Source organism: Nicotiana tabacum, chromosome 17, assembly GCF_000715075.1.
Source record: "Nicotiana tabacum cultivar K326 chromosome 17, ASM71507v2, whole genome shotgun sequence".
In the NCBI taxonomy this organism is placed as follows: Eukaryota; Viridiplantae; Streptophyta; class Magnoliopsida; order Solanales; family Solanaceae; genus Nicotiana; species Nicotiana tabacum.
Genome location: NC_134096.1, coordinates 31819370 through 31891458, shown reverse-complemented (window position 1 = coordinate 31891458; position 72089 = coordinate 31819370). Strand labels below are relative to the sequence as shown.

Here is a 72089-nt window from a genome sequence, read left to right as displayed (position 1 = left end):
ATCAGTGATCCAGAGTTAGCGAAGTCATGAACGCACTTCCGATTTCAGAATATTATCCATGCAACATATATACCGACATTCATACAGCTATTGAAGACTCTGGTATAAGTTAAAAGGAAGAATTGAGCCCAGGGTATAAACAAAGGATTGAATTGTTAGAAGATTGTATCATGGATATTCTATAGCGCCCATGGAAGGCTAAAGTAATAACTAACACCAGGAGCCACATATCGAAAGATAGGTCAAGCCTACATGAAGGCTGATCAGAAGAAAAAGGAAACTAAAGAGCTACATCAGCCAAATAAATAAGGAGTCTGATTATTAGACCCAGAAAATTATAGAAATCGTGATTAAGAACATTACAGACTTACTCTAATATCAGAGGTACAAGAGAGATAGTACAGCAACCATATTCTATAACGGCTTTATGATAAAGCCAGTTAGAAGAAGTACCAGCCTCATAAGAAGTCAGTATGAAGCTCCCACCAGATTGTGTATGCACCAAAGGTGCAAGTATTATAATAGTGCTTCAAGTTGTGGAAGTGAATTATACTTATGTGGAAGGAAGGTTATGAAAGATATAAAAGATGTGATAATAGTCCATACTTCAGATAGAAGGCTAGAAGCGTTGGGATTCAGTATCCAGGAATGATAGCAATGACGTCAGTGACATACCTTCCATCCTATGGTTTCTAGGTATCGAGAGGTCTAGTTAAGCAAGTAAAGAAGAGTTTGAAATGATATGATGTCCCGCTTGATGTTCCATAATGACACAAGGAAATCTATGGTGCAAGCAAGTTGAAGGAAGGTTGCGAGTAGTATAAATGAATATGTGTAAGTCGCAAGCTAAAGTATGGTAGAGCGACAAGGTTTTAGGAAGACAGGAGTAAGGATAAGAAAAGGCGAGTGAGAATATGACAAAAATGGATAAGTCCTCGGGATTAAGCCCAAGAAAGCAAGAAGAGATGATGGTTTGTCTAAGTTATAGAAAACTCAGTATAGCCTGAATAAACTCAAATGAGTCTAAGACTAGTAGCATTTAGAAGAGATGGAATGATGCCCTGGTAGTAGAATGAGGGTGTGATTGTGATAGATAAAGGATGACGTTTGGGCACGTTTTGGCCTTCAATTGAGTAATGACTTGAAGAGGATTTCATGAATTGTACGGGATTAAAATACCCATGTAAGGTGAGTCACATTGGGATGCTATAAAATACGGTTATGGAAGTATAGTATCGCCCCTAGGTGGATCAATCTAATCATTTCAAATATTTCCCGATGAGACGTAAGCCCTAGCGGCAGTGTTACATAAAAGGTCAAGTTATCTATGGTAGATTATAGATCAATATTAAGGTAAATCAACAATGGATGGATAAGAGTTACAAAGTATGAGATGAGAGTAGATTGTTATTCTTAATATAAACAGTAACGAGGAAGCATTAAAAGACTTAGATTTATACATCCATGATAAGAAGCGAAAGAGTAACCTGGAATTGGGTAGCAGACCTCGATAATAATAAAACTAAGGTAAGAGCTATGGTATAATATGACCTACCTAGATGCAGTAAAGTCATACAGATGAATAACCAGGTCTATGAAATAGGATATAACAATATTCGTAAGTTCGACAAAGTACAGAGCGAAGAACTTCAGTATACCTATAGATGCGCAGAGGGACATCTTATTAAGCTCTGTATATGTTTACAAAGTGAGGCCTAGAGATTGGCTAAAGGCTGGAGGAAAAAAGGAGAGAAGAGTCGCATAGGCGCACTTACAAAGTTAGAGTCGTACAGGCTGCATGATAAAAGGTAGCAACAGTTACAAGATTAGAAGGATTCCGACTACGAGTCGTGGTGTGAGAAAGAGGCATAAAGGGGGGAATGCCATGGCCTTTGGATTTATTCACAGAACAGTTGCCTAAATGGCAAAGACAGTATTAAAACCATTCATAAGAGCCATCCGGTTATGAGACCAATAAATGCATTAGTCAACATTCGAGGACGAATGTTCCAAAGAGGGAATGATGTTACGCCCCGCAGTATTATATCGATGATACGCTCCACAGTGTTATATTACGACGATGTTATACCCTGTAGTATTGTACGTTGAATTTGTCGTAAGATAATTGACATCAGTTCAAGGACAAGATTATTTAGAGATTATGAGTATTATGCTATTTCAAAGAAGTGAAGAGTAAATTCGTGAAGGTGAGAGGGTAAGCAAATCGAAGAAAATGAATTTCGTCAAAGTTTGACATTTTGAGATAAAATACGGTCAAAGCTACAATATCTCGTATTTATGGATTAGTGCCATACAAGGTACTACATGACCAGAATAGTATGATGTATAAGGTGTATTAAAAATGAGTAGTATTTTAAGTAGTTTGAGATAATTCTTAATTACGTGAGTAATTAGTTAATTATTGGTTTAATGGGAGATTAACCATGTAATTAAGAATTTGTGGATAATTATAGGTGGGGACAAAGCACCCCACGTGGAAGCAAGTGGAGGAAGATTTGATAATCACTCTTGAATTTAGACAATCAATTAAGAGGACACATGGATAATATTCTAAGACATTCCTTGCAAACACGTAGAAAGGTAAGTCATATTAGTCATCCCTACACTTATCTTGAATTAAAATCAAAATTCATTTGGTAAGGGAGTTATACAGAAAGGCAAAGCCAAGAACGAAGGTGAAGGAATTTGGAAATTCATACGAGACTCCATATAATAATAGCAACGGGATTTTGGGATTCTAAGGGAGTACAGTGCAATCTTTCTCAAGAATATCATACGAATTTTTTCCTAATCCAGGTATGTTAAGGCTAAGCCCTTCCTTCATTTTGGCATGATCTCGTAACTACATGTGTTTGATAACGAGGCATAAAGAGAAGTTCATACTCCCGAATTTATATACATTATCCTAGTCTCATAAGTTACAATATTCTCCCTTATCGGGACTTTATATTCAATTGAGTATTGTCTTCTTCCAGTCAAGAGAGCAGAGGGTCTATATATATATATATATATATATATATATATATATATATATATATATATATATATATATATATAGTATTACAGTATTTTCACCACCATCAAGCTATAATCGGTGGGCATGCCCCTATTGGGTAACCTCTGATCAGATGGTAAGTTATATACCGAGCCTACTGTGGCCGAGGGCCTATGAGCGAACCCAGGATGGCCGAGATACAGAGCCTACTATGGTCGAGCACCTATGAGAGAGCCTACTACGGAAGAGACGTTATATATACCAAGCCTTATAAGGCCGGACAACTATTTTACTTACTATATTGAGAGAGTTGAGTCAGTATCAGCAGGTAAGCATATCTTCAGATTACCTTTGACTCACAGTTACTTTCAGTTATTATATAATCAGTTCAGTTTCAGCTTTCAGTTATTTTGTTGCCTTACATACTCGGTACATTATTTCGTACTGATGTCCCTTTTGCCGGCGACGCTGCATTTCATGCGTGCTGGTTCAGATAGATAGATGAGTAGACCTCCTCAGTAGGTGTTGCCTGAGTTTAGCTTGATCGGTAAGCTCTGTGTTCTTCGGAGTTGCTGGGTCTAGAGTTTTACGTACATATTATGTATATATGTATATATATGTTATGTATAGGTTGGGGCCCTGTTCCGATCATAGTACATCCATCAGTAAAGGCTTGTAGACATATCCTGTCAGTTAGTGCAGTATGTTGGGCTTGTAAGCCTTGTATGTTTATTTTATTGGTTTGCCAGCTGTAGTAGTTATGACGGCCTTGTCGGCCTAGCTTTATATTGATCTTTAGTCAGCATTCGCAAATTGTCTTGCAATGTGGCCTATGGCCAAAGTATGACATTATATGTTCAGAGTCCCTTAGTCGCAAGTTGGTACGCAAGGATTAGTGAGGCACCGGGTGTCGGTCTCGCCCTCCAGGTTCGGGGCGTGATATGTCACTCCCTATGTCGCTATGGAATTTGGGATAGAACTGGAACAGTTTCATGAGACATTCTCTGTATCTACTTCGGTTGGTGAGTCTATTGTGGCCGCGCGAGTTTATAGGGATTGTGTTGTTACGGTGCATGGTCGAGACACCATGGCCGATCTCATTGAATTGGGGATGGTTGATTTTGATGTAATAATGGGGATGGATTGGCTTTAGTCATGTTTTGCTAAGCTTGACTGTCGAACCAGAATCGTTAGATTTGAATTTCCCACTGAGACAGTGATTGAATGGAAGGGGGATAATGTGGTGCCAAAGGGTAGGTTTATTTGTTACCTTAACGCCACAAAGATTATTAAAAAAAGGTGTATCTACCATTTGGTCAGAGTTACGGACACCGATGATGAGGCACCTACACTCGAGTCTGTGTATGTTGTGAATGAATTTCCGGAGGTCTTTCTGGATGAGCTCCCTGGGATCCTGCCAGATAGGAAGATTCATTTTGGGATTGATGTGATGCCAGGCATGCAGCCTATATTTATTCCACCCTACAGAATGGCACCGACAGAATTGAAAGAGTTAAGATAACAATTGAAAGATTTGTTAGATAAGGGTTTCATCCAGTCGAGTGTGTCGCCTTGGGGCGCACCAGTTCTATTTGTAAGAAAGAAGGATGGGTCGCTATAAATGTGTATTGACTATCAGTAGCTCAACAAGGTTACAATAAAAAATAAGTACCCACTACCTAGGATAGATGACTTGTTTGATCAATTACAGGGTGCTAAGTAATTCTCCAAGATCGATTTAAGATCCGGGTATCACCAATTCAAGATCAAGGGGCAAGATATTCTGAAAACAACTTTTTAGGACCCGGTATGGGCACTTTGAATTTCTAGTGATGTCTTTCGGGCTAACAAATTCCCCCGCAACTTTCATGGATCTTATGAATCGGGTCTTCAAACCTTTCCTCGACTCCTTCGCGATAGTGTTCGTTGACAATATTCTTGTTTATTCGCTGAGTTGGGAGGACCATGTCGATCATCTTAGGGCAGTTTTGCAGACTTTGTATCAGCACCAGTTGTATGCAAAGTTTTTGAAATGTGAATTTTGACTTGAATCTGTTACATTCTTGGGTCATGTCGTCTCCAGAGAAGGAATTGAGGTTGATCCTCAGAAAATTGCAACTGTGAAGAATTGGCCTAGACTTACTACCCCAACAGATATTACAGTTTCTTGGGCTTAGCTGGATATTACAGGAAATTTGTGGAGGGGTTCTCTACTCTTGCCTCTCCGTTGACTAAATTGACGCAGAAGGCGGTTAAGTTCAAATGGTCAGATGCTTGTGAAAGAAGCTTCCAAGAGTTGAAGTCAAGATTAACTATGGCACCAGTGTTGACTCTAACAGAGGGTACGAATGGATTTATGGTATATTGCGATGCTTCGAGAATCGTACTTGGATGTGTATTAATGTAACATGGAAAGGTGATAGCGTATGCTTCTAGGAAACTCAAGAATCATGAAAATAACTATCCAACACATCACTTAGAGCTTGCGGCGGTGGTATTCGCATTGAAGATTTGGCGTCATTATTTGTATGGGGTCCATGTGGATATTTCAAGGACCTTAAGAGCCTTCAATATATTTTCAAATAGAAGGAATTGAATTTGAGGCAGAAAAGATGGCTCGAGTTACTCAAGGATTATGACATCGATATCCTGTATCATCCGAGGAAGGCTAATGTTGCGGTGGATGCTTTTAGCCGGAAATCTATGGGTAATTTGTCTCACTTGGAGGCATATCAAAGGCTGTTGGCCAAAGAGGTTCATCAGTGGGCTAGTTTGGGAGTTCGTCTTGCAGACTCTAGTGAAGGAGGGGTGATTGTGCAAAATAGGGCTGAATCGCCACTTGTGGTGAAAGTCAAGGAGAAGAAATTAAATGATCCATTGTTGGTACAATTGAAGGAGGGGATTCAAAAACATAAGACCATGTCCTTTTCTCTTGGCGTGAATGATGGTACCCTAAGGTACCAAGGGCGACTATGTGTTCCAAATGTGGATGGTCTCCAGGAAAGAATCATGACCGAGTCTCACACTGCTAGGTATTCCATGCACTCGGGCTCTACAAATATGTATCATGATCTTAGGGAAGTCTATTGGTGGAACGCTATGAAGAGGAATGTAGCGGACTATGTGGCGAGATGTCCAAATTGTCAGCAAGTGAAGGCCGAACACCAAAGGCTCAGTGGGTTGGCACAGAACATAGAAATTCCAATGTGGAAGTGGGAAATGATTAACATGGAATTTGTGGTACGGCTACTACACACTCCTCGCAAATTCGACTCGATTTGGGTGATTGTGGATCGACTTACGAAATCAGCCCACTTCTTGCCGGTTAAGGCTACTGACACAGTAGAACAGTATCCTCAGTTGTACATCAAGGAAATAGTCAGGTTGCATGGCTATCAAGGGGCACGGTTCATGGCCAATTTTTGGAAGAAATTTCAGCAAGGTTTGGGTACTCAAGTGAATCTCAGTACAGCCTTTCACCCGCAGACTGACGGGCAGGCAGATCGGACTATTCAGACGCTCTAGGATATGTTGTGCGCTTGTGTTCTAGACTTTAAAGGTAGCTGGGATAATCATTTTCCACTCATAGAGTTGCCTACAATAACAGTTATCATGCATGCATTCAGATGGCACCGTTTGAAGCTTTATATGATAGGAGATGTAGATCTCCCATTGGGTGGTTTGAGATTGGGGAAGCAGGGTTGATAGTGCCAGACCTCGTGCATCAAGATATGGAAAACGTTAAAATCAATAAGGAGCGGTTGAAGACTGATCAGAGTTGTCAGAAGTCCTATTCAGATGTTCATCGTAAGGATTTAGAGTTCAAAGAAGATGATTGGGTATCTTGAAGGTTTCCCCAATGAAAGGTGTAATGCAATTTGGTAAGAAAGGGAAATTGAGTCTGAGGTATGTCGGACCATATAGAATCATTCAGAGTATCGGTGAGGTGGCGTACAAACTTGAGCTACCACCTGAGATGTCATTAGTGCACCCGGTGTTTCATGTGTCTATGTTGAAGAAAGTAGTCAGAAACCCGATACTCATTGTTCTGGTTGAGACTATTGAGGTTAATGATAAATTGACTTATGAAGAGATTCCAATTTCTATTATTGATCGGCAAGTTTGAAAGTTGAGGAACAAAGAGATTGCCTCCGTAAAAGTACTATGGCGGAACCAACAAGTTGAAGAGGCCACCTGGGAGACCGAGGAAGAAATGAAGAAGAAGTATCCTTATTTGTTTAAATAGACATATAGTTATAAGGTTGTGTTCTATGAAAATGCTAAGAGTTACCTTCTATGAATTATGTATCATTTGTACCGTTGATGTTAAGGGTGCTCCTTTTCTAGTAATATATTGCTTATGAGGCCACGATTGGTGTTGTTTTATGTTATATTGCGTTACCTGATTATGTATATGTTGTTAGGATTGGTTTCTAAGATTCTCTAACAGGTGGATAGGCCCAGTTACAAGGGAGACTCTGGCAAAATGTTTGGAAATTTAGGGAGTTAGCCAAATTTTGAAACTACTGGTGTGTGTGAATTAATAGTTGGGCCACATTGAATGCTAATGACGGATTTTGACCCTCATTCGAGGACGATGATCCTAACTGGGGGAGAATATAAGGCCCCATAAAATTTTGTAAAGGAATTTAAGGTTTCGTGGTGCCGAAGTAGGCTTACGTGTTTGAGTTGAACAATGCACTGGTGAGTAAAGAAAAGTTTTGGGCAGAAAAATACATTTCTACGGCCCACTATGCGGCCGCATAATCACTCTGCGGACCGCATAATGGCCGTAGAGTGAAGCAGGTTAGGCAAGTTTGGAGAGATGGTTTGTGGTGAATTATGCAACCGCAGACCAATTCTGTGATGCATTATGCGACCGTAGAACAGGTCTACGAGTCGCATAATGACCGCAGACTGAGTCAGTTTTGCCCCGTTCTGGAGGGCAATTATGCGGTCCATTTTGCGGACTGCAGACGCATTATGCGGTCCTATATGCCATGACGGATCCTGTCCCGGGGCTTCATTTTTTAGGTTTTTATGACCCGACCCTACTTCGTTAAATAGATGATATGTACCATCTTTTGAGCAAAACCCTGATATTTTGAGAGAAATAAAGTGCTCTAGAAAGGGAGAGAGTTCCTCAACCAATTGTTCCTCAATTCTTACTCAAATCTTGGAAGATTATCAAGGAAAGCACACTAGGTCTTCATCCTAGAGGTAAATTTCTACACCCTAAACCTCAATTCCGAAATTTAACTAGGAATGGGTAATTGGTAAGATAAGTTTTGGGTATGGGAGTTTTTTATTTTGCATGCATGTGTTATCAATGGATGTAGGGAAATTGTTGAGCTAAAATGGTAAAGAATGGGTTGTAGGATGATGGGATCCTCCATGAAAGGGCCTTGAAACCTTAATGCACACCCAGTATTTGATAAAATGCTCAAAGGAGCTAGAACCATGAGTATCTTCCTAATTTTGGTTAAATTTGTTACATTTCTACAATAGATTTAAGTTGCTAAGATTTCTGGAACATTTTAGAGTTTAAAGAAGCTCAAGTGAGGTATGTTGGCTAAACTCTTCTTTTAGAATTGAACCCCGCAATGTCCTTGTAAGTCATGCCCCTTTTAAATTGATTTTTTTGTCAAATAAGCCTTGTTTCAAAATAATTATGTGTTCAATATGTATTCCAAAGATTTTTGTTATAATAAGTTAATGTTAGAGGATGTGGTTTAAGTATGGGTTGTGTGTTACTATGTTATAATTTGAAAGCGTGAATTCATATGAATGCTACCATGCCAATTGTGTAAGAAGTCATCTATGCCTAAGAACCTAATTTGCTCAAGTATGTGATTAAATTCTTAATGTTGAAAGGCCATATTGTTGATTATTTATGATAACGATTGAAAATGGAATAATGAGCTGAATTATGAAGTACGGACAATGTGCCAAGAATGATATTGCGTTATGGCCAATGATGTCAATAAAATGAATGACATGTAAAAGAATATGAATTGAGTGGTTAATAATTTTAATATCAAATGATTTGGGAGTATCGATTAGCCACCGAGGAAGGGTAAGTCGGGACAACCTAATCCTGAAACTACATGTGCCGGTGTAGGAGTGATTGAGAGGTAAATCCCCGTGTTAATGTGATGAGACTAATTCCCCTTATATGGGATGCTATTGGTGTGTTGAGATATTTTCCCCTTAAATGGGATGAGATTATTGCTAGCTAGATAAGATGTAATGTCGACCCATATGACATTGTGGTGAGACGGCTTAGCCGATCGGGGTGAGATCGGATTCCATGTCACGCACATGGTGGTATTGTGAGTGTATGTCTCGGGGTGAGACGTATTAGCCAGTCGGTTTGAGATCGGACTCCGTGCTAAAACTGTAACACCCCGAAAAATTTTAAAGTACTTAAGTGTAAAGCCCCGTAATATTTTTCAAAAGAAAGTAATGTTTCGTGGTGCGAAATTGGTTTTACGTATTGAGTATTATAGAAATTCTTCGCGGACTTTTTGGGTTGAACAATGCACTGGAAAGTTAAGGAAAATATTTGGAAGAAAAGTATATTTCTGCGGTCCATTATGCGACCGCAAAATCACTCCGCGGACCGCATAATGGCCGCAGAGTGAGGCAGTTAATTGGGTCAGTTGGAAGCAACTATGCGGTCGACTATGCGACCGCATAACAGTTATGCGGACCGCATAGTGACCGCATACACAGACAGTTCTTTTGGCTATTTTGTAACCAATTATGCGACCAATATGCGGTCTGCATATCGGTTATGCGATCGCATACCTTGTTATGGAGCTCCATTTTTGAATTTTTAAAACTCGACCCTATTTCGTTAAATACACTCTTTGGGCCATTTTTGAGACATAATCTTATATTTTAGAGTGAGAGAGAGTGCCCTAGAGAGAGAAGGTGTTCTTCAATAATTTTTCTTCAATTCTTGCTCAAGTTTTAGAAGATTAAGGAGGGAATCTCACTGTGTCTTCATCCTAGAGGTAAGATTCTACACCCTAAACCCTAATTTCGAAATTTTTCTGAAAATGGGTAACTAGTAAGATAATTTTTGGGCATGAGAGTTATTTATTTTACATGCATGTGTTATCAAAGGGTGTAGGAGGATTGTTGAGCTAAAAATGGTAAATATTGGGTTATGGCATGATGGAATTCTCCATAAAAGGACCTTAAAACCTTAATGCACACTTAGTGTTTGATAAAATGCTCAAATGAGCTCGAACCATGATCATCTTCCTAATTTTGATTCCATTTGTTATATTTCTACAATAGATTGAAGTTGATAAGAATTCCGGAACATTTGGAGTGTAAGGAAGCTCAAGTGAGGTATGTTGGCTAAACTCTTCTCTTAGAATTGAATCCCATGATATTCATGTAAATTATGTAAGTCCTGAGTGATTTATTATGAGACTGGCCATTCCGAGTAAGATTGTGTTGAAAGATATATATTCAAAAAGCATCCTAAATGCTTTATTCATGTTATGTTACCAATTGAGGATGTGCAAAAATATGGGTTGTGCATTAATAATGTTTCGACTTTAAGTCAAGTTCAAATAAAGGCTATTATGCCAAATTTTGTGAAATATCTCTATGTGACTTAGACTCTAAATTGCTCACATGTGTACTACACACCTTGATTTGAGTTGTATTTATTGTTCTTGATGATAATGATATTTGAAATTGATAAGGTGAGCATGAAATACTGAATATGGCCAACGTGCCAAGAATGATCTTATAATTATGGCCATTGATGCCAATGAAATGAAAGGATGTAAAAGTAATATGAAATGCGATGATTGATATAAAAAGGTTGATGTCTCAAATAAGACAACCTAGCCGGTCGGGTCGTGATCGGACACCATGGCGCACACAATGTGGTGATTGTGCTGGAAATTGTAATTGAAATTGTGATTGTGGTCGATGTCCCTAATAGATAGCCAAGCCGATCGGGTCTTGATCGGACTCTGTGTTAAAGACAGTGGTATTGATATTGAGAGAAATTGTGGTTGATGTCTCTACTGAGATAGCCTAGCCGATCGGTTCGTGATCGAACTCCGTGCTAAGAGTACGGTGGTACTGGTTTTGTGAATAGTGGTATTGGTATGGTGAATAATGGTATATCGATATTAAAAATCTCTCAATGTGAGATATGGAAATTAATTTGAACACAGTCTTGATCCTAAATTGAGGTTTGATGTTGATTAAGGCTTTCATTGATATTATGATAATCTTGATTGTAATATTTGTCATTCTATTAAGAGGATGTTTAGTTATACATACTAGTGCTATTCAGCTGTACTAACGTCCATTTTGCCGGGGGCGCTGCATCTTTCAATGGATGCAGGTGGTTCCACAGTAGGAGATATTGATCAGTGATAGCAGTGCACTTTCTTCCCAGCTGACTTGGTGAGCCCCACTTCATCCCGGGGTTATGTATCTTTTGTACTTTGTGTATTCAATTTGAGGTATAGTCGGGGCCTTGTTGCCGGCATTATCATTGTACTCTCCTTTATCTATAGAGGCTCCATAGACATAGTGTGGGTTGTGTATTGGTGCTGGGGAAAGACAAACTATGTTATGTTGTGGATCTATTACTTGCCCATTTGAGACTTTAAAAATGATGAAACTATTGGAAATGAATTGGTATTGTAAACATGAACACATTTTCGTCTAATTAATGATAATATGTAATATCTCTATTCATGGATGAGTTTGGGTAGAAAGAAATCTAACAGGCTTGCTCGGTCGGGTTCACTCAGTTGAGCGCGGGTCGCACTCCTCGGCTTTGGGGTGTGACAAACTTGGTATCAGAGCCTAAGGTTTTAAAGTGTCCTGGGATTTCTCGGAGCCGTGTCTAGTAGAGTCCTTATTATCGGTGTGTTGTCGACCACATATATAATTAGGATGCTACATGGGCATTTAGGAATATTATCCTTCTTTGATATTCTGAATTGTGCGATGAAACTGGTTGTGAAACTACTCTTCCTCCAACTCGTGCGTTGAGGTTCAAGGTAAGTTTAAGTGCTCTTTTGGTTTAAGCAAGTGAAATGTTAGGCTCCATCACGGTCCCGTCGGTGGAAAATTTCGGGTCGTGATAGTTGGTATCAGATCACTAGGTTACATAGGTCTCACGAGTCATGAACAAGCTTAGTAAAGTCTGAAGGATCGGTAAGGAAACGTCTGTACTTATCTCTCAGAGGCTATGAAGTTTAGGAACAATATCACCTCTTTCATTCCTTATCATGCGGCATTGATTTTGCTTGAAACCTATATCTCACATTCCTTTGTATCTACTCGTGTATGACATTGCGCACTCGGTATCAGTTGTGTGTTGACGGTTTATGATGCCGCAGATGAACTACGAGGGAGCCAGAGATGCTCAAAAATTGCCTCAATGTGTGATTCCGACTGAAGATGCGGACATATAAAGAGATCACCCAGTGAAAAATATGGGGTGTGCAATGTACCTTGGCATTCAGTTGATTTATACGAGTTGTAAAGGTTAATATTTTGGACCATCGGACGTGGTAACTATGACTTCGCGCTGAGTAGGGGAGTCCACTATCAATGATTGGATTGCGAGTCATGTGTTATATCCGTTTTGGCCTGAAATGTATATATATGGTACGGAAAGGTTCTCCCAAAATTTACATGTGTTTAACTCCTGAGATTTTGTAGAGGATAAGGTTGGGACTTGCTGTGTGTCTGCCTCCGTAATAATCTTATACTTCAGTACCAAAGGAGTTAGAGAAATAACATTAAATTTACATAAGGTCTACTCAGCGTGGACGTCACGGTTGCAGATTTTGGGGTGCTCCGAAGGAAGTACAATGGTTGACGAGATTCTGGACTAAGAATTGTCTGTATGGAGCTCTACTTTTGTGATCATTGTATATAAATAGGGGTAAAGTTTACCCCAAAGAAGAATCGAAGAGTATGTTAAGAAATGGGTCAGCTCAACAGTGTTGAGTCAGCATAACAAAAGAAGAAATTGGCTTTGGGAGAGATAATTCTCCACAGGTGTATGTGGCAAGCCTATGAAGAGGGCAGACCAGCCAATACAACACCGCCCTCTTAGATCGGTTCTCAGAAATACTTTTGAAAGAGTTTGTTTCACGGACTCTCCGTAATGCATGGCGCGTAGGGTTTGAACGATTGTGTCAGGTCATCATGATGGTATCATAATATGCCATTAGGTTCAATAAGTTAGCCCATCATATTCCTACTTTGCTTCTGACAACCAGAGAGCGAGTCCACAGACTTATTAAACGACTTAATTATGATCGTAAAATTTTGTATTACTCGGGAGATATAGACTGATACTTCATTTCCACTAGTGGTAGCAATTGCCAAGATATTAGAACGTGTTCGGTGTGAGGAAATAAAAAAAAGAAACTAAGGAGTATAAATCATTATGGGGGGGGAGGGCTCGGGTAGTCGGCCATCCCAGTTCACACATCGGATTAATCGAGGTGCTCTAGTAAATTCTTTTAATACACCACTGATATGAGTTTTCTACAATGGTTATTCCAGTTATCTGGCACAGACTCAATATGAGCAGCCAAACCCGTAAAGGGGTTGTTATGAATACGGCGATACTGGGCACATCATGAGAAAATTGTCCCAAACTTGGGAGAGGCATATTTCATCAAAGCACTCAGGCTACGTGCCCCATTGCAGTTACTACACCACCCACACGATTAGTTAAGGGTGGAGGATAGGCGGGTAGAATGCGTCCTAGAGGTGGAGACCTAGCCGTTGTTATATTTGTTTTATGGTATGGTGGAGGTCGTTACAACAGATGGTGTCGTTATAGGTACGGCCTCGATTTAAAATAAAGGAATAATTTCCTTAACTTGAGTCAGTTCTGAGTATCAAGACGAGTCCTCCTATTGTGCTCCACTTATGAGTGAGCTTCGTAATTCTATAATCTACTTATCTGTTTACTTCTGTTGGGAGGTTTTATGGAGATAACTACACCTATCATTCCATGATGGACTCTAATAAGATCTGTGAAGCTAAAGGTGCCTTTCTGGTACTTATTTCAGTATGTTTTGATGTATTTCCAGATAATTTATTTACAAATTGTGAATTATATGCCCTACCGGTGTGGGGTTCATTATGTGTTGTAATTTTGTTTAATGAAAGTTATTTAAAAGGAGAAAATGGAAAGTTTCGATTGGCAAGATGTGCATATTACTTGTGATTCAGAACTAAGGCCGAGGTCCTCGTATTTTAAAATAAATTAATATGCTTAAACCGGGTTATGAGCTGCGGTGGAAGTTATATAAGGACGAGATCCTTGTGATAAAAATTCTTGTGTTTAAATTCTCCCTTGTGAAAATTAAATTTGTACTATAGTACTAATAGGGAGTCATGCCTGCTAGGCTTATTTGAAAAGTTTTTGTATGAAATTCTTTGTGCATACTTGCCAAATTCGTGTTGTAATATTGAGTTGTAACCTACGAGGTAGGTGCCCGCCAAGGTGGCGTTAAATGTGACTCGTTAATTCAGGTAAATAATTATGAGGTCTTCATGCCTCGCATCTCGTTATTAGTATTGTGAAGTTTTGAAACGAGATTTTTGTTAACTTGAAGTTAATTGATGATTCTGTAATTGATTATGAACAACTATTAAGACTAGATTGACCCAGAAGGGTGCCCCATTTAGATGGTCAGACGAGTGTAAGTTGAGCTTTCAGAAGCTCAAGACCGCTTTGACTACAACGCTAGTGTTGGTATTACCCACAGGTTCAGGATCGTATACGGTATATTGTGACGTCTCTCACATTGGGCTTGGTGTAGTATTAATGCAAGATGGCAAGGTAATTGCATATGCGTCGCGGCAATTGAAAGTTCACGAGAAGAATTATCATGTTCATGACTTAGAATTGGCAGCAATTGTTCATGCGCTGAAGATTTGGAGGCATTACCTCTACGGTGTATCGTGTGAGGTATTTACTGATCATCGTAGCCTTCAGTATCTGTTCAAACAAAAGGATCTTAATTCGAGGCAGAGAAGATGGTTGGAGTTGTTGAAAGACTATGATATCACCATTTTGTATCACCCCGGAAAGGCCAATGTGGTGGCCGATGCTTTGAGTAGAAAGGCTGTAAGTATAGGCAGTCTTGCATATATTCCGGTTGGTGAGAGGCCATTAGCTGCAGATGTTCAGACTTTGGCTAATCAGTTCGTGAGGTTAGATGTTTTAGAACCCAGTCGGGTTCTAGCTTGCACAGTCGCTCGGTCTTCTTTATATGAGCGCATCAGAGAGAGGCAGTATGATGATCCTTATTTACTTGTCCTTAAGGATACGGTGCGGCGCGGTGATGCCAAACAGGTTGTTGTGGGGGAAGATGGAGTTCTGCGAATGTAGGGTCGTATTTGTGTGCCTAATGTGGATGGACTTCGTGAATTAATTCTTGAAGAGGCACACAGTTCCAGGTATTCTATTCATCCAGGTACCACCAAAATGTATCAAGATCTGAGGCAACATTATTGGTGGAGGAGAATGAAAAAGGATATAGTTGCATATGTAGCTCGGTGTCTGAATTGTCAGCATGTTAAGTACGAGCATGAGAGACCTGGTGGTTTGCTTCAGAAGTTAGAAATTCCTGAATGGAAATGGGATCATATCACTATGGATTTTGTTGTTGGACTCCTACGGACTTGGAGAAAATTTGATGCAGTTTGGGACATTATGGACAGGTTAACCAAATCAGCACATTTCATTCTAGTGGCAGTTACCTATTCTTCAGAAAGGTCAGCTGAAATTGACATTCGTGAGATTATCCACCTTCACGGTGTGCCGGTGTCTATTATTTCAGATCGAGGTACGCAGTTTACCTCACACTTCTGGAGGGTTGTGCAGCGTGAGTTAGGCACGCGGGTGGAGTTGAGTACAATAATTCATCCACAAACAGACAGACAGTTAGAGCGCACTATTCAGATATTGGAAGATATGCTTCGCGCTTGTGTTATATACTTTGGAGGTTCTTGGGATCATTTCTTGCCACTTGCGGAGTTTGCTTATAATAATAGCTACCAGTCGAGCATTCAAATGGCTCCATATGAGGCATTATACGAAAGCCGATGTCGATCGTCAGTTAGTTGGTTTGAACCCGGAGAGGCTCGGTTGTTGGGTACCGATTTAGTACAGGATGCCTTGAATAAGGTCAAGATTATTCAGGATCGACTTAGCACAGCTCAGTCTAGGCAAAAGAGTTATGCTGACCGTAAATCTCGTGATATTGCATTCATGGTTGGAGAAAGAATATTGCTCCGGATTTCACCTAGGAAAGGTGTAATAAGGTTCGGAAAGAAGGGCAAGTTTAGCCCTAAGTATATCGGACCCTTTGAAATTCTTGAAAGGGTATGTGAAGTAGCCTACATGCTTGCATTACCACCTAGTTTATCAGCAGTGATCCATGTGTCTATGCTCTGGAAATATCATGGTGATCCATCTTATGTGTTAGATTTCAGCTTTGTCCACTTGGACAAGGATTTGACTTACGAGGAGGAGCCGGTGGCAATTCTAGCCCGGTAAGTTCGCCAGTTGAGATCAAAGAGTTACCCTTCAGTTCGAGTGTAGTGGAGAGGTCAGCCTATTGAGGCAGCTACTTGGGAGTCCGAGTCCGATATGCGGAGTAGATATTCCTACCTTTTCACCAGCTCAGGTACTTTTCTATATCCGTTCGAGGACGAACGGTTGTTTTAGAGGTGGAGAATGTGATGATCCCAAAAGGTCATCTTATATTTTAGAACTCGAATCTGAGCTCTTAAAACTTACAAATCTCATTTTTACCCTCCTCGATTTGCGTGTGCAGTCCGAGCAGGTTTTCGAAAAGCTTTTATGTTGAAAACTAATGAAAATAAGAATCTTTGCCTTAAAAGTTAATTTTTGTTGACTTTGGTCAATATTTTTGGTAGGCAGACCCGTATCCATGCTTTGATGATCCCGGTAGGTCCGTATTGAATTATGGGACCTGGGCGTATGCCCGGAATTGAATTCAGAGGTCCCTAGCTTGAGTTATGAATTTTTTATGAAACTTAAAAGTGTGGAAATTATTTGTTTTTAAGAATTGATTGATATTTGGCATTGTTAGTATCGGGTCTGTATTTTGGTTCCGGAGCCTGGTACAGGTTCATTATGATATTTAAGACTTGTCTGTGAAATTTGGTGAGAAACAGAGTTGATTTGACGTGATTCGGACGTCCAGTTGAGAAGATATGAATTTTAAAGTGTTCTTGAGAATCTCATTTGATTTGGTGCTAAATTCGTAGTTCTAGGTGTTATTTTGGCGATTTGATCACGCGAGCAAGTTCGTATGATGTTTTTAGACTTGTGTGCATATTTGGTTTGGAGCCCCGAGGGCTCGGGTAGGCTACGAGATGTTTTGAACTTAGAAAAATTTGCTGGTATAACTGAACCTGTTGCAGGCCTCTGATCTCGCAATTCCGAGATCAGGCTTCGCAAATGCGAAATAAGAAGGCTTGGCAATTGCGAGGTATCTATCGCAATTGCAAAGAAGGCTCGGGCCAGCATGTTCTCGCAATTGTGAGATTTTCTTTGCAATTGCGATGGGGGTCTGGGGAAGGGTATGTTCACAAATGCGAATTTCTTCCTGCAAATGCGATGGGCCAATTGTCGCAATTGAGATATATTCTTCGCAAATGCGAAGGCAGAGGAAATGTGAAGGATCTCGCATTTGCGATGACTCCTTCGCATTTGCGAGCTTCGCAATTGTGAAGCTCAGGTCGCAAATGCGACGTCCGCAGCTGATAACTTTGGACTTAGACGGGATTTTTCATTTCATTCTTCAATTTGTCAAGCCCTAAACCTTAAGAGGCTATTTTCCAAAGACCAAATCTTCCCCCAAATCATAAGTAAGTGATTCCTAACTCTTTTCTTTCAATCTTTTACATCTTATAATAAGATTTCAACCTAGAATCTAGAATTGTTATGGTGAAATTAGAATATTTGGGTAGAACTTAGGAATTTCGGAAATTTGAGGATTTAGACCCCAATTTGAGGTCGGATTCCAAAACTAATTATATATTCGGGCTCGGGGGTGAATGGGTAAATGGATTTTGGTCCGAACCTCGGGTTTTGACCAAGCGGGCCCAAGGTCGATTTTTGACTTTTGTTCGGAAAACTTAGGAAAACTGTAATTATGCATTAAAGTTGATTCCTTTAGCGACAATTGATGATATTAAACTAATTATGATTAGATACGAGTGAGTTGGAGGTTAATTCTAAAGGGAAAGCGGTACTTGAGTAGTGAGTGGCTTGCGAAATTGAGGTAAGTGTTGTGTCTAACTTTGGCTTGAGGGAATAGGTATTATGTGAGTAATTGCTACGTGTTTTGTTTTTGAATACAATGTATAGTTGAGATGACGAGCATCTATGTGTTGTGGTCGAGTCATAGCATGCAAGTGAAATTCCATTCTTGCAAATTTGTAGTCTTAAATCTTGTTATCCATGCTTATTGTTGTTGTTGAAATGTTGGGAGACTTGTATCCTGTCCACCAAGGTTTATAAAATTGTGAATATTGATTCGAGGTTGAGATGTTAAATTGTGAAAGTAATCATTGATGAAATATTGATTTCTTTGTGAAACTTCTCTCTATCCGTTGTTATTGATTCTGTGAATTGTGAGGAAGAGTGTAAAGCACGAAGGGTGATGCCGTGCGTGATTTATTATATGGTGAGGAGGAGTTTAAAGCATGAAGGGTGATGTCGTGCATGCATTATTTATATTGTGAGGAAGAGTGTAAAGCACGAAGGGTGATGTCGTGTATATTATGAGAGGTTTAAAGCACGAAGGGTGATTTCATGTATATTATGAGAGGTTTAATGCACGAAGGGTGATGCCGTGCCATTCTAATTATTTATTTGGTGAGGTTGAGAGTAAAAGCACGAAGGGTGATGTTGTGCAGTTTTCCTTGCTGTTTTAATTGCTCAATTCATTTAAGGATTTTCGGTTTAATTTTGTCGTTTCATTATTCTCACTCTTTATGTTGTATTCCTCCACTGTATGTTCCCTTCCCATTATTTCTGCGTTATTTCTTTATTTACTGTTGTTGCCACTAGCATGATTATACTGTTCAAGTTATATGTGGGTGTCTTGTCCTAGCCTCGTCACTACTTCGCTGAGGTTAGGCTCGACACTTACCAGTACATGAGGTCGGTTGTACTGATGCTGCACTTTGCACTTTCTGTGCAGACTTTGATACCAGTTCGGTTTGATCGAGATTTTGCTATTGGTCCGCTGTCCGGAGACTCAAGGTAGATCTGTCGGCGTTCACAGACCTTGAAGTCCCCGCCTATCTTTTCTTTTCTACTATTTTTTTCATTCAGACAGTTGTATTTTTTTCAGATTATTACTTGTAGTAAATTCTAGAATGCTCGTGAATTATGACTCCAAATCCGGGTGGTAGTAATTAATACAATTTTATGATATTCCTCGGCCGGGATCAGGTCTGAGGTCCACACTCGGACAAATCGGCCTAGCCAACCTTGGTCTCGATCATCATCGATGCTTGAGAATGGGGCTTTGGTGGCCCGACGCGCAAGTTTGATTAGTCCCCCGGAAGAATCAGGTACTATAGAGGCGCATCAAATGATCAACGGTGAATGGGCATCCGTCAATCTTGCTCACCAAGAATCGGAGGAGAATGACTATCCTCCAGAACGAGGGGTGGATCTAACCAAGGCACACCTCGTACCTTTTGCAGAACTAGATAATCACCGGGTCCAACGGGCCCAATGTAAAGGGATAAGTGTAAATACTTAAGTATCCCTTAACGTGGGTAGTGATGTCTTCTTCGAGCCCGGGAATCACCACGTCTTTTCCGGCCCAGTTGTAGTCCTTTATGACCATAGGGAGTATATCCTCGGTGATCGAGCAGATATACCTCGATACCTTTTCACTCTGGCCCGGGACGGGTGAAGGTTTGTCAACCTTGAAGTTGGTAGTCACCGAGCACCCGCTAGGAATAAAAGCGTCCATAGGAGGTTCCGCCGCTGGTTCCCCGCCAGCCGGGAAGAAGAATCGATTTCTTTTTGAGGGACTGTCTTAGAAGTCTTCGCCATTTTTTCTTTTGGATAAAGATGAAGAAGAGGGAGTTAAAAGGGCACACTTAATGGTTCATACAGAGCGGGAATTCTTACAAAGCTCTCAAGAAATCTAGGTACAAGTACTAGAAAATGCAAAGATTTTTTAAGAACAAGAATTGGAAAAGATTGGATGTAAAGTTTGAATGAACGAAGGAGGGAGTATTTATAATTTTCAAATGACGGTTCAAAACCAGGAGTGACCGATCAGCAACTGACGAGCATTTAATGCCATCAAGATGTGACTGACGAGACGTTTCAGTCATTTTGTCGTTTCTAACGCGGGGTATCGAGACGAGAATCGGGAACTCATATCATTTCTCGTCGTTTACTCTCCGAAAAACGAGGGGACTAACTGTATACGTTTGAAATCGGTCTCGTCTATTGGATGACATATCGGGATTGAAACGAGAACGGTTGAAGATTGACCTCGGGTTCCATCGAACTAGGACACGAGGTCAGAATGCTCGTCTTCAAGGACATCGAGTCCATGACCCCGAAACCGACCCTGACACCGAATGAACTCGAGGAAACATTGTTAGATCGAATAACAGAAGGCTGAAATATCCTTAACCGAACGGATATCACGGCGAGAATCTCGGCACGTATCAATAGGAAATCGGCTAATTAGCAAATCATATGATTTTTACCTTTTATAGAATTGTACCTAAAGTAGGGCTCCCTTACTATATAAAGGGGTCTGATTATTTGTAAAAGACACGTAACAATCATTCAGAAGCAATATACTCTTATTTCTCTTTAAGTTCTTATTCAACTGTGATCGAAGTGCATCCTGTTCAAGGAGGACCTTCCTTCTAAGGCTGTTATTGTCTAATTCGTGTGGTTTGAATTTATTTTATCATACTTTATCCTAATTGCAATTTAATTTATCGTCTTGTGTCAATTTAATCTACGTATCCTTAAAACCACTTATAAATCCAATTGTTATCTGATTTTGAGATAAACACGCATAAACTAGTTGAGATTAAATCATCATTTGCCTAACACAAGGTAAAATCAGACATGCCAGATATAACGATATCACCATGTCAACAAACATGACGTATTATCATACCAACTGCATGAGCCTATGCACTATCAATCTTGACTTACCAAGCTAAAGAATAAGACGAACATTAGCAACTGAACCATAAGTTATCGTTGGTGTAAGAACATAGTGACTATTTTATTATATACATGATCTTCGTATCATATTTTCTGTCCAATTGATGTTCGATAAGGTCTTTAAGACAATAACATACACATTGGTAGATCTAAAGGCTAAGATACGGGTTCCCTTGAATTTAATAGTTTTTGCCCCACACCTTATATATGTATCAAACTTTTTATTAAATATGTATAAATATTGAACTATGAATCCAGTTATTAACTTAAGATCATTGTAAAAACCCATAAACTTTAAATTCTGAATACGACTCTACACATGCATCCAAATTACCTAAATCATTACTAGTTTCACACAGTGGCGGACCCAAGAGGGTTCAACATGTGAAGAAAAAATATACTAAGAACTCAACAAAATAAATTGTTATTAATATTAAAAATTTAAAAAATATTGTTAAAGCTATTTTCTTTGAGGAAATTTATCGTTTCGGGATTGGTAAGGACTTTTTCAGAGGTATGCTTTTCTAATCTCGTCAAACTCACTTGGATGATAGTCTCTAATGGATATTTTTTCTTTTGGACCGGTCTTTAAAGAATTCAAATCTACTCTTTGCCTTTGTTTTTTTTATAGGAATAGAGTTGTTATTTTAATTGGTTCAAAATTTCTTCCACGAGAGGAGAAATTTGAGAGTATGAACTTGATTGCGGCAACTTGGAAGATACTGGAGATTAAAATCTCGTAATGAAATTTTCAAATTTGATTATCATATTAAAAATTCAAATTAGAACAATAATTTAATAAATATATTTAAACTTAAAGAATCACAAACAAGAATTAAACTAAACTCAAATTTAATTAACCTCATGATACTTTCCTTGTAAATAAATTAAAACTTAGATTAATTGGCAAAAGGCAATTTAAGTCACTAAGAAAAATATGTAAACACAAATTGATGGAAACTTGAGAAAAAAAGTTAATGGAATAGAATTATAACGGCTCAACATAAACTAATTAAATAAGAATGACATCCAATTTATTTACTGAAAGTCACAATTGTTAAAAAAAGTAATAATTCTAGATTAGTAATAAAAATCTAATCACAAACTAATTAAGGCAAAGAAGTAAAACGGTGTAGTTCCTTTTCTCTAATTGTGTATATATAAAAAAGCTTTCCTAGTCTAAAAATAGAGAAAAAAAAGACTTGTGTCGTTGTAACTTAATATAGGAAAAAAGAATAGTAGATGCACATTATGGTGCTGTTGGTTTCGAACTCAAGACTCTTCTAAAAATTAAAACCCACTTCAACATTGAGACACTTTCCTTGAACTATATGAGTTCAAAATAAATTTTATAACGAAATATCTTCGGAGAAAGAGAAGATATACATACATATACATATATATATATATATATATATATATATATATATAGTTATATAGTTATTTTTTAACTTCATATGAACCCGTTGACTCCACGTGGGTCTGCTCCTGGTTTCACACCATCTTTTAATGAACCGGGCGAACTGGGAGAAATGTGGAGAATAAATCAAAGAAATTACCAACGTGAGTGAAAGGGAAAAAAGTCAAAAACAATGAAAATATTTAGAAATAGTGAAACACATGTATGATTTAGATGTCATTATGTCTATGAATAGTGCGAGGACATTTCCCCTGCATCTTTATTCCATCAAAGGAAATAATATTAAGGAAGATCAAAACACCTTATGTACTTAATGTGAGATCTTTTCTTTATATTCTTGGTATAGGATTGCTATAGCCACTTGGTGGTCAATAACAATAAATTAGTTGATGCGGTCAAATGCGTCCAAAATTACTTGTATCTTCAAACACCCTTTATTGCGTTCTGGAAATATCTCATGTACTAACAAAAAAACTTGCTTACACGTCAACATTTCATTGGCTATAGGGTGAATACTTTATTTTCCTTTATTTCGACATCATAGAATTTTTGGCTCAAAATTTCATTATTCATGACAGTTTTAAGTTTCACCATCCAAACAAAAAAACAAAAAAGAACAAAAATCCTCATGCCTTCCAAAATAGAGGGGGTCAATTGATTTTTTTAGCTCTTTATAAACTTAATTTTAGTTTTATAATCTTTTTTTTATATATAAGAAATTTACTTTTACACATAAAAAATTTATATTTTATACATAATAGATCTAAAAAGATCATTTTCTTAAATTTAAAATTACAAAAAGCATAGTAATAACACCTCTTAACCAGGTGCCGGGTGAGGCGAGGTTTGGGTCCTTGAGGCGCACATCGCACGCGTTTTCCAATTTGCGTGTTAATTAACATTACCAAACTCTGTTAAAAAATAGCTACTGCTCCATTAAGGAAACTAAACACACTTTTTTCCCCTTCCCCTTTCTCTGTTCAAAGAAATCCGCCCGCCTTATCTGTCATCTTCAATACAAATACTAATATTCAATATTTGAATTGTCAGATCTCTTTCTATGTTGAATCAGATCTGAATCATTTCATTTAAATTTCGTGCAATTGGGGGCATCTTGCATTTCACATTGTGCGAATTCCATGCATTCAAATCGTGATAAGGAGGAAATGGACGGTGGAGGAGAAATTGAGGGCGCGGATGAGAATGAGTTCGCACCAGGTAGTAGTAGGGGTGGACGAAAGTACAGTCCGGTGGTGGCGCACGATAATGATCGGGCCGTTTTGGAGATGTCCTCCATTGATCCTCGATCCTCTAGACAAGATCTCAAGTACTACTCTGTCTTTTCTCTCTCAGATTTTAAGTAAATTTATTGTCTCAAACATAGGTTGTTAATCATGGTGTTCGGATCAGCTTACATTTGTATTACAAATCCATTATGTACTTGTTAGCTCCGGGGTTCTATTGATTTTGTAGTAAAATATAGTTTTTTCAGATAATTTCTGTGATGATGTTAGTTTGTGCGCGTCTAGACTAAGTATCTTGACTAATCAATTGGGTACCGGCTGCATTCCGTCTACATTAGTACCAGATAATTCTGCCTACTGAGGTTTAGGTAAATGAAAAGAATTCACCTCGTGTGGCTTTTGATGGGTTTTGGAACCTCGTTCCAGGTTTTTAATCTAACTCTTCAGACTGTTGGGCCACTTCCTTGAGGTTAATAGTTTCTCACATGAGGGTCTGTGTGATCTACAAGGAAATGGTATCCGCTAGAGGGTTGACAGAAAAAGGAACTTAGGGAAATGGGTTACAGAAAATGGAACTTAGGGAAACGGGACAACTTTTGATGTAGGCTTATTTCTTGGTGTAGCTTTGAGCTTAAGTTGTTCTTTTATTTGTTATGCTAATTTTCTTGTTTGAATTGAGGGAATAAATATAATTTGACATGTCACAGTTCAAAGAAAACGTGTAAGCTGCCTTGGAAGGTTTATGATTTGAATGTCATTTCAGGATGAATGTCGAGCGAAGATATTAAGTAGAAGTAGGCATTCGAGTCTAGAGAATACCTTCAATGCTATGAGGAATTTCATTGAGGCTTCAAAAGTTGACGAAAGTTTGATAATTAAGCTTGTTCTTCATGGTAGATGTCGAGTCCTGAGAAGCCTTTCTATTTATATATAGAGATAATTGGAAGAGTCATGTAAAAGGAACTGTACAGGATGCTGGCAAACTTATTGAGTATGAATTATGAGACGTCTAAAGATTGGGCGATTGTTCAACAAATTTTGAGAAACTGGGTTTGGTAAAGGAGAAATTGTGAGAATTTAGTTTGAGAAGGAGAAATTGTGAGAATTTAGTTTGAGAAGGAGAAAGTGTAGGGATCTTGGAAGCATTTTGTGGCGGATAAAAGTGAAGCTTCGAAGTGCGTGTCATGGTTATGCACTTTTGCTGGAAAAAAGGGATATATGGTGCTGTAAGTTGTCTCCATTTTTTGTGGGTTTTTTTTGGGGGGGGGGGGATGTCGGGGAGACTACATGGTTTTCTTTTGCTAAATTTTTAGAGTGGACTTCCCGAGGCTTAAAGTTCTCTCCATACTGAAACTGGTAGATGATGCTTTATCATGTCGGGGAGACTACATGGTTTTCTTTTGCTAAATTTTTAGAGTGGACTTCCCGAGGCTTAAAGTTCTCTCCATACTGAAACTGGTAGATGATGCTTTATCATGTCGGGGAGACTACATGGTTTTATAGAGATGTTGGACTCTCCAGGAAAAAAGATTTTGTCTCCTGCTGAGCGAAATCTGTTTGTCTGAGTAGTGCTTTTTAAGCCTATTGGATGAATGAGTGTTTCTTAGTCCTTACCACTTTTTTTTGGTTAGTAAATGGGGAAACATTTAAACTTTTATTTCTTTCCCAAATGAGATGCTTACTTTTCGGTCTCTCAAAATCTTTACAATTAATAGATATTGTGGATTTACGCATCTCTTGTGGGTGAGTTACTGAAATTAAGCTGTCGACCTTTTCTGTCCGATTTTTCGTACTCAGAATTCTTATAATTAAGTAAATAATAGTGTGCTCTCTAGAGCAGCTTAAGCTTTTAAATGGTCTTGGGTTCAAGTCTCACCAGCCATTCATTATCAAAGGGAGTTTCGACGTGCTTGGCCATGAAAAAGAATCAGGGGCGTGTTGAAGAGAATAATTAAGTAAACAAAAATGTGCTCTTTTTAACAATTTAAACTTTTGGAGGAGATGACCACACATTTCAACACTTAGTAACTCAAAGTTGGATTTATTGGAATGTCCAACATTCTTTTTTAAGGATTTTGTTTTCAGTTCATGCTTTAAAGAAATTTTGTCTCTTATATTATAATTTTATGCATTATTCTGATTTATCCCAATTTATCAGGAAAGTGAAAGTGAGTATGCAGCCAGATGTGGCTTCCGAAGAAATAGAAGGTTCAATGCCAAATCACAGCGTCAACGGTCCTCAGAAAGAATCCAAACTGGAACTCTTTGGCTTTGATTCTCTTGTAAATATTCTGGGTCTCAAGAGGTAAGAGGTAAACATTCTGTGGTCCTTTTCATTTTATTTACTTCTTGCCTACAAACCTTCTATCTTGTCGATTAAATAAATTAATGAACACGACACCAACTTGTTCCAGATTGAGTTGTGGTTGATTGGTTGGTTTAGCTTTGATTTCATTCTTCTCTCTCTCTCACGCACACACACACACACATACACTCTCTCTCACGCACACACACTCACTCACTCACCTTTTCCCCTTAAGAACTGCCTAAAAACAGTAGTACTGTGAACAACATTGGAAGTACTAGAGCTTTTCTGTGGGGTATTTTTTGGCTTGGGGTTGATGTCTAATTGTGTAAGACTTGACACATGTCCTTATAGACTGATCATTTTTGTGTTATCAAAATTGATCATCTTGAACTTCAACTTTCCTTTTCAGTTTTTGATGCATGAATAGTATTATGGTTCTAATCAATCTTGCTATTTCAGCATGACAGGGGATCAAATTCAAGCGCCACCTAGTCCAAGAGATGGTGGGGATGTATCTATCACCCTTGAGCGGCCCAGGGTACTGTGATAGGTTCTTAATCATCCGTTCTGTTTCCTTAAAAGTTTCATGTCATGCCCCATTAACAATATGGTTTGGTTTAACAGAGGGGGAGACTGAAGAGAAAGGGGGAGGAAACCGTATTACTCTATTTCCATAAATTAATTATTTAACCTATCTACGGTGGTTTTTGTACAGCTGGAAGAGAAGTAAAAGACGTGCACCTTTCTGTTCATTTCTTGTGAGACTGAAAAAGTTGACATGGATGGGTGGCATACTCCATTTTTATCCTCTCTAACTTGTACCTCCTAACCAAAAGAGGGAAATATCATTCTCTTTTCTTTTAATCCAAACACAGAACGTGCTATCAGTGGAGATTCTCTCATGGGTTTAACCTTTCTTTGGAGAATCATTCCTTATTTTGGTTATCCTCTTTATGCCTTCCTCGGTCTCTTTTGGGGGAGGCCAATGGGGTGTGGTTAAATATTTTTTTTTTGGATCTTTGAATAAACGGTGAACAGTGGGCAAGAAGGTGGCTAAAGGGTAGACTGAAGGTTATAAGAAGACAAAAGTGTAGAAAAGCTTAGTTTAAAGTAAATGCATAGTAAGTCAATATATTGTTGACTAATATTCTTGATAAATCTTCATTGGACGTTCATATTTACTTTTAAACTAAGCTTCACCCTCTTACACCATTCCTAATTGTGACAAAAGTAGATAGAGTATAAACAGAATATTCAAAAGGTTAAAGCATGAGAGATCCTCAGTAAAATCTTTGTTGGATTTATTGGTGTTAATGAATTTGCTTTACTCACTATCTCAGTTTTACACATAAGCTACATGCAAGATAAAAGATAAATCTAATTGAGTAGTTGTGTTATTAATTATCCAATATGTGGTAGAGTGAGTGTTCATGTATTCTTAACTGGCTACCTGAAATACAAATATCAACAGTTCAGGGCTGTCCTCTCTCCCCTTCATTCCCCCCATTCTTTTCCAACTTCATTTTTTGAAGTTTGTCTACTGAGTTTTATTTCTGATCAGCATGGAAGAGTGTCTGGTGGATATTGTATTACACTTCTCCAATTACCTGTTTGGTTTCTCCTACTTCTTCTCTTGTTTTATTATTAAATTCTCACAATTATGGACCTTCACTTGTGCATTCATCAGAACATGCACTTTTCAGATTTGAAATGTTTAGACATAGATCATAACTTGCAGCTTGCATGTCGTACTGAATTTAATTCTGTAACGATGGGTTGATCAATGAAGCTTTGAATGCTTTTTTAATAGTCTCTTTTTTGTGAATATTGTTGAAGCCTACTGCTGTCAAGTCTGGGACATTGATGGGAGTCTTCGTGCCATGCTTGCAAAATATTATGGGAATCATCTATTATATTAGATTTTCTTGGTAAGTTGCATCATATCCAATCTATTACGTGTTCTCTTGGGAATTGTTTTGTGGTCAAGTCTTATAATACTTTAGCTATCAAAAGGTGATCAAGTCTCGGCTCCTTAAACTTGTATTTTAAAGACTGTGGTCAACATTCTGGATGTGAATAACTTCCTTTCATTTCCAATACTTTGGCATTCTGTTTGTAACTCCTGGGTTTTATAAGTACCCCACACTAATTGTTATGTTGAGCGGGTAAATTATAAAGCAGAATGATTCCTATAGTATTATTAAGTGATCTACTCACGTCAGAAGTATGTTTTGGTATTGATATTTCACAATGGTTCTGTGAGATACTCAAGGTGAGCTGATCTTCCTTCTATCTCTGGCATTCTCCTGATACAGCACTTCTTAGGTAGGGTAATCTAAGAAAGGAGGAAGATAAAAGATCTATGAATATAGGAGGAAGGAGTATAAAAGGAGGAAAGGGGAAGATGCACTGGGTGGGAGTGCTGATGACTGGGTGGGAGTGTTGATCAATTGATCTATTTGTGTTAGTCACATGATATTCTTTTCCATTTGACATGCTGTGATATATTTGCTCTGTTTCCTTCTACTCTGTAGGATTGTTGGTATGGCTGGGATTGGTGAGTCGTTGTTGCTGGTTGCTTTCTGTGGATCTTGTACTTTCCTGACCACAATATCATTAAGTGCTATTGCTACCAATGGTGCCATGAAGGTGAAGAGGAATTTGATCGTTAGATAGAATGTAAATGAAGATAAAGGAGATAGCTTCTCTATTTTGCTTTCCTGGATTAGACACATGCACTTTCTTTATTTCCCAGTAACTTAGATGGTCAATAATGTCCTTGATTTGTTTTCTCTAAATTAGGGTGGAGGACCTTACTATCTCATTGGTCGTGCTTTGGGTCCAGAAGTTGGTGTTAGCATTGGGCTGTGTTTTTTCCTGGGAAATGCAGTTGCTGGAGCAATGTGAGTATACATCGCTTTCATCATTTGATACTAGCAAATGAGGTTACAATGCTTTTAACACTATATATAACAGTTTGAGCTGATGCCCTCTGGCTGTGACATGCCTGTCTTCTAGGTATGTATTGGGAGCTGTGGAAACCTTCTTAAATGCTGTACCAGCTGCTGGTATTTTTAAAGGTATTTCTTGAGTGAGATTGTCACACTCGATTTATTGTTTAGAATTTAGTATTTCAAGAAGACTGCAGATCATGTTTTCGCTATGAGTGCTCCTTGGATCTTGGCTTCTTTGATAGGAGTAATTCTATTTTGGGTCTCCTTGTATTGGCAAGCTTGAATGTTTGATGATCATCTGCTCTCTTCCTTTTTCATTATGCTTCATACATTCAATGAGTACTTTTTGGTTGATTCTTTACTAGGTAATACACTATTTTGTCAGCTTACTTGTATTGCTGAATTTTACTGTCATATATGCAGAAACTGTCACAAAAGTTAATGGTACAGCTATTGCAGAGCCCATTACAAGGCCAAGTTTGCACGATCTGCAAATTTATGGAATTGTCGTGACTATTCTTCTCTGCTTCATAGTTTTTGGTGGTGTAAAAATGATTAATCGTGTCGCACCGGCATTCCTTGTACCTGTTGTATTCTCATTGATCTGCATATTCTCTGGCATCCTTTTGGCAAGGCATGATCGTCCCGCAGGTTTATGTTGTCTATGCCTTCTTTTCTTTAATTTTTTTGAAAGCTTTGCAAAGTGTTCTGCTGCTTAGACATAGTATGTTACACACTTAAAATTAAAATATATATAAGAAAAAATGCTTGCTTGATGGTGTGCGGTTTTCCCTTGTCACTCTTTCTTAGTAGAAAGCTGTCAACCAATTCATATGGTTCTGGCCCTTGAGAAGAGTGGAGGCTTATTGCTATTGCTAAGCTGGTCTGTAATAGTCAATCTGAATTTGATAAGTCAACATCTGCAATTTTCAGCATTTTATATCGCTTCATGGTGGCCATTACTATTTCCTTGATGTATTTAACTTCCTTCGTCCTTCGTTTAGGACATTCTAAATTTACAGTTAGGTTTGATGTATACTACTCGTAGGACGTGCTTCTTTGCTTTGAATAATGTATATCGTTGTCCTGATTAAAGAGGTCACTATGCTGCCACAACTGCAAAACAGGAGTCTTGACTGGCACTTGGTGGGTCTGTCCACCAAGCGAACCAGCTATATCTGAGCTTCTTACTGTAACTAGATACATGCATAGAATAGGCAGAAAACTGAATAAATCACACTTTATATAACTAGAAATAACCCATAAGTCCTATATCATCCATAATCTGACAAGATCTGTAGTTCAACTAAACACAACCAAAATGCTAATACAGAGTTCATGAAGCTGACTATGAGTTCTCAACTCTTACAACTGAAAATTGTCAAAAGCATCATTAAATAAACTGTAGCTAAGCACCCATGATGGAACAATGGGTTGACCAACAGGCTGGAATGGTAGCTGCTACTCCTAAGCTACCAGATCTACCTTTAACTCTGTAAGATGATAAGTGAGTGGTGAGTCCACTAACCCAGTGAATAGATAAAATCCATAATTGTTGGGACACGAAGTTTATAAAATAAATCATATGCTATCATCTTTATATGAGATTAAGTACGAATATAATCTTCTATATCTGTAAACAAACTGCTGTCTGATGTTGTGTATATACTGCTCATCTCTTATCTAAATTTATTGCGAGTATATGCATATATTATCTTAATATCGTCAATCTACACACACCCACACACACACACACACACAAGATTACCGGAATCTGAAAACCATGCTCACCATGAATGCTGTTACAGAGGTTTGAATTCAACCTGATTAATTAGGTATCCATGCGCATCGTGTGTACATTATTTTAGGGAGTTTGATACCACCCTTGTTAGCCAGTAGTACTTGCACAATCTAAATCTGGCTCCTAATCTAATGCTGTCACATTGTACCTTTTACCAGCTTAATAAATACTTTTATCTTACAAAAAAAAAAAAAACTAATGCTGCCACGAGTGTAACGTTATGTGATGACGCCTTATGAGGAGACGATATCAACTCGAATCTTTTGAGCTTTCTCCGAAAATTTACTTTCTCATCTTAAGCTTATAGTTTAACAGAAAAGCGTAATATCTCGAAACTCATAGAAGAATCTCAATTTTTTTTTCCAAAAAATGGTAACATGTATATATAAATCATCAGCACAAAGATTGTGCTGGAAGCCAAAATGAGAAGGTAACATCAGTTCATTAGACGAGAAAGAGAAAAAAAAACCAAAGACCAAAGGTCCTTGTTCTTCTTACAAGGAATCTAACACATCTAGAGTTGCCTCGGATCCTCTATGGATTCAGATTTACACCAAAAACTGAAAAGAAGTATACAATTCATCTTGATTTTCTGTAAAGGGCTGCTTCTATCTTCAAAACATCTTGAATTCCTCTCCTTCCATATTGTCCACCAAATGCTTGCTGGGACAATTTTCCATCTGTCTTTGTTCATGGTACAGTTTCCTCCTTTGTTCCAGCATGTCAACACATCAGAGGTTCTTCCAGGCATTACCCATCTGATTCCTCTGAGATTAATGAATAAGTCCCATAGCTGGCTAGCCTGGCTAGTAATTCTACAATGTAAAAACAGATGGTTGATTATCTCTGCTTCCTGCCCATACAAGTAGCATTTTGAACAGAGTTGGAATCCCCCCCTTATGAGATTATCCTGAGTCAAAACAGCTTCTCTTGCTACTAACCAAGTGAAACAGGCCACCTTGTATGGCACCTTGACTTTCAAGATATGTTTCCAGGGCATAAATGTGAGCTGAGATCCTACCTGGTTTAGATCTTTGTAAGCTGAGCTAACTGTATAGTTGCCACTACAATGGCTTTGCCATCTAAGTGTATCTTCTCCCTCATGAAGCCCATTGCTCTGTTCTAAAGTACTAAAAAATTCTGTTATCCTTGGTATTTCCCAATCTTGAAGTAATCTTCTGAAAGTTGGATTCCATCCGTGTGTGGACCAAACCTCCTGTAAATTGGCCCCCTGTTGTAGACTCAAACCATGTAGATCAGGGAACATCACCATTGGACAGTCATTTCCCGACCAATTATCCTCCCAGAACAAATAATTTATGCAGCCCATTGCTCTGTTCTGAAGTTTAATGTGAAGGATCTCAAATAATTTATCTTACAACATTGTGTAATAGTTAAATCATTCTTTCCCAAATAAATTGAATAAATTAGAATATGCATTATATCTAAGTATAGTTTCAATGTAGCTTCCAATTCATATGCTGAAGCCAAAAACATGTCAACACAAGCATTTACCTGTGCCCGCACATGTAACGTTGCGGTAGAGCCATAATGGACTTGGGCGTTATCTTGATCATACTTGATAATTTGAAATCTCATTTTTGTTTATATAAACATGCACACTTTAGTAAAATGATGCTAGTTACTGGAAAACGCCAAATACAGGAAAGTTACTACTCATTGTAGATCGTTAACATTGTTAATACTCGATCTCACAACTTGCTTCTAACAAAAATCTGAAGAAATTATTTGTGGTTTTCTCAGCAAATTTGAATGCTTTAAGAGCTAAAGAGTAGGCCGAGTTAGCTAAGTGGGCAATGAATTATCTAGTGAGTGGAGCTAAGGTGGGCAGTGAAGTATATGATGAGAATCCTAAGTTGCTCAGACACCGGTGCGGATCTAGAGGTCGGATCCTTCAAGATGTAAATTCTAAGATTCGGGGATATGGATCCTAGGACGGATACGGGTGCGGGGATCCGAATAAAAATAATTCAAAAAAAGAAAAATATCTCTAAATTATGAGAAATTTTGTGGAATACTTACGTATAGCTTGTAAAGTGTGGATTTCATTTTTATTCTCAAGTTTTAGATAAGTAAAGGATTGATTTCCTAGATAAAGTATGCTATTTTCTTCAAATTTACCCTAGTTTTGGTTCTGATTTGGGGAATCAAATTGTATTTCGTCTGGTATTTTTCTGTCCGTCGTGGTCAAAGTAAAATACCCAAACCCATACTAGTGTTGTGTCGATACGGGTGTGGTACCTAAACTGCCGTGTCGAAGCAACTTAGTGAGAATCTAATGTGAGGTTCCTGGTTTGAATGTTCCCCTTGTTCTAACTAGTTAAGGCAACTAGACTTAGGGTTTCTAGAAGTCCTTCACACTAAGTAAAGTAATACTAAGGTTCCTTTTGCAATTTGGCCATTAACTAAACTTATTTTTCATTATTATTATTATTATTATTATTATTATTATCGTTATCTTTATTGTTATTGTTGTTGCTATTGTTATTGTTGTTGTTGTTATTATTTATTTATTACTGCTACTTCATGCACCTCACTCACTCTTTATGCATGTTTGAAAAAGTAAAAAGTTCAAGAACATAATTTACCAAATTCTTATTGTCAATCTAATCTTAGAAGAGCACATTTATCGTGCCATTATCTTCCAAGTTAGAAAAAAGGTACATATCATTTTTTTTCTTGTAAGAAACCAAAAGAAAGAAAAAAAAAAGATTATTTTTCTAGCAGTTACTTAATATCTCATCCTCGGAGTTCAAAACGTTGCCTCAACGATACTTAAAGCACGCGTGCGGCAAGATATTACATTTGCTTTCTTGTATATCCTGGTTACAATTTTGCACACATTTGAGTATGTCCCAACTAATTGTTCAAATTGAGGCAGATTTCCTGTTCAATTGCGAAAGCATGTAGTGCTCCTTTCCAAGTGGAGTAACTAGATAAAAACAAGGACATGCAAAGGGAATGGAGGAACTGGACTTTCTAAAATGAAGGCCTGGATCTTCATTTGCTAATTTCTTTATTTGCTTTATGGGGTGGTACTATTGTCATAAGTTTCTGAGAGTTAGACAAAATTTAAAAGTTCTCTATGCTTTACTTCATGATCATTTTAAGAGGAAGCAGAGGTATAGGCTATAGCTTCCATCCTAGTATGCAAACTGCTCATGAAACTTTATCCTGATTTATATTTAAACATAAATTCTCTTTGTTTGAATATATAATGGCGGGCTCATTACTTTGTGTTGCTATGCATGATACAGTTGGAATCACGGGGTTGAGTTCGGAATCTTTCAAGGAGAACTGGGGTCCTGCTTATCAGAGGACTAACAATGCTGGAATTCCAGATCCTAATGGAAAAATATACTGGAATTTCAAGTAAGACATGCAAATATTTGCTTGCTTCTCTCTCTTTCTCATGCGTGCTTGTTTATTATGCATGATATTTTTTCATTATGCATGATACTTTTGCCAGTAATAAGTCCATTCTTCTTTCTGCCTTTTACTTCGTGATGCATAAGTTCAAAGTGTGTTAAATTGGGTCTTAACATTTGTTTGTTTCTCCATGTAAGTACGTTGGTAGGTCTCTTTTTTCCAGCTGTGACTGGAATCATGGCAGGTTCAAACCGTTCAGCGTCACTAAAGGATACTCAACGTTCGATTCCTGTTGGTACATTAGCAGCAACTTTGACAACTAGCGGTTTATATCTAGTTTCAGTGCTATTCTTTGGGTCCGTTGCAACTCGAGATAAGCTTCTGACTGACAGGTACATCTAAATTACATGCTAAATGAAATACAGTGGTCTGAGTGGCATGCTTTGTAAATTTAGACTCAAGTATGTTGATGTACACAATTACTTCCCAAATTTTGAGTAGGTGGTGGTGAAGTGGGTCAACAAATTGTATGTAGCGGAAGATCAAGAATACCAACTCTCAAGATTTCCTTTTCGGAAAGTTGATTCTGTGGAATAATGAAGAACGCTCTTTATTTATTTCAAATTTCAGTTACATGGCTGGATCTGGATGTGATTCATTAAGACCTATACTTCTCTGTATTTGGTGTTATACTCTGTTTTTTTTGTGGGTGGGGTTGTAGAGGTAAGGTTCGAGGTGGGAAAGCAAATGAGGAAGGATAAATGTGTCCATTTGTTTAGGAAGTGAAAGAGGAGTGGAAGTAAAAGTGGAAGGGTGTAACCCTCCTGAATTTATCTTCAACTTTCCAAAAACTGGGGAGAAGGAGAAGAAAAATCTCTTTTACTTCCCTTTTAATATTACCAAAGGGAAGAATAGATAAAGTCTACCAGTCTTCCCCCCTCTCCTTCCTTGAATCCAACATATTGCGAGTTTGGGATGGACCAGCGTTCCTTTTCCTTGTGGTGCCTAGTTCTAAGGTCAATCTGTGATAACTCATCAATAGATATGCCATGTTATTGCAAGAATTTGTTGTATTGGTCTTGTTCGTTTTGATGTTGAGGATAGTTCTTTTCCTCCTTTTTATCAATTATTATCATGAGAAAAGTTAATTAAATGGCACAAGTCAACTCCATTTTGGGTACTTACTTCAAACATGGTAATTACTCCTCAACCCCCCTCCCCCCCCCCCCCAAAAAAAAAAAAAATTACTTCATATCTTTGTTTAATGACTTGTATTTGACCCACAAGCCAATAAATTTGTATGAAAGAGATTATTTCATTGTATTAAATGGTATTTCATAATCTATTTACAGTGCCTGGCTAATGTTTTCGTGCAGGTTGTTGACTGCTACAATTGCTTGGCCATTTCCAGCAATTGTTTATATCGGTATCATCCTTTCAACATTGGGGGCAGCCCTTCAAAGCTTGACTGGTGCACCACGTCTCCTTGCTGCGATTGCAAATGATGATATTCTACCAGTTCTCAACTATTTTAAAGTGGTAGATGGAAGTGAGCCTCATGTGGCTACTTTCTTCACTGCCTTCATCTGTATTGGATGTGTTGTAATTGGGAATCTGGATCTTATTTCACCAACTATAACAATGTTTTACCTCCTATGCTATGCTGGTGTGAACTTATCCTGCTTCCTTCTAGATCTGTTGGATGCTCCCAGCTGGCGACCTCGGTGGAAATTCCACCACTGGAGTTTCTCTCTTGTTGGAGCATTACTTTGTATAGGTATTTTCTTCTGCTTTTTGCTGTTGGACAACTGGTTTTATCTCTCTGTTTTGGTTGATACGGCTGGTAATAAAAAAATTTTCTATGTTCATCATAATATTCACTTCATATTGCCAAGAAAACCATCATCTTGGTGCAACCGTTACAGATTAGTGAGTGTCGAGGAGTTTAAAACTTCCGTAGTTTGACTTGAGGACCTTTAATTATCAATATATTGCATCTCCCAATACGTGCCACAAATTCTTTAGCTTATTTCTGACAGAATTTGGTAATATTTTCCCGGGTAGTTTTTCGTTAGTCTGATTTTATATTTGTGAAGAAATGGATCTTGGCCTAACTCAACCCAAGATTGAACAATTGGAGCATGAATAACATAACATGGGGTCCAACATTGAGAAACACAACAACAGGGATCAATGGGTCTGGTTCCGATACATTGTGAAGAAATGGACCTTGGGCCTACCCAACCCCAAAAGCTAGCTGATGATGGAAGGATTGTCCAATATCATATAAAAAGACTACAACCCATTCCCTCAACCACAATGGGACTTGACAATATTCAGCTACTTTAGGCTTTTGTTACCAATTTTAATTTGATAGGTTGAATGTATTCTCTTTGATTTTTATTGCGTTTTCATAGAAACTACAATTAAAAAAAATAAGAAGATAACTAAGAATGAATTACAATTATTTGGCAATATAAAAAAAAAAAAGGGCAGCCCGGTGCACTAAGCTCCTGCTATGCGCGGGGTCCGGGGAAGTGCCGGACCACAAGGGTCTATTGTACGCAACCTTACCCTACATTTTTGCAAGAGGCTGTTTCCACGGCTCGAACCCGTGACCTCCTGGTCACGTGGCAACAACTTTACCAGTTACGCCAAGGCTCCCCATCTATTTGACAATATAAGATTTGCAAAATATGTACTCAACTTTTTGCTTAATCTAAAAAGAAATCAGTTCAAGAGAAGAAGAAATAAAGGTTTAAAAAGATTACCAGAAACAAAAGAAGGATTTACCTTGTGGAAATGTGCTCCTGGTTGTTTTTTATGTTTCGACATGCCAATCTTGCTTGGCTAATTCTATGACATCTTTATTACATAAGTTGGCAATGGGATAGGTGACTATAACCAAACGTGCCATTAGTACTGTTTGCTGAGGCTTGTTCTTTTTTCTTTTCTAGGATTCCTTTCCAGTGTAGACAATCACATTAAATAGTAAATTTTTTTCTCTAATATTTGGAAGAGTGAGAATTTTGGTTTATGAAAGTACTGATGTCCAGATGTAGGATGGCCTCTTTCGTTGCCTGAATAGTGGTAATGATTCAGCACTGCTAATGAGTCCAATCTTTATCATCTCATCCTGGCCCTAGGGAGTCGCATTTTAGACCACTCCCTCCCCCGCCCAAAAAACAAACAATAGAAAATAGCAAGACTATGGTAAAAGTACTATGCACAAGGTTCTATCCTATGTAGCACTTTCTGTGATCTACTCAGAGTCTTGGCTAAGCAAGGGTGCAAACCATATTATTTACCTAACCTTAATAGACTCTAAGTTTTTCAATCATTTGATCTCTTCCTGCATTTCAGAGTAATTGATGTTCTCTTTCTGCTGTTCCTTTTCAGTGATCATGTTTTTGATTTCTTGGGCATTCACTGTGGTATCACTAGCCTTAGCAAGCCTCATCTATTATTATGTGAGTATCAAGGGGAAAGCAGGAGACTGGGGTGATGGTTTCAAGAGTGCATATTTTCAGCTTGCTCTTCGTAGTTTACGATCTTTGGGAGGTATGTATTTGTCTATTTATGTATTTGTTTATTCATTTACATTTCTTGGCAAACAACATAAATCAGACCTTTTGTACTGTCCGTTCCTTGTCTTAAAACATCTGATTGCTCCTCTTATGTGTATTCTATAATTGTTTAAATGTTGAGAGAGAGAAATACAATTTGGGATTGCCTTTGCAGGATCACAGTTTCTTCAATTGTGACTGCTGATTTATCTAGCATTTGTCTATGTGCAAACATATTTTTCTTTTTCTTTTTTGGATCTTCTGTTGCTTTTCTTTTGGTTATTACAATTGAAGAAGGTATTAATTTCTTATTATAGTTCATTTGTTTCTTACACCAGTAATTTCTTTTACTGGGTCGTCGTCGTCGTTGTTGTTGTTGTTGTTTCTTACACCATTAACCTTACTTACTGTTCTGCAACACTTGATGTCATGGGCTGCTTTCCATCATCGACCCATGACCCCTTGGACGCGCCCCGTGGCGTCCCGGCAAGCCTCCCAACGCCTAGCGCCACGGTCGGCCCCGTGGTCTCGGCAGCGCCAAGTGACAAGCGAGCATGCGCCTCTGTCGCCCCACCGATAATCAATGCCAGCGCCCAGCGGCTGGCCAATGCCATCAGTGCCGCGCGCACCGACAATGCCGCGCGCCCCAATCATCATGTTGCCATCAGCGCCGCACACCCAGACTGTGCCCTGCGCGCAGACCCAATGCCAAGCACCAGCGCCCCGCCGCTGGCAGATCCAAATAGTGCCGCGCGCGCCCACAGCAATGCGCGCGCAGACCCTGCTGCTCCAGACAAAGTTGCTGCCATTGGACTTGCTTCCATAGAAGACTAAGTCCTTTTCATTGTAATTATAGAGTAGTTTTACTTCATTCATTTTCAGTGTGCTTCTACAGCTTTCTTAGGTCAACTCATGTAACTTTGGTTTATTTTTTTTAAGCATTATTAAGGGGGACCAAAGCATTCAAACATTCAAGCATTCAAACAATTCTCTGTACTGGTGTCTCTCCCCCCCGACACCGCATAGCATCTTGTAATAGCTTTCATCATCATCATCAATACAATCATCAGCTTTCATCATCAGTTGCTCATTTTCCGCTGCCTAATTGAACACGACATTGGTTTTCCCGTACGGCACTGACAATCTAGTCTAGCGTACGGCGAGGACCTCAGTTGGCGCATAGCAACCGCACTGACATCGGTTGCTTAGCCTTACGTCGCCCTTCCAAAGAACATCAGGAAGGCGCCGCGTAACAGTTGGTATCAGAGCCTAGGCTCGACATCGGACGAGGGAACTCATTGGCATCATCATCACCATTTCTGACCATGGTGAATCATGGGGATCGGCTCACGACCCTAGAAGAGACGGTTGACGCATTACGGCCCATCGTGGATACGTTGCCTGATCTAAAAACCAACCTAGTGCAAAGGTTGGACGACCTGGACCGCAGAATGCGGCAGGCCGAAAATGACATTGCAAACATCAGTCAAGACTCTGAGGAAGACCGACAAACGGCTGCCGTCGAGGCAACCAACATTCATGGCAAATTCGAGGACCTCCAACAGGAGCGTGCCGAGGATTTAGCCCATCGGGAACTAGAGGCAGACAGACTGACAGTCATGCAGCAAACCATAGACAACTTGACAGGCCAGCTCAATGTTGTCAATGCTGCACTACAAAGCCTGCTCAAAGGGGGCGAAAATCACATCAGGGGTGCCATGAACATTGGCCCCATTCCACAAAAGCTCAAAATTCCGGAGCCCAAGCCATACAACGGAGCCCGGGATGCTAAAGAAGTGGAAAACTTCATCTTCGACATCGAACAATACTTCGATGCCATTGGACATTTGGAAGAATCCAAAAAGGTAGCAACTGCTGCCATGTATCTTCAAGGCGATGCAAAACTCTGGTGGCGAGTCAAATACGAAGCCATCAGGGCCGGTGAAGATACTCTCCAGACATGGGCAGAACTGAAGGCCGCCATACGCCTGCAGTTCTTCCCCGAAAATGTGGAATACAATGCACGGAGAAAGTTGCGTGAACTCCGCCACACCAGGTCGGTGCGGGACTACGTGCGTGAATTTTCCGCACTCATGCTAAACATACGGGATATGGGGGACAAAGACAAACTGTTCGCATTCATAGAAGGTTTGAAACCTCATGCTCGTATGGAACTGCAAAGACAACGGGTAGACACCCTACCCAAGGCCATTCAAGCTGCTGAGTGCCTTGGGGATTATCAGTTGGAAACTCAGAAGGATAGGACCCAGCTGCCTGTCCGAGGGGGATACAACGGGAGCCAACCTAGCAATGGTGGCCCCAACAGAAACGGAGGAGATCGAGGTGCATCCAAATCCAAGACTCCTACCTCAAGCAGTAACACTACTGCATCAGTCAACAACCATCAGGGGAGAAATCCCCCATCAGAATGCCGTCATTGCGGTGGGGAACATTGGAACAATCAATGCCCCAACATACAAGTCAATGCTCAACAAACTGTTGACGATGACAACACAGATGCCGACGACTCAGACAGCACCGACCCAGTAGGTGCCTTCAACGCATTTGTCGGCTCCATTCATGATACCTTGGCGGGAACCAGCACTGGCAACCCCAAGAAGAAGGCATTCCCAATCGACAAGAAAGGGAAAGGAAAGGCGGACGAAAGGCCTCCCACATCACAAAAGAGGACCCTAATGTTCGTTGACATGAAAGTTAACGGCCGACCCATTCGGGCATTGATAGACACGGGTGCTAGCCACAACTACCTGGCCTCAACTCAGGTGCAACGCCTCGGTCTTGCAGTGCAAAAATGCAAGGGTCGCGTCAAGGCTATCAACTCTCCATCTCAGCAAGTGAGTGGAATAGCCAAAGAAGCGCCAATCCAGCTTGGCCCATACAAGGGAATATTCGACCTACGCATAGCTATCATCGATGACTTCGAACTGATAGTAGGATTGGAATTCCTCAGGCAGACCAACACCATCCCGGTACCATATGCCAACATGCTCCTAATGATGGGAGACAAAGGGGCCAAACCCCACACCATACCATGCATATCCAAGAAGATGGCCGCTGGAAACATCACGGCCATGCAGTTTAAGGAGGGAACCAACAGACCTGAACCCACAGTTCCGGCTGCCCTCAACATCATCAAACAGGCATCACATCATCGGGGCCCAACAGCTCATGGCGCCCCTCATTGTGCGAAGACTGGCCAAGCATTCCCAAAGGCCAAGTCGGATCACCCAGCAAAAGCGGGACTCTTGGAGCCGCTACCAGTCCCACAGAGACCCTGGGAAAGCATTTCCCTGAACTTCATCACAGGGTTACCCAAGGTCGGAAATCATGCAACCATCATGGTGGTAGTAGACTTGTTTTCCAAGTATGCCACCTTCATCGCAGCCCCGCAGAACATGTCGGCAGAAGCAACAGCTCGACTCTTCTTCTCCCATGTTGTCAAACATTGGGGTATGCCCAACAACATCATCAGTGACTGCGACCCACGCTTCACTAGCAAGTTTTGGACCCAACTCTTCAGTTGCCTCGGATCCAAATTGAGTTACAACTCAAATCATCATCATCATCAGCAAACACATGATCAAACAGACCGGTTCAATGACATGCTGGAGGAATATCTCCGCCAATTTGCTACCGGGTCACAAACTCATTGGGTGAAGCTTCTGGATGCTGCTCAGCTGTGTTTCAATTCTCAAAAGTGCGCCCATACAAACAAAAGCGCTTTTGAAATTGTTACCGGACAGCAACCGCTTCTCCCACATAATGTGAATGCACCAACCATGCCATCACATCATCGAGCTGCCAGTTTCTCCACAGAATGGGAACAAACTTTGAAGGTAGTGCGGAGCTATCTTGTCAATGCCCAAGACAGGGCAACGAGGCATGCCGAACAGAACCTTCACTTTGCCCAACATCAAGCAGGGGACAAAGTGATGGTAAGAACCCCGAGGCGAAACTTGTTTGCAAAGAGGACCCAAGATCCTCGCCTATTGCCAAACTTCATCGGGCCTTTCTCCATTGAAAGGCGCATCGGGAAATCCACATACCAGCTGAACACACCAGCCTGGTGGAAAATCCATCCAGTCTTCCATGTCAGCCGCCTCAGGCCGGTTCAGAAATGCATGGAAGATCATTCAGAAAGACATCTCATAGCACCGAGGGGAACAGACCTCCCAGCCGTCAAGAGCCTGACCAATCATCATCATCCTGCAGGTAAGGCTCCGAGGACGTCGCCAACTCAGGTGGGGGAGAATGTCATGGGCTGCTTTCCATCATCGACCCATGACCCCTTGGACGCGCCCCGTGGCGTCCCGGCAAGCCTCCCAACGCCTAGCGCCACGGTCGGCCCCGTGGTCTCGGCAGCGCCAAGTGACAAGCGAGCATGCGCCTCTGTCGCCCCACCGATAATCAATGCCAGCGCCCAGCGGCTGGCCAATGCCATCAGTGCCGCGCGCACCGACAATGCCGCGCGCCCCAATCATCATGTTGCCATCAGCGCCGCACACCCAGACTGTGCCCTGCGCGCAGACCCAATGCCAAGCACCAGCGCCCCGCCGCTGGCAGATCCAAATAGTGCCGCGCGCGCCCACAGCAATGCGCGCGCAGACCCTGCTGCTCCAGACAAAGTTGCTGCCATTGGACTTGCTTCCATAGAAGACTAAGTCCTTTTCATTGTAATTATAGAGTAGTTTTACTTCATTCATTTTCAGTGTGCTTCTACAGCTTTCTTAGGTCAACTCATGTAACTTTGGTTTATTTTTTTTAAGCATTATTAAGGGGGACCAAAGCATTCAAACATTCAAGCATTCAAACAATTCTCTGTACTGGTGTCTCTCCCCCCCGACACCGCATAGCATCTTGTAATAGCTTTCATCATCATCATCAATACAATCATCAGCTTTCATCATCAGTTGCTCATTTTCCGCTGCCTAATTGAACACGACATTGGTTTTCCCGTACGGCACTGACAATCTAGTCTAGCGTACGGCGAGGACCTCAGTTGGCGCATAGCAACCGCACTGACATCGGTTGCTTAGCCTTACGTCGCCCTTCCAAAGAACATCAGGAAGGCGCCGCGTAACAGTTTGTATGTCAGTGCCTTTCATAGACATTTAAAAGTGCATCAGATGGTTGACTGCCATATTCATTCAGAAAGATTTCATTTTTATGTTGCCTCACTCTTTTACCGAAGTTTGTTGCTCTTAACCACATTTCTTTTAAATCTGATTGGTGTCCGGATACTTCTCAATCTGCTTTGGTAACATTATGGCAAGTGGTCGGATGCAAGTCTAGGCAAGGGCGTTTGAAGCATGTCTTATTTCAATTCCTCCCATGTAGTTGAGATTATAAATTTATCTAGTTTCGATTTGGGTCTTTATTCCTCCCTCTTGGACAATGTGAATTTTGATTTTTGCAGTCATCCTCCTTGGACCATGTGAGTATTATATCTGTCAAAGGATATTGACAAGTTGATAATTGCTAATGAATACAGAAAACTTCTGCGTTTTCCTAGTATAAGCTGCTTTCTTATCCTTCAGGAACCTTATCGTATCAGATTACCGCCATATTCTATTAAGAACCTCTCAGTCTTTTTAGAACTGTCATTGATCCTTTCCGTTCGCACATATACTCCTCCAAACCCCACTCAATATGCTGCTTCTTGTATTCCTAAATCGTGATGCAATGGAATTCATTCCTATTTTGAACTCTATAATATCCATCTTTCGCTTATCCTACAAAAAGATAATCCCTTGTAATCCCTTAGGAGACTTCTGATAAAATTGGAACGATACAAAGACGATTAACATGACCGCTGCACAAGAATGACAAGCACAAGTTGAAAATGGTCCAGTAAAGATAATCTCCAGCATCTCCGCTTGCTGAGAACTTCTCATATTCCGGCACTCTCCTTCCAACTGCATCATTTCTATCTCCATTAGTATAATGCAGATAATTCCTAACTTTGGCACATTCACTCTTCGTCGTCTGAATTTGACGGCAACTTCACACATCCTTGTCTATCTGTGGGTTCCTCTGGGAGGAGGAGGAGGAGGAGGAACCGGAAAGACTAGCCTGGCAGGAAAGTTTTCCTTACATAGCATCCCCATATGGCAGTTTCATCCCTGTCAATCTGGGGAGTTTCTTATGAGTTCAAAGGAAAGAAGAAGAAGCAGGAGGAAGCCCAGCCCTCTACGTTAGCTTCCTCCATGTCAATTTGTGGAGTTTCTTTGTGAGTTCCAAGGAAGTCAATCTGTGGAGTTTCTTGCGGGTTTACTGGAAACAAGAAGAATAAGGAGGAGGATTGCCCACGACCATTCAGGGAGACGTGGAATTTCTCAAAGTGCCTGTCGAATGTTGATCAAATTCGATACGGTACTGGTGTCATGTTGTGTCGACTCTGGTTGTCAGTAGTATTCTGAGGATCCTAGCAAAATAGAATTCCTCTATGTCAACTGCCTTCCCATTAGTCGTAATTGACACTGCTGCCATGGTATCCAGCGGTAACATCACTCTAGCCCCATTTCTCCCTCTCGCCTCTTCCCAACTCTTTCCCCGCTCCTTTTTCCTTCTACCACCACCTTCTCCCCTCTTCCTTTCATCTTGTCCTCCCTATCTCCGTCGGCCCTCTTCTCCTATATAACCATTGTGCAAAACTTTGGGTACATGCAAACTCTGTACCCTCGTTCTCCGCCTTCAACCACCGTCGATGCTGAAATTCTTCCCCCACTATTCACGTGGATTCTGACCCTGGACGTGTCGAACACACTGCAGAATACATCCTCACATCCTCCCATATATGTCCCACATTGACCATTATCTTCTCTGCTTCTGGATAGTGGTATGATAATAGTGCTTTCGTGATGTTTTGAATATTACCAAGTGACTACAATGTTTAAGTTTTGGTTGAAATGAGTAGTATCAAATAAAAGTTGTGACACTTATAAGGAAAATCATGTCCCCCCATAAGCAATGAAAGTTATTTTTTTTTTTTTTTTTCGATGGAAAATTTCTTTGGAGATAACATTTTCAACTATTCAAGGTAACCAAACGTGACAAAAGAATTTCAACGAGGAATACCCTTTTGGTAAAAATAATTTTTTTGGAGATAGCATATTCCACAATCCAAGAAACCAACTATGGAAAAATGATTTCATCAAGAAAATTACTCTTTTGGTGGAAAATAGTTTCCTTGCAGTTAACATTTTCAACAATTCGAAATAATCAAACATGGGGAAAATGATTTCGTCAAGGAAACCATTTTCGTCGCAAAGCATTTTTCGCGATATCAAACACTCCTAGGGATTGTCTCAAAATTTTCTCTTACATTTATTTTCGACAATGTACTCCTTAGCCCCACTTCTTGTTTTTACCTTAAAAGGATTGTGATACCAAAGTCAAGAATTAGCTTTACTAATTAGTATAGATGTGCAAATTTCATTTGAATAAACTTTCATTTTAAATCAAAGTTCTTAGGTATTCTTTCTATACGAATTCCTCCTATATAATATAATTATGTTTTTGTTTTTATTATAAAGAAAATTTTAATTTTTATTTGTTTATAGCAAGGCATGTTTCTTTAAATTAAGCCAATTTCTTTAACTTTGAGGGCATTTTTCCATATTAGGTACTTTTATCCAGGTAGAAATAATCTTAATTCACATTCTACACATGAAATAGTACATACATTGTGGGAGAATTTGTGTAGGAAAGGAAGATGGTAACTGAATGTTGTATTAACAATTTGAGTTTTATGCGAGGATTATCTTTTTTTGATGTTGGAATTCAAATGGGTCCTTAAAGATTCTTATACCTATTAAAAGTTAACTTATCCATTCTATTGGCTTTGTTACCCCGGCTAAATTTCTGGTAAATTAACCGTACGAATTGGATAAGAAAAACAAAGAGAAGATACAGAAAGTTGAAGCTGCTGAATTTGAGTTATAATTCTGACTCCTCTTGTTCTATTTCAAACGTGGATGACAAATCTTGTTTGGAGGTGATGAGAATTATTCTGGAAGTTTTCGAAGCTAACTGAAACTTGTTTGGTGGTCATACAAATTTTATTTAGCTAATTAGTGGAGCGCACTCCAGTTAATTTCTAGCTCAATCAAAAAGTTCAATTTAGTTATTTGGTTGGTCCTAGTAGGATTTTCGGTAATTGTTTTTGGCATCATGAATTATATTTTTGTGTAATCATGAGATCAAACTTAAGAGAAGTTTCTATTTTTAAATGGATCTAATTGAGTTATCTTTTAGCAAATTATCTGTAACCGTGTAAATAGTTTGTAATCCTATTGCTGCAAAGGATGGGTGTAATGGAAATATGAAACTTGAAGTATAATTTGCTTATTTCATTGCAATATAAGCATTAGTAAAATAAGTAATAATTTGAAGCACAGAGAAACACAGGATTATATGTTTTCTCCTGTTCACTAGGCATCATATAGTAGAACCATCATCCTTTAGAATTTGCATCTTTATTCTTGGCTTGGCAATAACTTCGATTTTCTGAAGAATGAAAAGGTTATACTGTGATCTTATATATTGGCTGTAGACCTCCAAAATGACCTGCAATAAACATCCAATTGTACATGCAGCAAGTCAGGTACATCCCAAAAATTGGTACCCTATCCCTCTCATATTTTGTCGTCCGTGGGGCAAGCTTCCAGAAAATGTACCTTGCCATCCTAAGCTTGCAGACTTTGCCAACTGTATGAAGAAAAAAGGAAGAGGAATGTCCATCTTTATTTCTATTATAGATGGAGACTATCATGAACGTGCTGAGGATGCCAAGACAGCTTGCAGGCAGCTAAGCACGTATATCGATTACAAGCAATGTGAAGGTGTAGCAGAAATAGTTGTTGCTCCCAACATGTCAGAGGGCTTTAGAGGCATTGTTCAGACTATGGGCCTTGGGAATCTCAAGCCAAACATAATTGTTATGCGGTACCCTGAGATATGGCGGCGTGAAAATTTAACTGAAATTCCTGCTACCTTTGTTGGAATAATAAATGACTGCATTGTTGCAAACAAGGCAGTAGTTATTGTAAAGGGTCTCGATGAATGGCCTAATGAGTATCAAAGACAGTATGGTACCATTGATTTATACTGGATAGTGAGAGATGGTGGTCTTATGCTGCTGCTCTCTCAACTGCTTCTCACAAAAGAGAGCTTTGAGGGCTGTAAGATTCAGGTATTCTGCATTGCCGAGGAAGATTCTGATGCAGAGGGACTCAAGGCTGATGTAAAAAAGTTTCTTTATGATCTCCGGATGCAAGCTGAAGTGATTGTCATTTCCATGAAGTCATGGGAAGGCCAAGGGGAGCAGCAAGAATCCATTGAAGCATTTAGTGCTGCTCAGTGCAGAATAGCTAGTTATCTGGGAGAGATGAAAGAGAGAGCGCAGAGGGACAAGAGTCCTTTGATGGCTGATGGAAAGCCAGTGGTTGTCAACGAGCAACAAGTCGAGAAATTCCTCTACACCACTTTGAAGCTGAATTCGACAATTCTAAAATACTCGAGGATGGCTGCAGTTGTGTTTGTAAGTCTACCTCCTCCTCCTGCCAATCATCCAGCATTCTTCTACATGGAATACATGGACCTGTTGGTTGAAAATGTACCTAGGCTCTTGATAGTTCGTGGATATCGTAGAGATGTTGTCACTTTGTTTACATAGTTGGTTCTGTTAATCTTCCCTTTTACCTCCCCTCTATTTGTTGCTTTATTTCAATAGTTTCAATTCAATTCGTTACCTTTTCTTCCTTTTTTTTCCTTCTTTTTTCTCCTCGAGGTGGGTGTACAATATAGTTTTTGTAATCATTGATTCTTATTAACAGGATATTTGAAGAAAGAAAATTTTGTTATTGATGAATCTCAAGCTGATGATTAGTCTTTTAGAATACGTTGAGATAGAAAATTTTGCTATCTGATGAATCTCAAGATGATTAAAGTACGTTGTTCTATGATGAATCTCAAGATGATTAAAGTACGTTGTTCTATGATGACTATCAGCTAGCTTGCAATTCTTGCTTAAATTTAATCATATCTTGCCTCAATCTAGCATAGTTGTCTATTGTCTTGCAGTCCATGACTTATTTACCTTTTGGACAGATTTTATTAAGGTGCTTTGCAACTCTCATTTTGCCTTTTTTACGGGGTATTTCAGTTGCGATGCTCAAAATAATGATAATTGTTGGACAAAGTTCAATCTATTTTGCTTAAAATTAATTTAAATAAATGTAAATAAATAAATAAAAAAAGAGAAAAGGATCTAAATTTGTCCCTGTATTTTTGCGAAAAGGTCTAATTTTACCCTTCATTAGAAGTTTGGCTAAGCAATGCGGCCCGAAAATGCCCTTAGTCACTTAACGGAGGGGAGACGGTTGAGCTAGACTTTCAAGCATAACGGCTAATTTGGACCTTTTCCTTATTATTATTAACTAGTCTTTGGGTACGCGCTTTGCGCGTGTACCTACATTAATGAATACACAAATTTTAAAATTTGCATACATATTATTAGATAATTTGTTTGAGTTATAAAATATAATTTAAGATTTTTTAAAAATAATAAATAATTTCTCATTTAGTTAGCTTAACAAATGAAGGAATTTTATTTAGATGCCTTATCGTTATTTTTTCGAGACTTATATCGAAACTTATGAAAATTGTTAATATTTATAATTCTTTAGAGATTTATCAAATAACACAAATTAAAAGGGTTCCAAAAACGGATCCGATAGGCCTCAGAGGAGAGGGGCTCCAAAAGTGGATGCGATCAGGCAATGGCAGCTTTGAAGGGAGAGTTGAGCGGAACCAGGCATAAGGAGCAACAATCGCTATTGATAGTTCCCGGACAAATAATGGGGGGAAGGGCAAAGGAAAGAGCGATGGAAAACCTATCTTTCTACTTTTTCTTTCTCGTATGTGTGATGACCCAAAATGTCATCTTTTAATTTAATGAGTAATTCTGTGTTCTAAGACCTCGAAAAATACCATTTATCATTTCTCGACTTGCGTGCGCAGTCCGCACAATTTTCCGAAAAGTTTTTATGTGAAAAAATGGATTAAAATGTGAAATAGAGTTTTAAAACTCAACTGAGTTGACTTTGGTCAACATTTTGAGCAAACGGACATGGATCAATATTTTAACAATTTCGGTAGGTCCGTATCGTGATTTGGGACTTGAGCGTATGCCTGGAATCAAATTCCGAGATCCCTAGCCCGAGATATGGAATTTTGATAAAATATTAAAAGCTTGAAAGCTTAATGATTTTTAAGAAATTACTGATGTTGGATTTATTGACCCCGGGTCCGTATTTTGGTTTCGGAGCCCGGTAAAGATCCACAATAATATTTATGACTTGTCTTCCAAATTTGGTGAGAATCGGAGTTGATTTGACGTGATTCGGACGTCTGGATGTAAAAATATAAGTTATAAGGTTTTCTTAAAAATTTCCTTTGATTTGGTGTCAGATTCGTAGTTTTTGGTATTATTTTGGTGATTTAATCGCGCGAGCAAGTTCGTATGATGTTTTAGGACTTGGGTGCATGTTTGGTTTGGAGCCCCGAGGGCTCGGGTTGGTTTCGGGTGATTAACGGATCTTTTTTGGACTTGGAAAAAACTGCAGAAATCTGCTTCTGGTATCCTTCTTCACGTTCGCGAGAGGGGGCTCGCGTTCGGGAAGTAGAAACTGGAGGCAGGTGAAAATTACTCTTCGCGTTCGCGAAAAGGGGGCCGCGTTCGCGAAGGCTTGAGGTGCAAAGCTTCGCGTTCGCGAAGGAAAAGAGGCTAACCAGGAAATTGCCTTCGCGTTCGCGAAGGGCATCTTGCGTTTGCGAAGGCCAAGTCAGGCAAGTTTCGAGTTCGCGAAGTAGCCTTCGCGTTCGTGAAGAGTAAATTTGGGCATCACAAATTTTGTGCTTCGCGAACGCGAGGCACTGACCGCGTTCACGAAGGGTAAAAATCCCAGAAACAGAACTTAAGTTCTGGAAATGGGGTTTCGACCCATTTCCAATAATTTCTAATTTTTGAGCTCGGGTAAGGCGATTCTTGGGCGATTTTCACAAGAAAATGTTGGGGTAAGTGTTCCTTATCCTATATTGATTATATTTCATGATTTCATACTCATTTATATCATGAATCCGTGAATTTATGGAAGAAAAATCAGATTTTATAAAATCTTTCAAAAACAAAAATTTAAGATTTGAAGGTCCATTGACATCGGAATTTGATAAATTTTGTATGGTTGGACTCGTCTCGGAACGGGTGTTCAGATTTCGTAAGTTTTTTCGAGATTTGAGACGTGGGTCCCATTGTTGAATATTTTAATAAATTTCAGTTTTTTATTCGAAAAATTAGTAAATTCATATGGAATTAATTCCTATAATTCATATTGAATATATCAAATTTTTTATGAATAGATTTGAAGCTTTTGGAGATAAATTTAAAAGGAAAAGTTGTGGTCGTATAATTGATTAGAATTTGCAAAGCGAGGTAAGTGTCGTGGTTAACCTTGACTTGAGAGAATAGAACCCTTAAACTATTTGTTATGTGAAATACATGTGAACGACGTATAGGCGAGGTGACGAGTGTCTATACGTCGTCAAATTAATTATTTTCATAATTACTTGAAAAATCATAAATTATTTTAAATAATGAATTAATTATTATAATAATTGTTTCTCTCCTATTCTTTGTCAAATATTAATTTTTGAATTCCTGTATTAATTGTTACATGCTATTTGAATTATGTGTCTTAATTATTATTTGACATTTAGCATATTAAATATTAAACTGCCTATTTTCTTCCTGATTTCTATAATAATTTGCTATTTGCCATTGTTTGTTTCATAATTAAATCATAATTATTGTATGCTTGTTGTCTCATAATTTTATATTAATTGTTGCTTTTATTGGAAATATTTCTTCTACAAGAGTTGGTAATGGATATATTGGAGGATCGGGTTGCACGCCGCAACAGAATTGATTGAAATGGACATATTGGAGGATCGGGTTGCACGCCGCAATAAACTTATTAAAAGTCCATATTAGAAGATCGGGTTGCACGCCGCAACAGACTTATTTAAAAGTCGATATATATATATATATATATATATATATATATATATATATATATATATATATATATATATATATATATATATATATATATTGGGGGATCGGGTTGTACGCCGCAACAGACTTGATTAAAATGAATATATTAGAGGAGCGGGTTGTACGCCGCAACCGAATAAAATGTGAATATACTGTGAGAGTGGGTTGCACGCTGCAACGGAAATTGATGAAAATGATAATTGGTTATGACTGCTGAGTTGGCTTCAATTATTATAAATGAGTTACTTGATTTATTTCTATTATTTGTTGTTGTTACTAATATTGCATACAGGTTAATGTAAGTGACCCGCCTTAGCCTCGTCACTACTTCGTCGAGGTTAGGCTCAACACTTACCAGTACATGGAGTCGGTTGTACTGATACTACACTCTGTACTTTTTGTGTAGATTTCGGAGTTGGTCCCAGCGGCGTACCATAGACTTGCTCGGATTTCATCTACTCGGAGGAGGCTTGAGGTATAACTGCACAACGTCCGCAGTTCTGAAGTCCTCGTCTACTTTACCTTAGCTGTGTGTTTATTTTCAGACAGCTCTATTTTATTCAGGCCCTTATTTGTATTATTCTAGAAGCTCGTGCACTTGTGATACCAAATTCTGGGATGGTATTTAGATACCGTTGTTTTTATGGATTATTCACTATATTTCAAATTTTACTTCCGCAATCGTTCTTTGTTATTAATAAATTTAAAAATTATTTAAAAATTGGTTAATATTATTCTAACATTGGCTTGCCTAGCAAGTGAAATGTTAGGCGCCATCACAGTCCGAAGGTGGGAATTTCGGGTCGTGACAGTTGGTATCAGAGCACTAGGTTACATAGGTCTCACGAGTCACGAGCAAGCTTAGTAAAGTCTGAAGGATCGGTACGGAGACGTCTGTACTTATCTCTCAGAGGCTATGAAGTTTAGGAACAACATCACTTCTTTCTTATTCTGTCGTGCATTTTTATTCTATCATTGATGATTGAATCATTCTACTCTTATTCTCACGCAGATGGTGAGAACACGTAATACCTCTACCGATGGACAGGGACCAGAGCCCCCGGTGACAACTATGGCCAGGGGTAGAGGTTGAGGTCGAGGTCGTGCTAGAGGCCGAGGCCGAAGTAGAGCTCAGTCCAGAGCTCGAGCAGCTGCATCTATTATAGAACCTCAGGTGGATCTTCAGGAGGAAGTTCCAGTTCAGAATGTACCAGTTGGACCAGTTCAGGCCCTAGAAGGATTCATAGCCACTCTAGTACTTCAGGACGCTCTAGTCCGTTTGGTAAGTCTTATAGAGGGCGTGGCCCAGAATGGTACAATTCCAGTGGCACCAGCCGTCTCACAGGCTGGGGGAGGAGCACAAACTCCCACTACTCCTGCTCCGGAGCAGGTGGCTCCCCAGAATTAGGCTCCAGCAGCCCCACTAGTTGGGGTAGTTCAGCCAGTTGTAGCGGCACAGACCGGTGATAGGCCCGCCATGTCTTTTGAAGCCTTATTGAGACTGGATAAGTTTACTAAGCTCTTTCGAGTTCACTTCAGTAGTACCCCTTCTGAGGACCCACAAGATTATCTTGAACGCTGCCACGAGGTGCTGCGGAACATGGGTATAGTTGAGACCAATAGGGTTGATTTTGCTGTATTTCAAATGACGGGTTCCGCCAAGAGATGGTGGAGAGATTATACATTGACCAGACCAGTCGGATCGCCTGCACTTACTTGGGAGCAGTTCTCTCAGCTATTTATGGAGAAGTTCCTCCCTATCATACTGAGAGAGGAATTTCGCAAGCAATTTGAGCGTCTACAGCAGGTCAGTATGACTGTTACTCAGTATGAGTTTCGTTTTGTGGATTTGGCCCTTCATGCTCTCCTTTTACTACCTACGGAGGGAGAGAGAGTGAGGAGGTTTATTGAGGGACTCACTCACCCTATCAGACTTCAGATGGCCAAGGATACCGGAAGTAAGATTTCTTTTCAGGCAGCTGCTAATATCGCAAGGAGGATCGAGATGGTTCTTGCACAGGAGAGAGGGTAGAGGTCTGATAAGAGGCCTCGTCAGTTTGGTGGTTTCGGTGGTGCCTCGTCTGGAGGCAGCGGTAATTTTGGTAGGGGTTATCCTCCCAGACTATTTCATTTGGCACTGCATGCATCTCCAGGTGCTTCAGGGAGTCATGGTCCTATTATGCCTTACTCTGGGCAACCAACATTCAATGCACATTCAGCTCCTATCAGTGCACCACCATTCCAGAGTTACTACAGTGGTTATTCGGCCCATTTGGGTCAGCTTCAGCAGCCACGACATCAGGATGGGTATTTTGAGTGTGAGAACATTGGTCACGTCAAGAGGTATTGCCCTAGATTGGTGAGTAACAGATCTCGACAAGATTCTCGTGCCATCATATCGGCATCGGTTGCTTCACCGCCTGCTCAGCCAACTAGAGGTAGGGGTCAGGTAACTAGAGGTGGAGGTCAGGCTATTAGAGGTGGAGGTCAGACCGTTAGAGGTGAATGCCAGCCAATTAGAGGCCGTCCCAGGGACGAAGTTTAGAGTAGTGGGGCCCAACCCCGATTTTATGCTTTTCCAGCTAGGCCTGAGGCCGAGTTATGTGATACTGTGATCACATGTATTATTCAAGTTTGCCATAGAGATGCTTCAGTTCTATTTGATCCAGGATCTACTTATTCCTATGTGTCCTCTTATTTTGCTTCATATTTGGTTGTGCCTTGTGATTCTCTAAGTGCTTCTATGTGTGTATCTACACCGGTAGGAGACTCTGTTATAGTAGATCATGTCTATCGTTTGTGTGTGATTACTATTAGTAATCTTGAGACTAGTGTGGATCTTCTACTTCTTGATATGGTAGATTTTGATGTCATCTTGGGTATGGATTGGTTGTCACCTTATCATACTATATTAGATTGTCATGCCAAGATAGTGACTCTAGCCATGCCGGGGTTACCTTGGTTAGAGTGGAAAGGAACTCCTGGTCATTCTGCCAGCAGGGTTATTTCTTATATGAAAGCTCGGCGTATGGTAGAGAAAGGGTGTCTAGCATATTTGGCTTATATTCGCGATCCCAGTGCGGATGTTCCTTCTATGGACTCAGTACCAGTTGTTCGTGAATTTCCAGAAGTATTTCCTGCAGATTTGCCGGGGATGCCACCCGATAGAGATATTGACTTCTGTATTGATTTGGCTCCGGGCACTCAGCCCATTTCTATTCCACCATACCGTATGGCCCCGCCAGAGTTGAAAGAATTGAAAGAGCAGTTACAAGACTTGCTTGATCAGGGATTCATTAGACCCAGTGTCTCGCCCTGGGGTGCACCAGTATTATTTGTAAAGAAGAAAGATGGCTCTATGCGGATGTGTATAGATTATCGGCAATTGAACAAGGCCACTATCAAAAACAAATATCCGCTGCCAAGAATTGCTGACTTATTTGATTAGCTTCAGGGTGCCAAGGTATTTTCGATGATCGATATGAGGACTGGTTACCATCAGTTGAAGATTAGGGCATCTGATGTCCCTAAAACAGCTTTTCGAGCTCGGTGTGAGCATTACAAATTCCCAGTGATTTTATTTGGGTTGACAAATGCCCCAACAACATTTATGGATTTGATGAATCGGGTGTTCAAGCCTTATTTGGATTCTTTTGTGGTTGTATTCACTGATGATATCTTGATTTACTCCAGCAGTCGAGAGGAGTATGAGCAGCATCTTCGAAGTGTGCTTCACACTTTGAAGAAAAATCAGTTATATGCCAAGTTTTCAAAATGTGAGTTTTGGTTAGACTCAGTTGCCTTTTTGGGGCATGTTGTATCGGCAAAAGGCATAAAGGTGGATCCTAAGAAGATTAAGGTTGTTCAGAATTGGCCTAGATCTACTTCAGTTACAAAGATCCGGAGTTTCCTAGGTTTAGCAGGTTATTATCATCGGTTCATGGAAGGGTTTTCATCTATATCAAGACCATTGACCAGACTGACCCAGAAAAATGTCCCATTCAGATAGTCAGACGAGTGTGAGTTGAGTTTTCAGAAACTCAAGACTGCTTTGACTACGACGCCAGTGTTGGTATTACCCACAGGTTCAGGATCGTATACAGTATATTGTGATGCATCTCACATTAGGCTTGGTGCAATATTAATGCAAAATGGCAGGGTGATTGCATATGCATCGCGGTAGTTGAAGGTTCATGAGAAGAATTATCCTGTTCATGACTTAGAACTGGTAGCCATTGTTCATGCGTTGAAGATTTGGAGGCATGACCTCTACGATGTCTCGTGTGAGGTATTTACTGATCATCGTAGCCTTTAGTACCTATTCAAACAAAAAGATCTTAATTCGAGGCAGAGAAGATGGTTGGTATTATTGAAAGGCTATGATATCACCATTTTTTATCCCCCCTAAAAGGCCAATGTGGTGGCCGATGCTTTGAGTAGAAAGGCTGTGAGTATGGGTAGTCTTGCGTATATTCCGGGTGGTGAAAGGCCATTAGCGCAGATGTTCAGACTTTGGCTAATCAGTTCGTGAGGTTAGATATTTCAAAACCCAGTCGGGTTCTAGCTTGCACAGTCGCTCGGTCTTCTTTATATGAGCATATCAGAGAGAGGCAGTATGATGATCCTCATTTACTTGTCCTTAAGGACACGGTGCGGCACGGTGATGCTAAATAGGTTGCTGTGGGGGAAGATGGAGTTCTGCGAATGTAGGGTCATATTTGTGTGCCTAATGTGGATGGGCTTCGTGAATTAATTCTTGAAGAGGCACACAGTTCCAGGTATTCTATTCATCCAGGTGCCGCTAAAATGTATCAAGATTTACGGCAACGTTATTGGTGGAGGAGAATGAAAAAGGATATAGTTGCACATGTAGCTCGGTGTCTGAATTGTCAGCAAGTTAAGTACGAGCATCAGAGACCTGGTGGTTTGCTTCAGAAGTTAGAAATTCCTGAATGGAAATGGGAGCGTATCACTATAGATTTTGTTGTTGGACTCCCACAGACTTAGAGAAAATTTGACACAGTTTGGGTCATTGTGGACAGGTTAACCAAATTAGCACATTTCATTCCAGTGAAAGTTACCTATTCTTCAGAAAGGTTAGCTGAAATTTACATTCGTGAGATTGTACGCCTTCACGGTGTGCCCATGTCTATTATTTCATATCGAGGTACGTAGTTTACCTCACAGTTTTGGAGGGCTGTACAACGTGAGTTAGGCACGCGGTTGGAATTGAGTACATCATTTCATCTACAGACATACAGACAGTCAGAGCGTACTATTCAGATATTAGAAGATATGCTTTGCACTTGTGTTATAGACTTTGGAGGTTCTTGGGATCATTTCTTGCCACTTGCGGAGTTTGTGTATAATAATAGCTACCAGTCGAGCATTCAGATGGCTCCATATGAGGCATTATACGGAAGGCGATGCCGTTCGCCAGTTGGTTGGTTTGAACCTGGAGAGGCTCAGTTATTGGGTACCGATTTGGTACAAGATGCCTTGGTTAAGGTCAAGATTATTTAGGATCGACTTCGCACAGCTCAGTCTAGGCAAAAGAGTTATACCAACCGTAAAGTTCGTGATATTGCATTCATGGTTGGAGAAAGAATATTGCTCCGAGTTTCACCTATGAAAGGTGTAATAAGGTTCGGAAAGAAGGGCAAGTTGAGCCCTAGGTATATCGGACACTTTGAAATCCTTGAAAGGGTGGGTGAAGTAGACTACAGGCTTGCATTACCACCTAGTTTATCAGTGGATCATCCGATGTTCCATGTGTCTTACTCCGAAAATATCATGGTAATCCGTCACATGTGTTTAGATTTCAGCTCAGTCCAATTGGACAAAGATTTGACTTACGAGGAGGAGCCGGTGGCTATTCTAGCCCGGCAGGTCCGTCAGTTGAGGTCTAAGAGTTATCCTTCAGTTCGGGTGCAATGGAGAGGTCAGCCGGTAGAGGCATCTACCTAGGAGTCCGAGTCGGACATGAGGAGTAAATATCCATACTTATTCACCAGCTCAGGTATTTGTTTTTCTAACTTCGTTCGAGGACGAACGTTTGTTTTAGAGGTGGAGAATGTGATGACCCAAAATGTCATCTTTAAATTTAATAAGTAATTTTGTGTTTTAAGACCTCGAAAAGCACCATTTATCATTCCTTGACTTGCGTGCGTAGTCCACACTATTTTCCGGAAAGTTTTTATGTGAAAAAATAGATTAAAATATAAAATAGAGCTTTAAAACTCAACTGAGTTGACTTTGGTCAATATTTTGAGAAAACGGACATAGATCAGTATTTTGACAATTCCGGTTGGTCCGTATCGTAATTTGGGACTTGGGCGTATGCCCAGAATCGAATTCCGAGGTCCCTAGCCCGATATATGGAATTTTGATGAAATATTAAAAGCTTGAAAACTTAATGATTTTTAAAAAATTACCTATGTTGGATTTATTGACCCTGGGTCCGTATTTTAGTTTCGGAGCCCGGTAAAGGTCCACAATAATATTTATGACTTGTCTGCCAAATTTGGTGAGAATCGGAGTTGATTTGACGTGATTCGGACGTCCGGTTGTAAAAATATAAGTTTTAAAATTTTCTTGAAAATTTCTTTTGATTTGGTATCCGATTCGTAGTTCTTGGTGTTATGTTGGCGATTTAATCGCGCGAGCAAGTTCATATGATATTTTAGGACTTGGGTGCATGTTTGGTTTGGATCCCCGAGGGATCGGGTTGGTTTTGGGTGATTAACGGACCATTTTTGGACTTGGGAAAAACTGCAGAAATCTGCTTCTGGTATCCTTCTTCGCGTTCGCGAGAGGGGGCTCGCGTTCGCAAAGAAGAAACTGGAGGCAGGTGAAAATTACTCTTCGCATTTGCGAAGAGGGGGCCGCGTTCGCGAAGGCTTGAGGTGCAAAGCTTCGCGTTCGTGATCGAAGCCTCGCGTTCGCGAAGGAAAAGAGCCAAACCAGGAAATTGCCTTCGCGTTCGCGAAGGCCAAGCCAGGCAAGCTTCGAGTTCGCGAAGTAGCCCTCGCGTTCGTGAAGAGTAAAATTGGGCAGCACAAATTTTGTGCTTCGCGAGCGAGGCACTGACCGTGTTCGCGAAGGGTAAAAATTCCAAAAACAGAACTTAAGTTCTGGAAATGGGGTTTCGACCCATTTCTAACAATTTCCAATTTTTGAGCTCGGGTAAGGCGATTCTTGGTCGATTTTCACGGGAAAATATTGGGGTAAGTGTTCCTTATCCTATATTGATTATACTTCATGATTTCATACTCATTTATATCATGAATCCGTGAATTTATGGAAGAAAAGTCAGATTTTTATAAAATCTTCCAAAAATAAAAATTTAAGATTTGAAGGTCCATTTGACATCGGAATTTGATAAATTTTGTATGGTTGGACTCGTCTCGGAACGGGTGTTCAAATTTCGTAAGTTTTTCCGAGATTTCAGACGTGGGTCCCACTGTCGAATATTTTAATAAATTTTGAATTTTATCCGAAAAATTAGTAAATTCATATGGAATTAATTCCTATTATTCGTATTGAATATATTGAATTGTTTATGAATAGATTTGAAACTTTTGGAGATAAATTTAAAAGGAAAAGCTGTGGTCGAGTAATTGATTAGTATTTACAAAGCGAGGTAAGTGTCGTGGTTAACCTTGACTTGAGGGAATAGAACCCTTAAACTATTTGTTATGTGAAATGCATGTGAACGACGTATAGGCGAGGTGACGAGTGTCTATATGTCGTCAAATTAATTGTTTGCATAATTACTTAAAAAATCATAAATCATTTTAAATCATGAATTAATTATTATTATAATTGTTTCTCTCCTATTCTTTGTCAAATATTAATTCTTGAATTCCTGCATTAATTGTTACATGCTATTTGAATTATGTGTCTTAATTGTTATTTGACATTTAACATATTAAATATTAAACTGCCTATTTTCCTCCTGATTTCCATAATAATTTGCTATTTGTTATTGTTTGTTTCATAATTAAATCATAATTATTGTATGCTTGTTGTCTTATAATTTTATATTAATTGTTGCTTTTGTTGGGAAAATTTCTTCTATTAGAGTTGGTAAATATATATATATATATATATATATATATATATATATATATATATATATATATATATATATATATATATATATATATATATATATATATATATATATATATATATATATATATATATATATATATATATATATATATATATATATATATATATATATATATATATATATATATATATATATATATATATATATTAGAGGAGCGGGTTGCACGCCGCAACAGAATTGAATGTGAATATACTGTGAGAGCGGGTTGCACGCTGAAATGGAAATTGATGAAAATGATAATTGGTTATGACTGGTGAGTTGGCTTCAATTATTATAAATGAGTTACTTGATTTATTTCTATTATTTGTTGTTGTTACTAATATTGCGTACAAGTTAATGTAAGTGACCCGCCTTAGCCTCGTCACTGCTTCGTCGAGGTTAGGCTTAGCACGTACCAGTACATGGGGTCGGTTGTACTGATACTACACTCTACACTTCTTGTGTAGATTTCGGAGTTGGTCCCATCGGCGTACCATAGACTTGCTCGGATTTCAGCTACTTGGAGGAGGCTTGAGGTATAACTGCACAACGTCCGCAGTTCTGAAGTCCCTGTCTACTTTACTTTAGCTGTGTGTTTATTTTCAAACAGCTTTATTTTATTCAGGCCCTTATTTGTATTATTCTAGAAGCTCGTGCACTTGTGACACCAAATTCTGGGATGGTATTTAGACACCGTTATTTTTATGAATTATTCACTATATTAAAATTTTACTTCCGTAATCGTTCTTTGTTATTAATAAATTTTAAAATTATTTAAAAATTGGTTAATATTATTCTAACGTTGGCTTGCCTGCAAGTGAAATGTTAGGTGCCATCACGGTCCGAAGGTAGGAATTTCGGGTCGTGACAGTCTGAAGGCCTCTTTTTTGCTTCGACCAAATACTTTTTCTCTGACCCAAATTCTCCATTTTGGTACACGTCAAAGCGTTCATTTTCGGCGGATTGAAAGAGCCATCAACCACTATGATCGATCTCTTGGTGTTTTAAAAAATTGAATGAAAAATAATTGGCATTATACCTTCTAAAAATTTGATAGTGACAATGTAAAGTTTAAAGAATGACTAATATTGAACTAATATTTTACAAGAAAATACTTAGTATAAAAATTATAGCAAGATGTTTTCATTTATTGGGCTGAATGCAAAAAAGAAACAAATGACAACTCATTTATAATCTAGTTGCCTTCTATAATTTTACCTTATTTCTTAAAATTTATTTTTTCACCGATTTGAATCTTCATTTTTTATTATAATTAATTTTGCTAAATTTTATGATTTTTTTCACTGTCGATACTCTTATTACAAAAATAAAATTTATTTACTTTAAGTGTTTGGTCAATTTAACAAATAATATTTCTTATATGATAAATTTGTAAAATAATTGAATTGGATTCGTTTGCCAATTAGTTAATTCAACGACTTAATTATTTGTTCTTAACATTAAAAGAAATAACTTAATTTTTATTAATTCAAATTCTTAATATTTTGCTCATTCTAATTTTTAAATATCTGAGAAAAATTATAATTTTCCAATAAGAATTCGATTTTCAAATAGTAAGAAAAATCATATGTTTTGAATCTTTAATGTTTTTAGAATTCGTTATGTGTTTGACTCCTACAGAATTTTGCTAACTAACGTTTTAAATAATAAAGAATCTTATAGGAATAGTTCAATACAACTCTAATATTAATGGGCTTTAAATAAGGAAAATTTTAATAATCAAATTTTAGTTGATTTTAAAGTTCTAAAATTAGAAAAATAATTAAATGACTATTTTATCTAGTATAAAATCTATTTTTAAAGGGCAAAATAGGCGAATAATATTTCGCTAAGGGCTTTTATACTTTTAATATAGTACAAATAGATAGATAAATATAAATTTTAATGCTCTAATGAGATGTACAATTGCTCCAAATACACCAAATATGGTTATGATAATTTGGGACTAATTAAATATGTCAAAATGTTATCGTAATATTTCAATAAACGGAGAGAGAAGAAACCAAAATTCAAAAGAACAATTTGTTAAAAAACTTATTTTGCCTGTTTTTTCGCTTTTGGTTACCAAATTAGCCGATAAGTCTAACAAAAATAGACTAAAAAGTTGTAAAACTTATGTATAATTTGGATTTGGCCAACGATGAAATTTTATTATATTTAACTATTTAAGTTCAAGCATAATTTATATTATTTATAACAAAACAAAAAGGGTAAAGACTTGAAAAATAAATATGCCTGACGGGAATTTGGACAAATATAGAATTTTGTTATATTTAACTATCTAAGTTTGATACTAAATATGATTAAATTATATTTTATCAAAATGAAAAGGCCAAAGACTTGGAAAAATATTGCCTAACGTTCCTGACATGGTTTAAAAAACAACTTGGAAATTTAAGAAGAATCCTAATATTTAGGATCTTGTACATAGTTAAAATAAGGAAGTATTTAATAAATAATGTTTTAGTTGATTTCAAAGTCCATAATTTTAGGAAAATAATTAAATGATTGTTTTGTCTAGTATGAACTATTTTGCATAACGGCATGATTTAAAAAACAACTTGGAAACTTAAGAAGAATCCTAATATTTAGGATCTTGTACATAGTTAAAATAAGGAAGTATTTAATAAATAAATTTTTAGTTGATTTCAAAGACCAAAATTTTAAGAAAATAATTAAATGACTATTTACCCTCTATCTTTAGAGTGTAAAAAAGTCGAACGACATTTCGCTAAGGGCCTTCGTGCTTTTAATATAGTATAGATATAGATAGATTAATCTCTAATTATTTAAAGTAGCATATAAATTTACCATCTAGCTACACTACCACAGAAACGCAGCTTCATAACAACTCAAAATACCCAAAAACAATTCCTCTAGGGTACAGTCAAAATACGTCATGGCTAAAGAAGAGAAAAAAATTGATCAAAATAAATCGATATTTTTTTTGGTTTAGTTTGGTTTTGATTTTAAATTTTAAAAATCGATCCAATTTGGTATAGTTTTGATTTTAATAGAGAAATAACCAAAAATATCGAACCAAACCGATTATAGAAGCAAGTATTTAAAATTTATTATTAAATCTATATACAGTCAGACCTTTCTATAATAACATTCCTATATAACAACACTTCACTATAAAAGCCAAGCTTTTTCGGAACCAATATTTATGTTATGTTATAATATATGTTCTCTATAACAGCACTTCGCTATAACATCCAAAAATATTCGGAACAAACGAGGCTGTTATAGAGAGGTTTGACTGTATATGCATATCTTTACACAAACTGTCTAAAGTTTTATGGTACATGTTGAACGTTTGCACTTTTAGTCTAGTTATTTGCTATTGTAATGTGACGACCCGGCCGGTCATTTTGCTTTCTAGGTCCCCGTTCCCCTATTTAATACTTCCCGTGTGTGCTTTTTTTATTTTATGACTTGCGGGGCCGGTTGGTTTGGTGTTGGAAGGGTTCGAGTTGAATTTGGAACACTTAGGTCCATAATGGTGGCCTAATGTGGTCTTGTTTGACTTGAGTCAATAATTTGGGTAAACAACCTCGGAATCGAGATCTGAAGGTCCCAATAGGTTCGTATGATAATTTTGGACCTGGGCGTATGTTCATATCGAGTTTCGGATGGACCGAGAGTATTTCAGTGCTTATTGTTGGAAGTTGGCGTCTTGAAGGTTTTAGAGTTTTTTAGTTTGATTTGAAGTAGACTTTGGTGTTATCGATATTCGTAAGGGATTCCGAGCCTTGGAATAGGTTCGTATAGTGATTTGTGACTTGTGCGTAAAATTTGGCATCTTTTCGAGTTGTCTAAGTATGATTCGTCGTGTTCGGAGTTAGTTGGAAGTTTGAAGTTTGAATTTCAAAAATTGATTAATTTGGTTTTGAGGTGCGATTCATGATTTTGATATTATTTTATTTGTTCCAAGACTTCGAGTATGTTCGTAATATATTTATGGACTTGTTGGTACATTTGGATGGCGTCCCGGGTGGCTCGGGTGAGTTTCGGATCACCCAGAGCATTTTTGAAATTGGTAGATTTCTGCTGGTGTGCTTCGTGATCGCAAAGGAGGATTTGGAGGAGTAGCTGATTTGTTATTCCCGGACGCGAGGGAGGACCTGGATCTCTTTCGCGAACGCGAAGAAGGAAAGGGGGCGGATAGGCTAGGCAGGTGTAAGTCTTCACGAACGCGACTCTTGGACCGCGAATGCGGAGGCTTGGGGGGACTTGTGCATCGCGAACGCGTAGAGTAAAACTTGGGCTACTGCAGTTTGGGCTTCGCGGTCGCGAGGGACTTTCCACGATCGCGGTGAATAAATCACTGGGAGGACATGAATTTAATACGGGACGTAGGCTCATTCTCTCACTTTTCACTTGGGTTGGACAATTTTTGGAATTCTTTTGAAGAGAAAGTTTTTCAAGCATCACAAGGTAAGTGATTTCTACAAATTATGAGTTAGATACATAGATTATGGGTAGATTTAATATAAAAATTATGGAACTTTTGGAATTTTTATGGAAGAACCTAGGGTTTAGTAAAATAAAATTTGACCACGAAATTGATTATGGAATTGAGAACAAGTTATATATTTGAGTTCGTAATATCATGGGTAGTATTTATCTTCGAAAATTTCTGAAATTCGGGCATGTCGGTCGGGGGTTGACTTTTGTGGACTTTCCGAGTTGGGTTTAGAAATTACTCTAATAGTTAATTATGAACTTTTGAGCTTATATTGATTGATTTGTACTACCTTTATCTAGTTTTGGGTTGCTCGGCATCGATTTGAGGCTACTAGTGAGGTTTGAAAGCCGAGTAGTGAGCTTGGAAGCGAGGTAAGTCTCTTGTCTAATCTTGTAAGAGAGAATTATCCCCGTAGGTACTTTAATTATTGTGTGCTACTTGTTATAGGTGCTATGTATGTATAAGGTGTTGAGAGTTCACGCGTAGCTAGACTCATGCTTATGTCCGGGTAGAATTAAATCCACACCATGCCTTAAATGCACTATTTGAATTCAACTTATTTGTTTAATTATTTGAATTTATGACCGAGAGTGAGACAAGAATAAATAAACTGAATGGGCATCTTGCTTGAGATATTTGTGAAATAATTGGTGAGTGGTAGTTTTGTGTCTTCTCGGATCACATGTATCATGGCGAGTGAGAGAGTTTCTCTACTTTTATGAGATCAGATCGTTCGCCTCGGCAGCATGATTGTAACACTACTCTTATGAGATCGGGTCGTTCGCCTCGGCAGTATCGTAAGCTATTCTCATGGGATTGAGACTTTCGCCTTGGCAGTATTGTGAGTTACTCTTATAGGATCGGGTCGTTCGCCTCGGCTGTATTATGAATAATTATTCTTGTAATGCCCCGACTTGTCGTTTTAAGAATTTATGCCCCGTTCAGTGACTTAAGGCCTTGAGCAGCTTCGCAATATGTATTATGACCCGCGTGTGTGGTCAAGTTTGATTTACGGATGATTCTGAGTGATTTGAGACACTTAGTCCCTAAGACAGAAGCTTAAGTCTTAGGATTTTGACCGTAGTCGGAACTGTGTGAAAACGACTCTGGAACGGAGTTTCGTCGGCTCCGTTAGCTCCGTTGGGTGATTTTGGACTTAAGAGCGTGCCCGGACTGTGAATTTGAGGTATGTAGCTGATTTAAGCTTGAAATGACGAAAGTTAAATTTTTGGAGTTTTGGACCGGAAGTGGACTTTTTGATATCGGGGTCAGAATGCGATTCCAAGAGTTGGAACAACTCCGTTATGTTATTTGGGACTTGCCTGCAAAATTTGATGTCATTCCGGGTTGGTTTGATAGGTTTCAGCATAAGTTTTAGAAGTTGGAAGTTTTGGAAGTTCATGGGTTCGATTCATGGTGCGGTTCGTAGTTTCTACGTTGTTTGATATGATTTGAGACCTAGAGCAAGTCCGTGTTAGGTTATGGAACTTGTTGGTATGTTTGGACGGGGTCCCGGGGGCCTCGGGTGAGTTTCGGATGGGCTACGGGTCATTTCCCTCCAATTTTGAACTGTTGTTCTATCTTCTGGTGTTCTTCTTCGCGAACGCGAAGAGTATCTCGCGTTCGCGAAGTGTTGCTGCTGACCACCCCATATTTCTTCTTCGTGTTCGCGAAGGTTTGCCTTTTTCTTCCATCTTGTTCGCGATTAGCCACTCGCGTTCTCGAAACCCTTTATGGCAGCCTCATATTTCTTCTTCACGTTCGCGTTCAACGTCTCGCGTAGGTTCCGTCCCTTGTTTTTCGCGTTCGCGAAGGGTTTTTCTGGACAGACTTACCTTCCTTCTTCGCGAACGCGAGCCTTTCTCCGCATTCGCGATTCTTTCAAACCTGGGCAGATTATAAGTTTTCCAAATCGAGGGTTAGGCCATTCTTATCACATTTTGACTTGTACAGCTTGGTTTTGAGCGATTCCTTGTGGGTTTTTCAAGAAAATCGATTGGGTAAGTGTTCTTCACCTAGAATCTATTTATTTCCATGATTCTATCTTTATGTTTATCATTTAAATTTTGTTTTGAGTTGAGGAAAATGGTGGTTTTTGAAGAACATTTTCAAAATGAAAAATCACGATTTGAGGGACGAAATGGTATCGGAATTTGATAAAATTGATATGGTTGAACTCGTATCGGAATGGGTGTTTGGATTTCATAAAATATTTGTCGGGTTCCGAGAGGCGGCCTCGCGTTGACTTTTGTTGACTTTTTGGAATAAAATTTTAAGTCGACGTATTATTATCCGAAATTGTTTCCGATGAATTTTAATCAAGGTATACAATTATTTGGATAGATTTGAACGGCCCGAAGGTCAATTCAAGCAAGAAAGCAATTTTGGAATATCGTATAACTTCAAAGAGGTAAGTGTCTTGCTTAACCTCGAGTGGGAGAATTTCCCCTTAGGCATTGAGTCTTATGTACAATTTGTGTTATTGAAAACCATGTACGCGAGGTGACGAGTACGTACTTGGTTTGTATGTGCAAAATTTATTGAGTTTAAGTCTTGAGCATATTGTGTAGTAAATTGGATAATTGTTGGCATATATTTAATCATCTATTTGTCGTTCCTAAATCCTTGTTGTTGACTCTGTTGTTATATGATAATTTGATGTGATTGTTATTTGGTTATTTATGAAATTTCGTGCATTTGCTGGTTTGATAATTAGTGGAATTTAATTTCATTTTGGATTTCCCCCTGCTAACAATTAATTAAATGAGCTTAAGAAGAGGTGTTTATATAATTATTGAAAATTTGAAATTAATTATAGTAAAATGTGATTGTTTTTGGGTGTTGTACGCATTGTGTGGAGCTTTTGGCTATTTGTTGTGAAATTAATTGACTTGGTTGTAGCTTTGGAATTTGGTTGTGGTCATTGGGCAAATTGTGATATGAATTGATTTTTGTTATGTTGCTGTGATAATTTCCCGTGTAAATTGTTGTGTTGTGTGAGTTGTTATTTTGGGTAGATAAGGGTGGCATTTCACCGTTGATATTATGTGGGTATAAGGGTGGCATTTCACTGTTGTTGTGTTTGTTGGAATATTATCTGGGCGGAGCGATAAGGGTAGCTATAAGAGCGATAAGGGTGGAAATAGGAGTGATAAGGGTGGCTATTGATATTGTCTAGGTGGGGAAATAAGGGTGGCTATAGGAGTGATAAGGGTGGCAATAGGAGCGATAAGGGTGACTATTGTCAGGGACGATATGTGATGATGTGGGGTTGTGGTGTTGATAATTTTCATGTGATGTTGTGATTTTCTTGTATTTATTTCCATACCTTGTGCAATTTGTCTTGTTGTTGGTAAATTGATAACAATATGATTTATGTTGAAATTGAGAGCCTGTAGCTGTTGCCAGGCGAATTATAAAATGAAATGTGGGAACGAGGTGCCGTGAGTAAATAATGAGGATATTTGGCATGTGAACTGTCCGTGCAGTTGTGATATGAAATGTGGGCACGAGGTGCTGTGATGAAATGATAATGATAATTGGCACGTGAATTGTCCGTGCAGTTGTGATATAAAATGAGGGCACGAGGTGCCGGGAAAATATGATAATTTAATTATGGGCACGAGGTGCCGTGGAAAAATAAAAATGGGCTTAGACCCGTATTTTTATGATTATGAAATGAGGTGTCACATGGTGACTTTTTTATTGAAAGAATTATATTCAAAATATTTATTTGGAATGATTTTTACTTAGAAAGTATTATATGAAAGAATTGTATTTGAAAGATATTTATTTGAGGAAATTATATTTGAAAAGATTTATTGAAAGAATTATATATAAAAAATAATTATTTGAGAAAATTATATTTAAAAGAGAGTTATCTGGAAGAATTATATGAGAAAGACATTTATTCGAAGGACTTGATTTAATTGGGTGTAATTGTGCTTATTAATTGTTGAGTGATATTAATGGTATTCTTTTTGTGTGTTGTGCATATAACTGGTTGCTTTATCCTTCCCTTATTATTATTATTATTATTATTATTATTATTATTATTATTATTATTATTATTATTATTATTATTATTATTATTATTCTTTTGTTTTATTGTTGTTACTTATATTGCACAGGTTATTAGACTAGTGAGTGTCTTGACTGTACTTCGTCTCTACTCCATTGAGGTTAGTCTTGATTGTTACTGGGTACCGACCGTAGCGTGTTCATACTACACTTCTGTACATTTTTGTGCAGAGCCAGGTATTGGAGATACCGAACTTGAGCGGAGTTAAAGCGAGATCGTAAGGATTCAAGGTAGAGCTGCTTGGTCATCGCAGTCCCTTGGAGTCTTTTCATTTCATTGTACTGTTAACTTGTAATCAAACAGTATTGTATATTCCGTCCTCGTGATCATTCTATATATCTAGTTAGAGTTCGTGACTCAGTACTACCAGTCTTGGGAAGTTGCATATTCATATTTGTTCCGCTGTCAGTTTTGATTATCTTTTTTAAAAATGAAATGGCTTCAAAATGTAATTGAAATCAGCTTACCTAATCTTAGAGACTAGATGCCATCACTACACCTGTGGTGGGATTTTGGATCGTGACAAGTTGGTATCAGAGCTCTAGGTTCATAGGTTCTACGAGTCACGAACGTGTCTAGTAGAGTCTTGCGAATCGGTACAGAGAAGTTTGTACTTATCTTTGAGAGGCTACAAAACTGTTAGGGAATTTCCATTTCTTTCATTCCCGTCGTGCGGAATTTGTTGAATTTGGAATTTGAGCCTTTATATCTCTATTCTATCACAGATGGTGAGGACACGTGCTATCGGGTTAGCTGAGCAGGCACCCGCTCATACTGCTAGGGCTGCAAGAGGCCGGGGCCGAGGTAGAAGTCGAGGAAGGGCACGTGCTGCGACTAGAACACCTGCCAGAACAACAGTTGGGGAGCCACCAATAGCTCCAGTTGGGGGACAGGTACCAGTACCTGTTGTTACCCCAGGACTTCAAGAGACTTTAGTACAGTTCTTGAGTATGTTTGGTACATTAACTCAGGCGAGATTGATCTCTGTTGCACCAAACATTCCGCAGATTGGGGGAGTAGCTCAGAATCCTACCACAACTCCAGAGCAACAGGTTCATGTTGGTCAGGTTCCAGGTGTAGTACCAGTACAACCTGTTATTCTGGTTCTGCTTGAGGTTAGGCCAAAGGCATCATAAGAAGAACAAAAATGACTTGAAAGGTTTAAGAGGTATAGTCCACCTACTTTCAGTGACATAGCTACAGAGGATGCCCAAGGATATCTAGAAAATTGTCATCGTATTCTCCGTACCATGGGTATTGTGGAAGTGAGCGGAGTTGCCTTTACTACATTTCAACTGTCAGGCGCAGCGTATCGGTGGTGGCAAATCTATGAAGAAGGTAGACCAACCGATGCCACACCACCAACTTGGGCTCAATTTTTGGAAATGTTCTTGAAAGAGTTTGTTCCCCAGACTCTCAGAGATGCGTGGCGCACAGAGTTTGAACGGTTGCGTCAGGGCACTATGACAGTGTCAGAATATGCTATCAGGTTCAGTGAGTTAGCCCGTCATGCACCTATCTTAGTTCCGACAATCAGAGAACGAGTCCACAGATTCATTGAGGGGATCGATTATGATATTAAAATATGTATGGCTCGAGAGTTGCAAACTGATGCTCCATTTCAACAAGTAGTGGAGATTGTAAGGAAGATTGAGGGTGTTTTAGGCAAGGAAAGGGAGTCTAAGGAGGCCAAAAGGTCTCAAAGATCTGGAGGGTTCAGTGAATTTTACTTTTCAGCTAGAACCCATTATAGCGGAGGCTCGAGCAGCCGGTCAGCTCAGTCTGCACATCAGATTACTCGGGGTGCTCCAGTTTATAGTGCACCACCGACACGAGATTCTTACAGTGGTTATTCCAGTTATTTGGCACAGATTCAGTACGAGCAGCCGCGACCTCAGAGGGGTTGTTATGAGTGTGGTGATACTAGGCATATCATGAGAGATTGTCCCAGACTTGGGAGGGGTGGATTTCATCAGAACACTCCAGCTACAAGATTTATTCCAGCTGATACTCCACGTGCACAGTCATCTAGAGGTGGAGGACAGACGGGTAGTGGGCGCCTAAGAGGTGGTGTCCCGACTCGTTGATATAATCGCTATGTTTTGGCTGAGGCCAATACACGAGATGGTGTTGTTACAGGTACGATCCTGATTTTATTATAAAAGGATATTTTCCTTAATTTGATTCGGTTCTGAATATTGAGGTGAGTCCTCCTATTATGCTCCACTTATGGGTGAGCTTCGTAAATTTGTGACCCACTTATATGTTTATCCCTGTGGGGAGATTTAAATATGTGAGCCCGTGTATGTCATTTTATTTTTGGTACACCATTGAGGGCTATAAGCCCAAAAGTAATTTTTATTATTCATTACAGTGGCTTAAATGTGTTTCGGAATAATTGATTCCAATTTTTATGAATTATATGTTCTACTGGTATGAGGGTTCATTATATGTTGTGAAAATTATTTATGAAATATATTAAAATGAAGAAAGAAAGGAAATTGAAATTTTCAGTTGGCACAATGTGCAACATACTTGTGATTCGGAGTTGAGGATGAGATCCTCGCATTTTTTCATGATGTGAAATATTTAAACTGGGCTAAGGACGAGGTGGAAGTTATCTAAGGACGAGGTCCTTGTGGTGAAATATTTATGAGTTTAAAAAATTTCCCTTTGTGAAATTTAATTGTACAATAATATTAATAGAAAGTCATGCCTGTTAGGCTTATTTGATAATTCTTGTATATTTTTCTGTGCATATTCAACCATTTCCGTGCTGTAAACATTGAGTTTTAACCTATGAGATGAGTGCCCAGGTGGCGTTAAATGTGACTCATTAATCCGAGTAAGCAATCATGAGGTCTTCATGCCTCACATTCTGTTGTCAGTGTTGTGAAAATTTGAAATGAGGTGGTGGTTAATATGAGATTAATTGATGATGCTGGAATTAATTATGAACAACTTTTAAGACCAGAGATGTGGTGATGAGCATGCATATGATGTGCTTCATGTCCTGATATCATTATGATAATGCAGTGCTTGTAATGCTGAGATTGATGTTATTGATATATACCTTGTGGTATTTTGTTGGGTTGTGGATGTATTGTTAGGAGTTGTTTTGGTATTACTCTGGCAGGTGGATAGGCCCAATTACAGGGGAGACTCTGCCGAAATTTCTGAAAAATTTGGGAGTTAGTAAAATTTAAAGTATTGAGAATTGCAAAGGAAGAGATAAATATGTTATGTGTTTGAGGGCGAATGAACCTAAGCGGGGGAAAAATGTAGCAACCTAGAGAAAGTTTTGAAGTACTTCAACACTATCAAGAAAATTGATGTGTGCGTAGGCACGAGTTGCTATAGCCAGTTGAGACTAATACCGTGCGTTGTTGTGAAAAAGCAGACCTTTTGAAATGTTGGAGTGTAAGAAATTGATCTTAAAGTTTACAAATATGGATAAAAGAAATAATCTCAAATGAGATGATGTTGTTGGGATTATCTCAAATGCAGTAACGTGGGATCAACCGTGAGTATATGTGTAAAAGTAAAATCATCAATTTGGTAACTGCAGAATAATTCTTAGCACGCTCGAGGACGAACGTTTGTTTAAGAGGTGGAGAATGTAACAACCCGACTTGTTGTTTTAAGAATTTATGCCCAGTTCAGTGACTTAAGGTCTCAAGAATCCTCACAATATGTATTATGACCCGCGCGTGTGGTCGAGTTTGATTTACGGATGATTCGGAGTGATTTGGGACACTTAGTCCCTAAGACACAAGAATAAGTCTTAGGATTTTGACCGTAGTCGGAATTGTGTGAAAATGACTCTGGAATGGAGTTCCATCGGTTCCGTTAGCTCCGTTGGGTGATTTTGGACTTAGGAGCATGTCCAGACTGTGAATTTGAGGTCTGTAGCTGATTTAAGCTTGAAATGGCGAAAGTCGAATTTTTGGAGTTTTGGACCGGAAGTGGACTTTTTGATATCGGGGTCGGAATGCGATTCCGAGAGTTGGAACAACTCCGTTATATTATTTGGGACTTGCCTGCAAAATTTGACGTCATTCCAGGTTGGTTTGATAGGTTTCGGCACGAGTTTTCGAAGTTCATGAGTTCGATTCATTATGCGGTTCGTAGTTTCGACATTGTTTGATGTGATTTGAGACCTCGAGGGAGTCCGTGTTAGGTTATGGAACTTGTTGGTATGTTTGGATGGGGTACCTGGGGCCTCGTGTGAGTTTCGGATGGGCTACGGATCATTTCCCTCCTATTTAGAACTGCTATCGCATTCGCGA

At 39.0% G+C, this 72089-nt stretch overlaps 1 protein-coding gene and 1 non-coding gene across 4 annotated transcripts; both read left to right on the top strand.

The window, feature by feature from the left end:
- The first annotated feature begins 23554 nt into the window (after positions 1-23554).
- Positions 23555-47868, top strand: LOC107803008 (cation-chloride cotransporter 1). 3 transcript variants are annotated; one of them, XM_016626604.2, is made up of 13 exons: positions 23555-24040; positions 26116-26269; positions 26725-26803; positions 28102-28193; positions 28800-28914; positions 29068-29168; positions 29284-29345; positions 29643-29870; positions 34299-34413; positions 34608-34802; positions 35787-36187; positions 37810-37971; positions 46595-47868. In XM_016626604.2, the coding sequence occupies exons 3-13, from the start codon at positions 26726-26728 to the stop codon at positions 47671-47673; spliced, it is 2628 nt and encodes an 875-aa protein (XP_016482090.2). In that variant the 5' UTR covers positions 23555-24040; positions 26116-26269; position 26725; the 3' UTR covers positions 47674-47868. The 3 variants fall into 3 exon arrangements, with proteins under 3 accessions (XP_016482090.2, XP_016482089.2, XP_075090265.1); XM_016626603.2 differs by having other exon boundaries at positions 23568-24040; positions 26116-26262; XM_075234164.1 differs by having other exon boundaries at positions 23762-24040; positions 26116-26262; positions 26725-26815.
- LOC142172328 (U6 spliceosomal RNA) lies at positions 43753-43855 on the top strand. The gene has a single exon (XR_012701691.1). It is a non-coding gene; the product is annotated as a U6 spliceosomal RNA (small nuclear RNA).
- Positions 47869-72089: the final 24221 nt, after the last annotated feature.

What these genes read in the sequence shown, in the direction of transcription:
- LOC107803008 (XM_016626603.2), top strand. Translation starts at nt 23,853, where the DNA reads ATGCATTCAAATCGTGATAAGGAGGAAATGGACGGTGGAGGAGAAATT. An exon ending in GATAAGCTTCTGACTGACAG is followed by an intron (nt 34,803 to 35,786) that starts GTACATCTAAAT and finishes GTTTTCGTGCAG; the next exon opens with GTTGTTGACTGCTACAATTG. An exon ending in TGGAGCATTACTTTGTATAG is followed by an intron (nt 36,188 to 37,809) that starts GTATTTTCTTCT and finishes GTTCCTTTTCAG; the next exon opens with TGATCATGTTTTTGATTTCT.